Genomic DNA, 69,580 nt, shown 5'->3' with positions numbered 1-69,580 from the left:
TGCCTCCATACCTCCTCATACAGGCTCTGTGTGACTGGGGGTAGAGGGGCAAACCTCCCAGTCTGAGCTAAGGTCTGGGCATAACCCCACTGTTCCTTGTCCATCTTCAGCATATGTCTGAGCTGCACCCCCCTCTCCACCTTCCTCGCCATCTCTCCCTGGGCCTCCTCTTCCATCTCAGCCTGCGATGGCAGGGCCACGGAGCCCTCCAGCACTGCCAGGGCAAACTGGACCTGAGAGAAAGAGGGGAAGAGCGAGAGAAATTGATAGAGAGAGAGAAATAACAAAAAAGCAATAAGAGAGAGAATGAACAAGATATAGTGAGGGAGGGATGGGGTAGACAGACATTTTGTTCCACAAAAATAAGATAATCAACATCACCATCAACCTCACCTGGCAGTGGAAGTGGGGGAAGGGGCAGATTATTTTACAGATGCCTATGATGAAGAGTGAGGGGAATGCTGGGGGCATCAGGGACCTGTAGAGCGGGGTTACCAGGTGCTCCTGAACCTCCAGGCCCAATCGGGCTGGCTCCAGGAAAGGGTAGCTGAAGTTGTAGCCCGTGCAGAGCAGCAGGACCTGGGCCTGGGTAATGGACCCATCCTGGAACCGCAGAGACCCATCCTCCTGGATCTCCTCCACAGGGGTGGCCTGGTGGACTCCATAGGGCAGAGGAAAGGGCAGGGTGGGCTTACCGTGGCTCAGAGTCACCTGGGCGTTGGATCGACCCAGTTCTAGTGAGATGTCAAGTCCTGAGGCCCCAGCGCCCAGCACTACCACTGACTGACCTGAGAAGGGCTCTGGGTGGCGGTATGAGTGACTGTGGATCACTTTGCCTAGAGAGATACGGGGGGATGGGATGAGATACAGATTCAGAGAAAGAGGGAGATAAAGAGATGAGATAAAAGCCATGAGTTTTTCCTGAACACCTAACCTGGCCCAGACATTTTCCAGTTCAGGTTGCATGGTCAGGAAAATTCTGGGCATGAGATATTGGTAGAGAAAGAGAGGGATAGGGATTGATGACTGTGGTGTACACCTTTAAATCGCTCTAGCCCAGGGATGGATGGGATGTGGGGGTCAGAGTAGTGCCTACAGGGAAAGGAGACAGGGGTCAAGAGTTAAGGGTTAGGGTGTAAAAGACATTGTAAATATCTAAAGCACATGCACATCTCTTACCCACTGCAGATGAACACGGAATCAAAAGTTTCAGTGTTCTGTGATCCAGACTTGTCACGTGAGGTCACCTCCCACGTCGTCATTGGTCCTTTACCCTCTGTCACCACAGGGCTCACTTCATCCACCACAGCGCTGAACTAACAAAGAATGGGGGAGAGATGGGGTGAGAGGCTTTAGACTCTTGTCCTGTTAAACGAAATTAACATGTTCCTGTTATAACCTGAAATCGATGAGTGTGTACCTTCCTTCTCTACCCCTGACAGAGGACCATGTGTGTGAGTGACGGTACCTACCCTAATATGTGGTGTGATGCAGTGGCTCTGGCAGTATCTCTCAAGATACTTCTGCACTTCCTGGTGTGGCAGGAAGGAGGGCAGCTGGGGGTCAAAGGGGAAGTCAGGGAACATCATGACCTCCTTGGGCAGGTTGGTCCTGCATAGAGTTAAGGGGGTGTAAAATATGAGACAAACAAAATAAGACCTGGTTCATGTCAGAGAGAGAGAGACAGAGAGAGACATGGAGAGAAAGAGAGGGTGGAGTTAGTGTTACTGTACCGGAGGTCTCTGTACATGCTGCTGTGAATGGGCAGCCCGTTGTCATAGCTACCGGTGCGTTCCTCGTAGAACCATGTGCCGCCCACGTGTTCCGTGAGCTCGTAGACGACAGGTGGGGCGAAGTTGTCTGGGCGGGACAAGATGTGACGTGCGGCACACAGACCTGCAGCTCCCGCGCCCACCACCGCAACTCGCAGCTGCTGCATCCTCACGGTCCTGTCCGAGGACATGCCAGACAGACCTGGAATACAATTACACCAAGGACTTATTCAGGAGGGTGTTTATAAAAATACAGCTAGAGAACTGACTAATAACTCTAAAGAAAACAGACCAGCACTGTGAGACAACACTGACACCAAATAGACAAATGACTCTGTCGCTGACATACCTACACAACAGACAAACAATACCCACTGTCTGTCACACACACTGTCCAACTGGGTAACATTGTATATGATGCCAAACAGATACATCTGAGCTCAAGAGAGAGAATGCACATAATCTAAACATTACAGTGTGTGTTTGAGCTGTGGGGGTTTGGTGGGAGGGGACTGAGGATGTTTCAAAGTTTACTTACGTGTAAAGCAAAAAACTGCTGTGCATTGAGCAGGGTTAAAACAATAGAAGAAGAAAAGTAATTTCAACAGAAGACAAGAAGGAAAAGTCAAAACACTTAACCTCACAATCCTTCAGCGGTACAGCAGCCTACAGTCTACTTCCGCACAGAGTGAAGTGAACATTGATCTTCAGACAAAAAATTGACATTGGGAGAGTCTCAATTGTTCCTCCTCGCCTTCTCAAATCCCACTGGAGGAGAAGGTCAGAGGGGCGGGACCTCTGGCTTTCTCCTCCAATGGGTTTTGAGAAGAAGGCGAGGAGACAGGAGGCGAAGAGTATACAATTGAACTCCTACCATTATCGAAACAACATCACGTGACAAAGAGTAGTAATTTTGGGGGATACGTCATAAACCAGAAGCGTGACAGACGCAAAACACACAACCACAATTCTTTGAGTTGAACATTTACCGCGTGTTAATAAACAACCATCCACAAATGTATTGTAATGAAACAGGCAGGAAGCAGGTCTCGAACCCTCGACCTTCGAGCCCGAGGTCCGGCGCTCTATCGACTGTGCAACAAAAGCATGCTCGTGCGGCAGGTTCGATTTCCGCACTTTATAAACCCACTACTCCCTCCTTTCAGCGCTAGTTTGCGACTCCACGTTTTACAGGAACGCGCTCACCGGCCAAGCGGCCAAGCACACGCACTGTCGTGGATGCAAGGTCCGATCACTTCTGACACCAGTGTAATGAAACAGGCAGGGAGCGAGCCCGAGGTCCGGCCCGCTATCAACTGTGCAGCAAAAGCATGCCCAGGGTCGTTACAGTATTTTGGAGCAAATTACAGGACAATGAGAAATTTGATTTTTTCAACTTCGCAATAATCCGTGCTGTGCTCTTATCACAACAGTTTTTGTTCAGTAATCTTCCGAGTTTGTGACAACTCAAAACGTTGGTTATATTTTGCGCCATCTTGGTAAGGGAATACGAAATAGATAAAAAAAAGTATCCAATTACAGTTATACATTCCAAATGCATCATAATTCAGAAATAATCCACGTTGTGTTTACTAAATGTAATAATATTAATTGTACAGAATTGTTTGAGAGGTTGTTCACGGTCTTTACCCATATTGGAAATAGATTAATACAAGAAGCATCTAGTCATAAAAAGATTGAAAGCTCTAATCCATCTGTAAAATTGAAGTGTTAAAGATTCTGCGATAGAAATGTTAAGGTAAATTCCGATTGAGCCGACATAAGCACTATTTACCGTGAATGCAGTAGACGCTAAAGTGTGTACATTGCCATAACACTTTTATCACGCTGTAATGCTTACTTTCATGATGTAGAGGCCTGAATCAGGGTGACAATTTGTTTTACATACACACTTTTACAACAGTCCCATATTTGAATGTGTATTATATTTCTCCATAAGTGTTTTTCACTGCTTATATTGTTATTTTAGCTCTCGGTTGCATAATATCCATTACTGACCTTAAGAATCTATCATAGTTTTCTAATACTAACCAAAACTGCTGCCTCACTCTCCCTGAGAAATTAGGAGTAAACAATGTTGCCCATTTCCACCACTGTTCTATTGAGGTCAAACGACACAAAGAAACAGCATTTTAACCAAAAGTTATTTTTATTATACAAAGTCAGAAACATAAATAAGAGCAAAGAGAGACATCGCCATGATCCATATCACACACATTTCCAGGAGGCTGAATTGACATTTGAGTCCATGTCCATTCAAGTTCAATCATCCTGTTTTTTTATGCCACAGATTCTCTCTCTCTCTCTCTCATTTAGCAGTAGCATTGCCATGAGGCAGCTGTTGCTGCTGTTGTTGCTCTGCCAGAGCCTGCTGCAGACGGGTGCGTTTCCGGGAATAGTGCTGCCAGTGCAGTAATTGCTGCTCATCGATGAACTTGGCACATTGTGCATTCACAAGCTCCTTCCTGAAGTGCTCGTACTGAAGCAGCTCCAGCATGTGCAGGCAGTGGGGGTATCTGCATGACAAGGGAGACACACACAGAGCCTTCAAAAAGTATTCACACCGCTGAACCTTTTCCAGATTCTGTTACAGCCTGAATTTAAAATGGATTCAATTGAGATAAAATGTATCACAGGCCTACATACAATAACCCATAATGTCAAAGTAGAATTGTTTTTCATAAAAATAAATTAATAAAAAAAATGAAAGCTGAAATGTCTTGAGTCAGTAAGTATTAAACTTTGATATCACAAGTACAGATGTGCTTAACAAGTCACATGGACTCACTGTGTGCAATAATATTGTTATATGATATTTTTAAATGACTACCTCTTCTCTGTACCCCACACATAAAATTATTTGTAAGGTTCCTCAGTCGAGTAATTAATTCAGATTCAACCAAAGACCAGGGATGATATCCAATGCCTCGCAAAAAAAGGACACCTATTGGTAGATGTGTAAAAATAAAAAAAGCAGAAACTGAATATCCATTTGAGCATTGTGAAGTTTTAATTCTGATAGGCAAACTGACATCATTTGAGTCAATTGGAGGTGTACCTGTGGATGTCTTTCAGGGCCTACCGTCAAACTCCGTGCCTCTTTGCTTGACAACATGGGAAAATCAAAAGAAATCAGCAAAGATCTCAGATAAAACATTTGTAGACCTCCACAAGTCTGGTTCATCCTTGAGAGCAATTTCCAAACGCATGAAGGTACCACGTTCATCTGTGCAAACAATAGTACACAAGTATAAACACCATGGGACCACGCAGCCGTCATACCACTCAGGAAGTTGACGCGTTCTGTCTCCTAGAGATGAACGTACTTTGGTGCAAAAAGTGCAAATCAATCCCAGAACAGCAGCAAAGGACCTTGTGAAGATGCTGGAGGAAATAGGTACCTATATCCACAGTAAAACAAGTCCTATATCGACATAACCTGAAAGGCCGCTCAGCAAGGAAGAAGTCACTACTCCAAAATCGCCATAAAAAATCCAGACTACGGTTTGCAGCTGCACATGGGGACAAAGATGGTACTTTTTGGAGAAATGTCCTGTGGTCTGATGAAACAAAAATAGAACAGTTTGGCCATAATGACCATTGTTATGTTTGAATGAAAAAGGGTAAGGCTTGCAAGCCAAAGAACACCATCCCAACCATGAAGCACGGGGGTGGCATCATGTTGTGGGGGTGGCATCATCATGTTGTGGGGGTGCTTTGCTGCAGGAGGGACTGGTGCACTTCACAAAATAGATGGCATCATGAGGGAGGAAGATCGTGGATATATTGAAGCAACATCTCAAGACATCAGTCAGGAAGTCAAAGCTTGGTTGCAAATGGGTCTTCCAAATGGACAATGACCCCAAGCATACTTCCAAAGTTGTGGTAAAATGGCTTAAGGACAACAAAGTCAAGTTATTGGAGTGGCCATTACAAAGCCCTGACCTCAATCCTATAGAACATTTCTGGGCAGAACTGAAAAAGCATGTGTGAGCAAGGAGGCCTACAAACCTGACTCAGTTACACCAGCTCTGTCAGGAGGAATGGGACAAAATTCACCCAACTTATTGTGGGAAGCTTGTGGAAGGCTACCTGAAACCTTTGACCCAAGTTAAACAATTTAAAGGCAATTCTACCAAATACTAATTGAGTGTATGCCAACTTCTGACCCACTGGGAATGTGATGAAAGAAATAAAAGCTGAAATAAAATCACTTCTATTAATCTGACATTTCACATTCTTAAAATAAAGTGGTGATCCTAACTGACCTAAGACAGGGAATTTTTACTCTGATTAAATGTCAGTAATTGTGAAAAACCAAGTTTAAATGTATTTGGCCTAGGTGTATTTAAACGTCCGACTTCAACTGTAAACAGATACAGGCGTTCTTTCTAACTCAGTTGCTAAAGAAAGGAAACCGCTCAGGGATTTCACCATGAGGCCAATGGTAACTTTAAAAAAGTTAAAGAGTTTAATGGCTGTGATTGTAGAAAACTGGATGGATCAACAACATTGTATACTGAACAAAAATATAAAAACGCCAACATGTTAAGTGTTGGGCCATGTTTCATGAGCTGAAATTAAAGACCCCAGAACATTTCCATACTCACAAAAAGCTTCTCTCAAATTTTGTGCACAAATTTGTTACCATCCCAGTTGGTGAGCATTTCTCCTTTGCCAAGATAATCCATACACCTGACAGGTGTGGCATATCAAGCTGATAAAAACAGCATGATCATTCCACAGGTGCATCTTGTGCTGGGGACAATAAAAGGCCACCAAAATGTGCAGTTTTGTCAAACAACACAATGCCACAGATATTTCAAGTTGAGGGAGCGTGCAATTGGCATACTGACTCCAGAAATGTCCACCAGAGCTGTTGCCAGAGAATTTAAAGTACATTTCTCTACCATAAGCTGCCTCCAACATCATTTTAGAGAATTTGGCAGTACTTCCAGCTGGCCTCACAACCGCAGACCACTTGTAACCACGACAGCCCTGGACCTCCACATCCGGCTTCTTAACCTGCGGGATCATCTGAGACCAGCCACCAGGACAGCTGATGAAACTGAGGAGTATTTATGTCTATAATAATGCCCTTTTGTGGGGAAAAACAAATGTCTGATTGGCTGGGCCCGTCTCCCCAGTAGGTGGGCCTCCCAGGCCCACCAATGGCTACATTAATTTATTTAAATTGACTGATTTCCTTATATGAACTGTAACTCAGTAAAATCGTTGAATTAATATTTTCGTTCAGCAGTTTCTCTACAATACTAACCTAATTGACAGAGTGAAAAGTAGTCTGTACAGAATATACATTTGCCAAAACATGCATCCTGTGCTGAACTCTGCATTGGAATAGAGTTCAGCACAGGCAAAATCCTGGATGAAAATCTGGTTCAGTCCAACAGAAACTGGGACACAAATTCACCTTTCAGCAGAACAATAACATAAAACACAGCCAAATATACACTGGAGTTGCTTACAAAGATGACATTGAATGTTCCTGAGTTGCCTAGTTACAGTTTTGACTTAAATTGGCTTGAAGATCCATTGCAAGACTTGAAAATGGCTGTCTAGCAATGACCAACAAGCAACTTCACAGAGCTTGAAGAACTAAGAGTAATGTACAAATATTATACAATCCAAGTATGCAAAGCTCTTAAGAGATTTACCCAGACTCACTGCTGTAATCACTGCCAAAGGTGATTATAACATGTAACACTCAGGATATTGAATACTTAGCTAATCAAGAGATGTTTTTTTTATTTTTCATATAGAGTACCAGTCAAAAGTTTGGACACACCTACTCATTCAAGGGTTTTTCTTTATTTGTACTATTTTCTACATTGTAGAATAATAGTGAAGACATCAAAATTATGAACACATATGGAATCATGTAGTAACCAAAAAAAGTGTTCAATATATCAAAATATATTTGAGATTTTTCAAAGTAGCTACCCCTTGCCTTGATGACAGCTTTGCACACTCTTGGCATTCTCTCAACCAGCTTAATGAGGTATTCACCTGGAATGCATTTCAATTAACCATTGTGCCTTGTTAAGTTAATTTGTGGAATTCCTTTCCTTCTTAATGAGTTTGAGTCAATTAGTTGTGTTGTGACAAGGTATGGTTAGTATACAGAAGATATATTATGGCAAGAAGAGCTCAAATAAGCAAAGAGAAACGACAGCACATCATTACTTTAAGACATGAAGGTCAGTCATTGTGAAACGTTTCAAGAATTTTAAAAGTTTCTTCAACTGCAGTCGCAAAAACCATCAAGTGCTATGATGAAACTGGCTCTCATGTGGACAGCCACAAGAAAGGAAGACCCAGAGTTACCTCTGCTGCAGATGATAAGTTCATCAGAGTTAACAGAGCAAACAGCTGGAGGCAGGGCGTTCTCATATAGGGCTCAATTTTTATGGAATGGTCTGCCTATCCATGTGAGACGCAGACTCGATCTCAAACATTAAGTCTTTATTGAAGACTCATCTCTTCAGTAAGTCCTATGATTGAGTCTAGTCTGGCCCAGGAGTGTGAAGGTGAACGGAAAGGCACTGGAGCAACGAACCACCCTTGTCGTCTCTGTCTGGCCAGCTCCCCTCTCTCCACTGGGATTCTCTGCCTCTAACCCTATTACAGGGGCTGAGTCACTGGATTCCTGGTGCTCTTCCATGCTGTCCCTGGGATGGGTGCGTCACTTGAGTGGGTTGAGTCACTGACGTGATCTTCCTGTCCGGGTTGACGCCCCCTTGGGTTGTGCCGTGGCAGAGATCTTTGTGGGCTATACTCGGCTTTGTCTCAGGATGGTAAGTCGGTGGACGAAGATATCCCTCTAGTGGTGTGGGGGCTGTGCTTGGCAAAGTGGGTGGGGATATATCCTGCCCGTTTGGCCCTGTTCGGGGGTATCGTCGGACGGGGCCACAGTGTCTCCCGACCCCTCCTGTCTCAGCCTCCAGTATTTATGCTGCAGTAGTTTGTGTCGGGGGGCTAGGGTCAGTCTGTTATATCTGGAGTATTTCTCCTGTCTTATCCGGTGTCCTGTGTGAATTTAAGAATGCCCTCTACAATTCTCTCTCTCAGAGGCCCTGAGCCCTAGGACCATGCCTCAGGACTACCTGGCCTGATGACTCCTTGCTGTCCAGTCCACCTGGCCCTGCTGCTGCTCCAGTTTCAACTGTTCTGCCTGCGGCTATGGAACCCTGACCTGTTCTTCCACTTTGACAGAGTATTTTGTGTAGCTCATTTACCAAAAAATGACAATTAAATACATTTCAATCCCACTTTGTAACAACATGTGGAAAAAGTAAAGGGGTGTGAATACTTACTGAAGGCACTGTTGTACATACATTATACACATTGTTATACTACTGTGACTGATGTATATGATGCAGAGGGAAAAACAACAGTGAATCTTACTTCAGGAATTTGGCATATTCAGGCTCCTTCCAGTACAGTAGGTACTTCAGGTAGTTCACAAAGGGTTTTTCTCTCAGGTAACCCCTCTGAGCCAGAACTGGAGGGACACAGAGGACCAGAGATGAGTCACAAACAATGCTAGCTATATCTCAAATCAAATGTTATTGGTCACATTGACATTTTTTCTTGCAGATGTTATTGCAGGTGTAGCAAAATGCTCCAACTGTGCAGTAGTATGTAACAATTCACAACAATACACACAAATGTAAAATAATGGAATTAAGAAATATATAAATATTAGGACGAGCAATGTCGGAGTGGCACTGACTAAAATACAGTATATACATGAGATGAGTAAAGCAGTATGTAAACATTATTAAAGTGACCAGTGTTCCATTATTGAAGTGGTCAGTGATATCTGCAGGTTATAGTAACACGTGTCTTTGGTTGTACTGAGTGACAGAAAATTGAGGATAAGTTAGCTAGCTGAATAACCCACTCACAGTTCAGATAATTCGGATTGGCCAAGCATTGGATGAACTCCAGCTCTGATTGAAAGCGGTTCCTTGCCTGCTCCTCTGTGAAATTAGACACACAAAACAAGTTAGAGTAACATAACATTACAATTGACTTTGGGGAAAGCAGTTTGCTAGCCAAAACAGCTGGCTAGGAAACCATGGGTGTGTTCAGTTCATATGATGCATTACAGTTTATATCGAACAACATTTTTCCCCAAAACTGTGTGCACCTTTCTTCAACAGCCTTTGAGGTAAGTTCTATCCAAATATAGGTGCGACTATATGAAATTGCATAACTCGTACAGCACACCATAATCACAACGTTCTTCATCTGGCCGAGCAGTACAACACCGTTTCCGTTTACTTAAACGTTGCACACCGTTCTGTCGTAATGAACGCGTCCCAGAGAAAACTTGTTTTTATTTTTTGTACGCTTTATTTAAATAGGCAAGTCAGTAAAGAACAAATTATTAATTACAATGACGGCCTACCCCGGCCAAACCCAAACGACGCTGGGCCAATTGCGCGCCACCCTATGGGACTCCCAATCACAGCCGGTTGTGATACAGCCTGGAATCGAACCAGGGTCTGTAGTGACGCCTCTAAGACTGAGATGCAGTGCCTTAGACCGCTGCTACAACGTTAGCTCGAGCTACACCAATATATCACATTTAGCTTGCATTATGTGGACATTAGCAGCGACAAAACATCCAGTCCGCTAGCCACTTTATAGTTGTTTGTAGCCTACTTTGTCTAACGAGCTAGTTAGCTAACGTTAGATAGCGAGTTGGTTAGCTATATTACCTGATTCCATGACGCCTGCCATTAAAGATGACTGGGACTGCACGAAAACAACAGGTACCTTAAAACGGAAATGTGTAAGCTGTTTAAACGAATATATTTTTAATTTGCTGAATTAATTGTTGTGGTCTGGTCAGCAACAAAATCAGCCCGATCATGTCGCCATATTTTCCGTAAACTGCAGCAGTATCACTTTTTTACGACAATAGTAGACTGCCATTCTCAAGTTAACCACTGGAGGGCAGTATTCTCCCAGTCTTCAAATACAGTATGTCTGTCTGATAGGAGACTTCACAGACTTGTGGAATGTTTTGTTTTACATCCAGTACAATCATTTTCACTAAAGCTTACGTTGGACACGTGCCATCGAAATAAGGCAGGATTTACCACCCTGGAGTCTAGGTTATATGTAGATTTATCTTGATTTGTGATTAATACTATAAGGGCAATCTACATACTCACATAGTATTCACACACTGATTTTGTAACACACAGCCTGCAATTAAAATGAATAAAAGTAGAGATTTTGTGTCACTGGCCTACAGACACCATAATGTGAAGGTGGAAGTATGTTTTTTAGAAACGTTTACAAATTAATTACAAATGAAAAGCTGAAATGACTTGAGTCAATAAGTATTCAAACATTTTGTTATGGTAAGCCTAAATAAGTTCAGGAGTAATAATTAGTCACATAATAAATTGCAATAAATGTGCAATAATAGTGTTGAACATTATTTTTGAATGACTACCTCATCTCTGTACCCCTCACATACAATTATCTGTAAGGTCCCTCAGTTGAGCAGTGAATTTCAAACACAGATTAATTTACAAAGACCAGGAAGGTTTTCCAATGACTCACAAAGAAGGGCACCTATTGGTAGCTGGCTAAAAATTTAAAAAAAGCAGACATTGAATATCTCTTAGAGCATGGTGAAGTTATTAATTACACTTTGGATGACGTATCAATACAGCCAGTCACTACAGAGATACAGGCTTCCTTCCTAACTCAGTTGCTGGAGAGGAAGGAAACAGCTCAGGGATTTCACCATGAGGTCAATGGTAACTTTAAAACAGTTACAGAGTTTAATGGCTGTGATAGGAGAAAACTGAGGATAGATCAACAAAATTGCAGTTACTCCACAATACTAACCGAATTGACAGAGTTAAAAGAAAGAAACTTGTACAGAATACAAATATTCCAAAACAGCATCCTGTTTGAAATGAAGCATTAAAGTAAAACTGCAAACAATGTGACAAAGAAATGAACTTTATGTCCTGAATACAAAGCGTTATGTTTGGGGTAAATCCAACATAACACATCACTCAGTACCACTATTCATATTGTCAAGAATGTAATGTTCCTGAGTGGCCTAGTTAGAGTTTTGACTTGAAAATCTATGGCAAGACTTGAAAATGGGTCTAGCAGTGATCAACCAACTTAACAGAGCTTGAAGAATGAAAAAAAAGAATGTAGTTAAAATATTGTACAATTCAGGTGTGCAAAGCTCTTAGAGACAGCTGTAATCACTGCCAAAGGTGATTCTAACATATATTGACTCAGGGGTGTGAATACTACTGTAAATGAGATATTTATGTATTTCATTTTCAAAACATTTGCTAAAATTTAAAAAAACACTTTGTAATTATGTGGTATTATGTGTAGATGGGTGAGACAAAAATCTATTGAATTCATTTTGAACTCAGGCTATAACACAACAACATGTGGAATAAGGGGTATGAATACTTTCTGAAGGCACTGTAGCACTTGCCTCATACCCCCTGCTGAGTTGTTTTCACACAGCTCTACCTGCCCCAGACAGACAGGGCCATAGTTCAATACACCCTCCTGTTCTTACAATCCTCTGAATTCTAAAACGTATTTAGAAACTCCTTCAACCAAAGCATCCAATAACTTAACTGGGAGGTGAACGATTAATTATACACTTTTGAAATTCTTTGACTGAATGACTTGAATCCCCTGAGGCTATCAGTATGATATAGATAGAGGGTTTGTTATAGTCAGTCATGTTCTCAGACGTGAGTGAATAGATAAGTCATTTCTCTTTTGGCGTCAGTGGACTTTATCCTGTCCTGCGGCGTGTTGTGTGTGTGTGTTTGTGTGTGTGTTTGTGTGTTGTGTGTGTGTTGTGTGTGTGTGTGTTGTGTGTGTGTGGAGGAATACACTTCTAAACATTTAGGCTGACTGACTACACACCATATCACATTCTGTTTGCTTGATGAGGTAACCCTGAACATTTTTGTGTGTTTGAGAGAGAGAGTGAGAGAGAGAGGGGCAACAACAGGCTTCTGTAGTACTGTGCTTAAGCGTTTGCCTTCAAGACAGTAACTGAATTCTTATCCAAATGATATTTGTGTCTGTTGTAGTACTGCATGGTATATAGTTTGATAGGCTAGTGTGAGAGAATATGTTTTGTGGTCAACAGAAAGAGACCATGTCCCAGGGACCATATCTGCTCAAACAGTAATCAGCACAACCTCAAAAGTACAGACTTTATTCAGCAAAAAAACTAAACAAATACAGTACAATATACAAAACCATAATAGGTTGTTATTGGAATGGAAAAAACAACTCTAAACTCTTACAAAAGTCAATCATTTACATTGATAACTATACAAAATATCTAATTAATTACACTTACTGAAAATAATTTATCCTAATTGATGTAATCTAACAGAGTTCCCCAACTGGCAGCCCGCAGATTATTTTATTTGGCCTCCAAGTTCTGTGCAAAACTTATTATTCTCTTTTTTTGATTGTTGGACATAAAAGACTGAAAATGCCAGAAAATCAGCTCCAAGAGATTTTAATTAGGAAAATCTGTTCCAAATTATTCCCACGGATAATAGAGCGATATGTGTGATCGTATACAAATGTAAGCAAGGTTTGCAATGATTATGTTTTATTCAAATATTATATTTGTTTGGGCAGTCAATTTGTAGTCTCCATGTTGATGATCCCTGTAATATAATACAATTATAGAATATAAATTGATATAACAATATTGTCAGTAATAACAATATAAGTTACAGTATTACAGCATGTCTTGGCTTTGCAAGTTATTTATCATCCCTGTTCCCTAAGGCTCTCTAGTGTCATAACAATATAATATAAGAATAAGTCCCGAACAGTAGAAAATACACTGATAATAAACCGGTACGGTGATGGCACAGCTGGAAACTATCCCAGTGTGTGTGTGCGCGCGCATGTGTTCACCAGACCATAACAGTGCTCTCATGGCCAGCCTTCTGTTGCCCCAGCGAGGCTAGTAGTGTTGTTGGAGAAATTTCTGTGGTCTCTTGGTAATACTCCCCCTTCCTCATCCCCTTTTGGCATCGGTAGCAGTGAAATGGCAGTACAGGGGCGTATGGTGGTATATTTGGGGTCATTTCCCCCCTCCTCCTCCTGTAGTGATGTTCGCGGTGGTGTTGGCCCAGGAGGGGAAGGTGTCCAGGTTGAACATAGCTCTACCCCAGCTGTTAATGGCCAGAGTGATGCACAGGATCCCAATGATGTTCATCACTATACCCATTTTAGCCTGTAGGAGAGAGAGGGGGTTAGAGTTGAGGTGGTGGTAGGTTGAGGGGATGGAGGTTATGGGGGATGAATAAGGTGTGAGGAGGAGATTAAGGTTTCGGATTGGGAGGCAGGGTGAAATATATGTATATCAACTAGGTGGGCTAGTTGAGAACAAATTCTCATTTACAACTGCAACCTGGCCAAGATAAAGCAAAGCAGTGCGATATAAACAACAACACAGAGTTACACATGGAATAAACAAACATAGTCAATAACACAATAGATAAAAAAGGTATATATACAGTGTGTGCAAATGAGGTAAGATAAGGGAGGTAAGGCAATAAATAGTTAACACGGTGTCCAAAGAAGGGCCAGAAGTATACAGAATGGTGTCGTCTGTGCAGAGGTGGATCAGAGAATCACCAGCAGCAAGAGCAACATCATTGATGTATATAGAGAAAAGAGTCGGCCAGAGAATTAAACCCTGTGGCAACCCCATAGAGGCCCTCCGATTTGACTCTGTCTGATAAGTACAGTAGGTACCTATGGTAGCCTATCTCTCACCATGTCTGACACCTTCAGGTATCCATAAGAGAACACGATGGCATTAGGAGGCGTGGCCACAGGCAGCATGAAGGCAAAGGATGCACTAAGAGTGCAGGGTACCATCACATACAGCGGGTTCAACCCTATGGACTGGGACTGCAATAGAACACACACATATTAACCAACACACACATGCATACGAATGCATGCACATGAGCAAACACAGGTACATACACAAGTAATACTATCCTGTAATGTGGATGTGAATAGGATGAATAAGAGTGTGTATGCATGTGGCTCTGTGTGCTGGATCAGTTATCAAAGCTTCTCTTCACTGAATCAACAGATCTGAGAGCTCTACACAGTGCTGCTACAGTCTCACTGTCTGCTCTCTAATGTGACCTATTAGCGAGAGAGTCTCTCTCTCTCTGTGTGTGTGTGTGTGTGTGTGTGTGTGTGTGTGAACCTCTTAAGTGATAGGCCTGGCTCAGATTCCCTATTGACCAACTCTATTCAGTACATTCCAATTTCATCAAGAGGAAACTTGATCCCAGAATGAGGGCGCAGAGGGAGTGTCTGTGTGAGAGGGAGGGGGAGAAAGAGAGACTGTGTCTGTACCATGGAGGCGAGGATGGGCAGGAAGAGTGTAGCGGTAGCCACGTTGCTGGCACACTCAGTGAAGGTGGCAATGAGGAGACAGAGGATGACAGCGATGGCCCAGGGAGGGACGGAGCAGAGAGGCATCATCTGATCACCCAGCCACCGCGACAGACCAGACACCTAGATGGATACACACACATATTGAAGCTTACACACACACACACACACACACACACACACACACACACACACACACACACACACACACACACACACACACACACACACACACACACACACACACACACACACACACACACACACACACACACACACACACACACACACACACACACACACACACACACCTCGCTGCCCTTAGCCAGTGCGAAGCCTCCTCCTAGCAACAGTACAATGCTCCAGGGCATCTTCCTCTGGGTCACCTGCCAGGTCAGCAGGGCAGGGGCGGGGCCACGGGTGGGCTGGGGCTCTGACGGGAGGAGGCACACACGCATTGTCAAGCATTGTCTACAGCAGGGTTCACAAACTTTTTGGCCCCAGACCCCATTTTGATATCTGACAATTCTCGCAACCTAAACTCTGTGAAAAAAGAAATATACTTAACAGCCAATGTTTACTTTATTTGCAGCTATGGCAGTCAATTGAATATTAGTCTGACATAATGTATCTTATCCCACCACTAAGGAGATGGGTGTGCTTGATGCATGTTGCGTCAGAGCTTCTCAAAGTCTGGGACGACTGTGCACACCTCATCTCTGCTGTCATATCCAACCTGGATCAATATTTGGTTTTAATGCAGACGAGAGCACTGAATCTGGCTTCACACAGATATAGCCTACCATGTGTTTTTGGTGCTTTCAAGGTCAAATCATGATGTCAGTGATCTTAAGGTTGGAAAGTCAGAGCTCTAAAAAGAGGCCAGAGTTCCCGAGTTGGAATTCCGAGTTGGAGTTTCAAAAAGGTTTTTCACAGTCGGAGCTCATGTCTTTCCGAGTTCCCAGTTGTCTTAAACACACTGAAGTCGGGAAGGTGGAGATTTCCGAGTTTCCAGTTGTTTTGAACACAGCATTAATGCTCAGAGGAAAAATGCAAGGTATTCCCTTTGAGTCAGGAACCAAAACTCCTGTGTTGTGACCCGTGAATGCATTCGGTTACATAACAACTCAATAATTTGTATGATTTCACTTACCGGCATGTCAACTGAGCCAGGATCACAGTCAAACGGATTGGGAAGTCCCAAAGTGCTTTTCCAAGAGTTTGAGGTGAGCAGTCATCACTCTTGTGGGACACTTACTGATGCTGTTTTCTATTACTTTCTTTTCATTAGACGGAAAAATCAACCAAACGCTACCATAAAGGCCTGATTGGTAGAGTACTGCAGAGATGGTTGTCCTCGAAAGTCTCCCATCTCCAAAAGAGGAACTCTGGAGCTCTGTCAGAGTGACCATCGGGTTCTTGGTCACCTCTTTGACCAAGGCCCTTCTCTCCCAATTGCTCAGTTTGCCCGGCTCTAGGAAGAGTCTTGGTGGTTCCAAACTTCTCCCATTTAAGAATGATTGAGGGCACTGTGTTCTTGGGGACCTTCAATGCTGCAGAAATGTTTTGGTACCCTCCCCCAGATATGTGCCTCGACACAATCCTGTCTCTGAGTTTTACGGACAATTCCTTCGACCTCATGGCTTGGTTTTTGCTGTGACATGCACTGTCAACTGTGGGACCTTTTATAGACAGTGCCTTTCCAAATCAAGCCCAATCAATCAAATGTACCACAGGTGGACTCCAATCAAGTTGTAGGAACATCTCAAGGATGATCAATGGAAACAGGATGTACCTGAGTTCAATTTCGAGTCTCATAGCAAAGGGTCTGAATACTTATGTAACTAAGGTATTTCTGTTTTTTGTGTGTATCACCTGTGTCAAATCTCTGTGTTCTCCAGAAGCAGAGGTAGCGGGGGGGCTCAGAGGGCAAGACGAACAGCAGCATGGCAACAAACACCGCCACTGTGGCATCAGTTACAAACCTGGAGAGGGAGAGGTGGAGGGTTTAGGAGAGGATAGTTAGCGGTTAGGTGTTAGACTGTGTGGGGTTAGGGGGCAGCAGTGTAGGGGAATACAGGGGTTAGGAGTTGGGAAAAGGTGCAGAGGGAGGCTGGGGAGGGGCCCTCCAATCCTATTTTGAACACTAACTAATTCTTACCCGATGGCAATGTGATGACAGAGGTGATTGACGTAAAGGACAGAGCATTTTTGATGACCTTAGCCCCAGTTTGATCCAGGATTCTGTTAGAATCAACGCCTGTTTCCATGGTGATGTGCCCATTCATAAATTGACAGACGTCACATATGCCCTATGTGTTAGGCAGGTCACATGACAAGATAAGAGAGAAGGGCATTTCCATGTAAAAGGACCCATGAGCAGCAACATGTAAAGTTCATAGGAGCATGTCACATTGCGTGTCAAATGAAAGCTAAGAGTCTATATTTTTGAGAAATGAAGGCATATAAAAATGTTATACTACCTATCCTGTTCAGCTCATTACATATTTGTTTTATCTTTCTGTCATCTGGTGGTCAAAGCAAGACTATGAAAACAGTCTCGACAACCCCTACCCACTCTCACTCTCTGTTTCTCTGCCGTTCTCTCTCTCTCCAGGCAATGCCACCTCTCCTGGCTCTTACTGACACCTACCATAACACCCTACCACCTACCCTATTTCCATTTACTTTATCAAGCATCCTAACCCACTGAGTACCGACCGACACCAGACGTTCATGGATGTTGAAAAGTGTTGAAATTTGGTCAGTCCTCCCTGTCCGGACCAGATCTGAACCAATTATAGAATTCTAGAGAAAAGTACTGTACACTACAGTAGAGCACACAAGCGTAGAGTACAGTATAATGTACTGTTGGACTCTACTGTGTTGTACTGTGATATCCAAACTTGTGAAACAGACGTTTAGATTGTTTCAAGATTTGGTCTGGTCCAACCAAATGTGGTCTTGTTTGGGGGCGGAGCTCATTACAATCAAAGCCAGTGTGTAGAATAATAGGGAAAGGGGATACCTAGTCACTTGTACAACTGAATGCACTCAACTGAAATGTGTCTTCCTCAATTAACCCAACGCCTCTGAATCAGAGAGGTGCGAAGGGCTGCCATAATTGACATCCACATCTTTGGCGCCCGGGGAACAGTGGGTTAATTGCCTTGCTCAGGGACAGAACGACAGATTTTTACCTAGTCAGCTTGGGGATTCGATCCAGCAGCCTTTCGGTTACTGGCCCAACACTCTAACCACTAGGATAACTATTTTTGTTTTTTTATTTAAACATTTGACCTTTATTTAACTAGGCAAGTCAGTAATACCCAAATTTGCAAAAATGTTATATAATTATATCCATAATTATGAATTCCTGTATAGTACAGATCATGTACCCATGATGTTATTCCGTTACTGAAATTGTCACCTACTGTAGTTCATTAACCATTTTTTTATTTTTTTTAATTCAAGGTGTCATGTCATAGCTGACACCCCATTCTTTTTGCAGAAGTCTTTGAGTCTTAATTCGGAACAGACATTTAAAGGGGCAATATACAGAAATCGCTCCACCATTTCTCAGTTTATTTGACAAAACAAACAATGTCTTGTATAGAGAATCATTGTACCATCTAAACCACTGTGAAATATATTTTCAACATCCAAAAATACTGTATTTTCAGCTTTTTGAAGTTGGTGTACAAAAGCAAACGTAAAAGACAAAAATGTAACTTCAGAACGAGAAGCATAGAAATAGCACACATAGAACAGATCTCTTTGAAAGGAAGTCTAAGAAGCGGTAGAATGACAAATCTATAACTCACATTCTATGTGAATTTGGTGAGGTCGGCCAAAAAGTTTTTGGAAATGGTGGTCGCATAAAACACTGAGGGAGAGTTTACTGTAATTCTGTTACCAAACTGTGCATCTGCACAGGTCTTCCAGTAAATGGGTTTTTGTGAAATTTTCTGTGTAAATTGTACAAAGTAGTCTTTGAAATCAATTATTTTTGTTTGGCATACATTTGAAAGTTAATCTGAGTCAAAGCGTAATTCCGTTACCGTGGAATTGCTCAGAATGAAGTGTGTGCCTCTCCTGCCCATCGATCTGTTTGTCATAAAGAAGTGTGCTTTTGTCTCTCATTCACTAGTGAGATCACGTTTCCCGGACTCTGTGTGCTGGTTACAGCGTATGTGTGTGCAGATGAGAGTGTGTGTACGTGTACACGTGTGTGTTCCTGTGTGTCAAAGTTCAGAACACGTGTATTGATGCAACACAGATGGTTTACTCTCTGAACGACATATTTTGTCCGTCTGTGTTTGTTTTATCCTGTTCCCCGTGTCCTGACATTTGGTCTAATGGAAGGTTCTGGGACTAAAGACAACTCAGGTCACCTATCCTTCAGATCAGATCAGGCTTGTGTTCCTGTGCATGTTTCTGCATATTTCCACTTGCGTGTGTGTGTGTGTCTGTGTGGTTGAGTGTGTATGGTGTGTACAGTATTTCACTGTGGTGTGTGTTACACACGGTGCTTTGGCATTGAAGACGTGGGTTGCCCATCCATCGATGAAGCCTGGGCTTCGTGTGAACCAAAGCACCACCAGCAGGATGAAGAGCCCCAGGACACTCAGCTCTCCATAAGACATGGGCCCCAGACGACGATGCTCCTCACTTATCAAATCATATGCCGCAAGCTCCTTCTCTGACTGCACAGCACCACAGCCCCATGTACGCTTCAGACTGGAGAGGAGGAGTGGGAGACAGGGAGACAGGGAGACAGGGAGACAGGGAGACAGGGGTGAGAGAAATGAGTGGGGGAGGAAAAGAGAAAGGGGTGAGAGAAAGAGAGACTGAGTGAGAGAGAGATGATTTACAATAATAGGTCAGATGAGAAGCAGAGTGAGTGAGAGAGACATTACCCCTATTTGGCTTATGCAAACCTTTACAGATATCATGTCATGGTTGAACTGAGAGGGAGAAGAAACTAGAGCTAAAATAATGCACTGTGATGCTCTGGCCAGGTCACTCACTTGAAGCCGATGAAGACGAGCTGGAGCCAGAGCCAGGCCAGCGTCAGCATCAGCAGCATGGTGGGGAAGGCAAAGGCGAACCATGAGGCAAAGTTAATGACGTCACCGTTCTGAGGGAAGAGTCTGACAGTGGGCTTCTATTAACAACATAACTTCTCAGAAATGTAAAACATCAAATGTCAGTTGATCAACATGATATGTTCTGACCCCCATATCTATGTTTATAGCGACGGGATATACTGTACATGCACTAACATATGTGAGGTGTGTGTCTGTGAGAGGTACATATGTGTGTGTGTCTGTGTGTGTGTGTGTGTGTGTGTGGTACATACTGGCTCATCTGCCCTGTGAGGACAAGGTTGGGTCCGGTGCCAGTTAGAGTGGCAGTGCCGCCGATGCTGGCAGCGTAACACACACACAACGTCAGGCCTTTACACATCTTCATCCTCTCCTTCTCCTCCTCTTCCTCCCCAACCTGCTCCTCTGCTTCAGTCCCTTCCTTCAAGACCATGGACACCATCACTGTATACAGAGAGGAAGGAGGAGAAAATAGCACTATACTGTATATTAGAGATGTTTGGGAATCAGGACTACCAAGAGGTCACGGACAAACTAGGCAGAATATAGTTTTCCTGTTGCCTACAGACATTTAGCCTATGTCTATAATTGTCTGAAATCGCCATTTAACTGTGTTATGGTGTGTTGGTGAAAAAGCAGTGCTCCAGCCTCACCCAGACCCCAGACCCCTGCCCTGGCCTCTGCCCCCAGCCCAGTGCCCTGCACCTCACCTGGCTTCCCATCAGTCAGAGAGTTGTCCTGAGGAACTGGTTTGTCTGGGGAGTCCAGTTTATCTTCTGAGGCTAGTTTCTCCAGTGGGATGCGATTGTCCTGGATCATAAGTGTGTCCTGTGGGGTCGAACTGTTCTCCAGATTTTCCTCAGGAGTCGTACCATTCTCCTGGCTCTGAGGGGTGGGCAGGGGGTTCTCCCCCTTTCGTGGGCCGTTGAGCTGCTCCAGGACGGCCTGGACAATGGGGACCATCATAGCTGTGGTGGCTGTGTTACTGATCCACATAGACAGGAAGGCTGTCACACCCATGAACCCTAGCATCAGACTGGTGGGGACAGCGGAGGAGGGGAGGGTGTTTCAGAGTCAGAAAAGAAAATAGGAAGTGGAGAAGGAGGAAAGCATGCTAGGCTTTAGCTCAGTGGGCTGACAATCTTTATTTGATACTTGAACAACTGATAGACAGACACCTGTGATTTGCTACTCACAGGGCAGGCCGCATCCCCACAACGAGTAGAACTCTGAGGGCGATGCGCTTGTGAAGATTCCACTTCTCCACGGCAACAGCCATCATTAGCCCGCCAACAAACAGCATGTTGGTGTCCTTCAGGTACTGCATACACACCTGATACACACACGTGAGAGATTGTCTTTGAGTGTGAGCATGTGTGTTTGTGCGTGTGTGAGGGAAGCGTACCTGCTTGGACTCCATGATGCCAAACAAAGGGAAGAGGACAGCGGGCAGGAGAGCAGTCACAGCCAGCGGCAGTACCTCAGTACACCAGTACACTGCCATCAGGGCTATCACATAGGCACAGCCTGCCTCCTGCAGCACACACATTTACAATACATGATTTAGATGCACATAGATGTACAGAGAACCCAAATATCCAAGAGGTCAAAAGGACAAACACCCACACACCCATGAAAACACGGTGTTCTGTGTGTCTGATAGTGCCATTGTATCAATATTGATCTGTGATGTGAATTTGTGAATCTCAAGTAATGTAAACTTGAACTTCAACACCCTATGGTGTGATGAGGAAATGTTTCCTTAGTCTTCAATGCCTTGGCACTGAAACACTGAGCTTACAAGAATATAAGACCTCCTGGGGCAGGTCAGGCATTATGTCACTCTCACAAGAGTAGATTACTAAGTGGGAGTAATACCTACAATTGGTCTACGGTCTGTCAGCACAGCAGGAAAAAGCATGGTCAGGTGTCAATAACACACTCTCTCCGAAACCAAAAGTCTTTGCTATGTGTATTTTTCTGGTATATTAATATTTAGATTTAAAGGGTCCAGCTGGGCCTTCTACTTTAGTTACATAGGGATGGCACATGCTGTGGAGACCCATGAGATCCAGTTGCCAGGGTTACCCGGTCAATCAGTGTGGCATCTGGGATGTTTTTTCAGATTCTACATATCTCAATGGATACTTCTGGGAATCACCGACTATATCAACACTGACGGATAGTTATCATGGTTCATCAGCACTGGGTACAGAAATGGTCAGATTAATACTGCAATTGAGAAAATTCTATACAAATTGAGACATGACCTCTTTCAAGGTCAGTCTCGCAAAAAGAAACATTCTTGCGTTCTAACTACCCGCTATTCAAAGTGCTCTGAATAAATGAAGGGAATCGTTCACAAACATTGGCACATTCTAAAATCCGATGATAGTATCGGTAATGTGTTTTCGGACCTTCCCTTGGTCGTATTCTCGCGGGGCAGAAACCTCAGAGATCAATTGGTAAACTCTGATTTACCACCCCATGATATCCCTGCACAACGTGTATTTGCGCCCCTATTGGATGGAAACTACAAGTGTAATGGCTGTGCTCAATGCAATGGCACTTATACATGTAGATCCTTCACACCCAAACAGGGAAACAGATCCCAATCAAAGGTGTTATAACGTGCTCCACTAAAGCAGTTATTTATCTTATAACTTGTCCTTGTGGTAAAAATTATGTGGGTAAAACAAAGCATGAATTAAAAGTACGCATCTCGGAGCTTTGTAGCACCATTAAGTGCAAAAACTTACCCAGTTGCGGCCCACTTTTTGGAAGCAAATAACTCTATTTCGTCTCTACGTTATATTGGCATCGAACATGTCACCCTCCCTGGGAGAGGGGGTGACCTCGACAATGTATTGTTAAAACGAGAGGCTGCTTGGATCTTTAATTTAAAAACCCTTGCTCCCTTCGGTCTCAACTTAGACTTTGATCTGAAGCCATTCTTGTGATTCTTGTGATTTTGCTGTTGTAAATGTTTGTAGGCTTATGTAGCCAAATTGTATCTATGATCAGACTATCCATTTATGTTTTTTGTAAGCTATTTTAATATATGAGAATTAACCAATGATATCAGGCCACACCCGGACATGATTACAGTGTGTGTCTTGACACTATATAAATGAGTCACCCCGCAGTGTTTGTCATTATACCCTGATGAAGACAGTGTGTCTGTTGAAACGTTAGACATCACATTTTTCCATCTGAGCTCCTAGAGTGTATGGCTCTCCTTAATGTTTTTAAGCATTCCACTCCGCTAGCAAGCACCTCGCCTAAATAGGTGTGCGTGTCTTTCGCGTCTTGATTTTAGTATTTTAACCTGTGTCATGTCTGGTGGGGATAGACAAAAATCAATATGCGCATGAGGAGGCACACAGACGCAAGCGCGGAGCCAGTTGGGTCAGCATGTTAAAGAGCGGAATTTCCATTTTCGGAATTTCCAGAATACAACGACGTTCATCTCGTACAAGACCGAGTCAATGGCTATGGAGAAGCCGCAATCAGACGGCGGTGATGGCGAGGCGCCGGTGAAACACCTTGAATGGAGAGAACTGTGCTGCCTGCCACTGGAGGACCTGGTCATCTTCCCTTGTTGACAAACCCCCTCCCTCTGCTCAAGCTATGTGGATCCCCCTTGACGGTCTCCCCATCTTTTGGAGGCTTGAAACACCCAAAACGTTCAACTCTAGGTGACAATTGTTGTAGTCCAGACCTACTCTCTGTTCTGTAACTACATCTTTAATTTGATTGTTTATTTTTATTTTCAAGACTTTGAGATTATTTCTGTAATGAAAAGCACTATAGAAGCTGAATAAATTATAATTGTTATTATTATGAGTCTGAGAGAAAATGTTTGCAGTTAAAGCAAATTAATTAATTAAAAATACATATTTTTTTTGACGTGTTCATATGCTATCGGGGCCCGACCTCCAAGGGGGACCCCAATGTCCCCCACCCCTTGGGTGCTACGCCAGTGTGTGCGTGGGGAAATTAGAACTATAGCAATACATGTTTATGCCAAAATCAGCATGCGTCAGATGCACAAAATAATTCTGATTTAATTTATGAAATATCTAACAAGACGATAGACTACTAGTTGGCTGCAAGTGAAATATTTGAAATCATCATTCAGATAGCCTACTCTTTGTATAGAAAGAGTAGTTCTAGATGAGGTCAAAAGGAGGTAGGGACCCCTGGAATAAGTCTATTCGACAACTTTGGCGCATACCGTGGTTCCGATCAGCAGAGGTAGTGGGAGGAGGAGGAACGGTGTGCAGAACAGAATCACCCCATCCTTGAACATCCACATCGCCTGGAGCGAGGACACCATCCTCTCCCGGTCAGAGAATACAGATAATTACAGTTGCGCAGGTCTGGACTCACTCCGGAAAGAAAGCGAAAATGATGAGGGAAAGGGTGAGCGAACTCTGATACCTCCAGCTTTACACTGGGTACAGGACTGCACATGACATCTTTCTCGCTCTCTCTCTTTCTCTCTCTCTCTCTGTGTTTGTGTGTGTGAGACAGAGAGTCAACACTTGTGTGGCATTCATACTTAAATATTAACTTTTTTAATGCGTTTACTCACACACTGTAGTCCTGGTGCAAGTTTATCTTAAACTCTTAGAATTTTTTTTTTTTTTAAGTCATATTGTGCACTTAACATTTTTAAACTTCATTTAGATTTTTAAAGATTGAATTTGAATCTGTTCATTGTTGCAGCTTTGTTAGGATTTATCACAATTGGTGAATTACTCACAAGAAAGTGACGTATTAAGACTAGCAGGCAGTGATTTGACATTATCAGCAGGCAGTGATATGTTCTGGACACCCATGTAATTCAAATCCTGTCATACCACATTGGCGTTTGGATGGCGGTGTGAGAGAGAGAGCGAGAGAAGGTATAAACTGAGATCGACATAAGGGGACAGATAGTTGGAATTTCCTTGGAACAGCAGTGAGTGCTGGCAAACCAACCTTTCTTTGGGAGTAAAGTTACATTCCCTATAACACACACACACACACACACACACACAGAGTGTGCTACAGCTGCACCATTGACAGCATCTTGACTGGTTGCATCACCACCTGGTATGGCAACTGCTGGGCATCCAACTGCAAGGTGATGTCAGAGGAAGGCCCTAAGACTGCAGCCAGCCAAGTCATAGACTGTTCTCTCTGCTACTGCATGGCAAGCGGTACCAGTGCACCAGGTCTGGAACCAACAGGACCCTGAACAGCTTCTACCGCCAAGCTATAAGACTGCTTAATATTTAACTAAATAGCTATCTATCTGCATTTACCAGCTGCATTTACCAACTTTTTTGACGCGTCACATAAGCTGCTGTTACTACTTATCTATCCTGTTGCCTAGTCACTTTACCCCTACATATCTACCTACCCTGCACATCGACTCGGTACTGGTAACCCCTGTATATATCCAAGTTATTGTTACTCACTGTGTATTTTTTTCCTTGTTATTATTTTTCTATTTTCTCTCTGTATTGTTGGGTAGGGCCTGTAAGTAAGCATTACACTGTTAGTCTACACCTGTTGTTTACGAAGCATGTGACAAATACAATTTGATTGATTTATTGACACACATCAGACCGGAGTTCAAATGTGTATTTGATTGTTTTTTTAAAGTATGTCCCGTATCAAATAATATCCTACAAATAGCCTACTATTTGAAAGTATTTTTAAATACTTATTTCAATTACTATTTTCAAATACCTGGGTTAATACCTGAGTCAGTATAATTTAGTATTTTGAAATACATGCCAATACTTTATAAGTGTATTTCCAAATACATTCCAATATTCAACATTTAAATTATCTGAATTCTTACTTCGAAATGCATATGAAAGTAATTGAGATATTTTAAATATAATTTCAACTCCGGTCTGACACACACACACACACACACACACACACACACACACACACACACACACACACAAACAATTTGACTTCAGATCCTACACTGCCACCGTATGGCAATTTTTTTGTTTACTTACACTCAGTCCTTAACATGATCCCTCCCTTCAAATAGCCCAGATGTTCTGAGAAATTAGAGTTAAAACACAGAAATGCACAAATATGAAATCGGATTATTTTGCTTAAATTTGATTGGAACATGGAGGACCACTTGCAGGTCATTCTTTATACAAAATATGTGGGGGCCAATCATCTTCCTTTCCCGTGTTTCAGGACCAGGGTTTACATGTGGAAAAGGCTACATCCAGGCTACTTGTTCTGATTGCAAGTAAAGGTCAAAAATCAGTTATGCAGGCAGTCTATGCTTCTCCTACCTGTATACATAACACAATGCATCAGCTCGTGAGGTAAGGTCGGGGCTGTGAATGGGGTCCTTTTATGCTTCCCTAATGGGAGGCAGTAAACAAACAGCCACCGCAAAACACCCCAAAGGGGCTGAGTAGGTGATGCCCTGATTCACAGGTGCATTGTGGGTTTGCAATGTTAGTGCCAAGTTCTTGCATCGGCGTAGGGCTGGAATGGGGCAGTCCATGCAAGAAAAACAATATCTCCCACCGCCTACTCTATTTTACCTAAAGGGCTAGAGACAGAGGACTAGAATTATGCCCAAAATCATGTTATATCAACTCTAATTCATATGGAAACGTTCTACAGTGCTTATTCTGGGTTTCCTCCATTAGGGCCAATAGAGGGAGCCACAGTGCTGTAATGCTAAAGGTCATACGTGTTAATGTTGTAACATATCAGCTGTCATGGTCACAGCCACTTCAGTGGGCAGACATTTGAAAGTTGACACTATCGTAGAGCTACCTGTGAGGGTTTCCAAACTCTTTCTAGGAAAATCTGTTTGTAGGTCAGCAAAAAATAATATCACAATCCAAACGGCAACCCCCATCCTCCTCTGAAAAAAATAGAAAAACATAGAGGTCCTTACTAGACGGTAGATATTAAAATTCCGATAGACATTTAAAAAATGCATATTTCATCCTCCCTAAGGGATACCACTGATCTGATGAGAGCAGAAAGGTGAACATATTGTGCTACTGGCAACTTTGACATTTATTACACCTGTTAAATGTTTGAGATGAGTGACATTTCTATGGAATGAGGGGAGGAAGGCTCTTATGAAGGCAGATTTGACCTGTGGGTCACATATCTACATATTTACATTTTCTGGTTGTGTAGTGGCTCTGCTGAATCAATTCAGAGTTGAACATTAACTGAGCAATGAGGGGGCTGACAGTAGAGTACTGGGCACTACAGGATCCAGCTAGGGGAACACTCACCGTGCCTGTCTGACTCTCTATCTGTCTATATCCTAATCCTGTTTGCCTATATCACCTATCCCCTGACCAAACATCGGCTGGGTAAGTTTTCTCCATCTCGATTCACTTGGAAGGGATAGTATCTGATGTTGGGGAGTCAGTAGGTTTTTTGACACAGTGCATGAAACCATATAATTCTAGTATAGTAAGTGCTCTTTATTTAAAGCTATTTGGAACATGATTTAGATGTATGGCTGTAGCTATTAGTTTACTAGTGATATAACAATAGCACAAACTGTTTAAAGTCAATTTGAATCTTTAAAAAAATACTAAAGAGCCCTTTGTACACTCAAATCACCAATCAAGACATCACTACTACCACTATTTCTACTACGTCTATGAATGCTAATGATTCTAAGCAGAGTCACATACATATGTATATATATATATATATATATATATATATATATATATAAACACGAATACTACCATTGCATCCATAGAGAACCCATTGCAGTCGTGAGGCCAGTGTTTGCTGTTTGTGGACTTTAGCAGTGAAACAGAAACCTTTGGCCCTCTGACAAACAGTTGATCCCAGAGCAAAACACCACACATCTCTGAAGTGTAGAACCAGGCCTAAAGCAATGCCACACTGACCACTAGCCAAGCAATCATGCTTTTGATTGGCTCTCATTTCCTCTCAACCTATCAGTGTTCGCTGGTGTTGCCATGTCCAGCAGCAATATGTACTCTTTTATTTGCTCTGTAAAAGTGAGGGGTTCAGTAATTCTTATGCATTGATAATCACTGTTATTGAATCTTAATTATTTAAGTTATTGGTTGTGTTCTAGAGTATCAAAACCATAATGTATCATGGGCAAATTGTGACTGACTGACTGATCTACAAATAATAACGAGTAGTTATTTATGATGCAAGGTTTTTTGTCGGCAGTCGCTTGTACTGTCGAAGGCAATGTCGAACAAGCCCATAGTGACAGGGTAGGAACCATAGTTTCGGTCCATGTTTCCCAGGGGACTCTAATTGGTGTTAAACATGTGAAATGTATAAAAGCAGAGATACTGTACAGTATATGATGACGAGACGGTCTTGTCTCCGTCCTAACAATGGGCGTGTTTGTCCCAAAGGTTGGAAGGCATATGGTCTGCATATCGCTGTATTCCCAAGTACACAGATCTCGCTTCGCCTCTTCCTCTCTGATAAAAGCACCCCATAGTCCTTTTCAGGGGTGTATTTATTACAGAAACCCTTTACCGTTTAAAAACCAAACAAAAGCAAACAGGGCAAACGGAACAAAACGGGGAGGGACCTACCTATATTTGTCCAATAGAAAATCCTGTTTTTGTTGCAAAACGTTTTCCCTTTACAGTAAATCGTTTCTGTTGCAAAATGTTTTGCAACAGACTAAACGCTTTGCATCAGAATCCATTGGGAGAATTCCAATTGGATTGCTTGCCTCCTCTCCTCCAGCTGGCGAGAGGAAACAAAAACAAACGTTTTTATTAAATGAGACCGTTTTCTACTCTTTCGCATCACCATGCAAATTATATTTACAGGGGTGGAATCCTAAAATAAATGTGTAAAGTGATCAAAACGAATTTAGCTTTGAAAGATAAAAGGATAAGTAGCATATTGTTTTCTAAAAGTGTGCAGGCTTTACTCCTTTGAGAAGAAAACATCTGATTCAAAGGGGCGTGGTGCATTTTAAAACACTTCCATGCTACCTGCTGTGAGGATATTCCTGTAAATCCTCTGTCGAAGTAGGTGATCGAAGAGGGGAGCAGACACTTGTTTTTGCCTACTAAAGAATTAAAAAAGGACAGACTTTTGCCCAATTGACAATCTCCCAGAGTGTGTGCACAGGCTGTGCAGCGTCGTTGCTGTCTAGCTTTATTTCTATGAGGAACCATTTTGTGAACATGCTCATGCTGTCTGTGAAGAAATATTTGGGGTGTGGTCCATTGTTCTGAAAAGTTGTTTCCAGTTGATTTGTGTTGGGAGAGGCTTTGCTCACTTCTGGGTCCAAGCACTGTTGCTAGCGCCCTCCCTTACGGAAAGTATTGGTTGTCACTGTTTTTTGGTCACTGTGTGTAGCCTAACTAGGTCAATTTAGTCCTGTGAAATCCCTGTTGCACTTTAGAAGGAACTGAGATCTAACAAGCCTTTTGTGTTCATGTCAAAATATTTTGTATGTGTATCTATTTCTATACAAACAAACCTTAGTCATTTAATAAACCTTTTACATCTGCCTCAGACTATTTCCCTTAAATGGTCCTAGATAGAACCTGTATCTTTGAATATATGTTATATTATTGTACAGGTTTCTTTGTTCTGTATTGCAGGCTAGCTGTTGGGATATGAAGCTGCATCTGCCTGTACTCTTGCTGCTCTGCCTCTGTTGGCTGGGACTGACTGTAAGAGGGCCAACCATAACCTCACCCCAAAACAAATCAACCTTCCTTAAATTAGAAAAGTATTGACTACAAGACTTTTAAAGCACCCTAACCTAGTTTCTCAGTCTAACCCCTAGTCTCTCTCTCTCTCTCTCTCTCTCTCTCTCTCTCTCTCTCTCTCTCTCTCTCTCTCTCTCTCTCTCTCTCTCTCTCTCTCTCTCTCTCTCTTTCTCTCTCTCTCTCTCTCTCTCTCTCTCTCAGGATGAGACTGGTACGGTAGCTACTGAGTACCACTCTTGCGGGGAGCAGGTGCTCAGCCAGGAGGCCCGGTGGTCAGTAGGGGGTGCTGTAGAGAGACTGGGCAGGCAGCTACTGGACAGCCTGCAGACAGGGTCAGAGCAGCCCAACGTCATCATATCACCCCTCAGCGTGGCCCTTGCACTAGCACAGCTCACACTGGGTGAGGCACGTGTGTGTGTGAGAGAGAGAGAGAGACATGTATAATGTCAAGAGTGAATATGTATCTGTGAGATTGTAAGTGTATGTCTGTGTCTGCTTATGACTGTTATTAACTTTTGTCTCAAATAATTAATGTAATCAAAACATGGTCATTGCCTCCTTGTGATGCCCCTATCAGGAGCTCGTAACGAGACACAGAAGTTGCTGCTAAGTTCTCTACACGCCCACACTGTGCCCTGCTACCATGAATCCCTGGGCAGCCTGCTCCAACACCTCACCAACACCTCCCTACAGGTGGCTACACGCATGTACCTGCGCCCAGGTGAGTGTGTGTGTGTGTGTGTGTGTGTGTGTGTGTTTATGTGTATATTTCAGTGTTGCAGCTCTGTGCCAGAAAATGGCAGTCTACTGACATAATTATCAAGCACATCCATTCAGCTGCCTTTGGTAATGCAGTAAAGGTCTGACAATGTTTTGGATTCTTTTGGTGTATATTTATGTGTTCATATAGTTGTTTCTCTCTTTCTCTCTCAGAGTTTGAGGTGTACCAGTCCTTTGTTGCAGAATCCATGCGTAGCTACAAATCAGAGCCTGTCCCCTTGATCTCAGTGGAAGATGTCAACCAATGGGTGGAAGACACCACCAAAGGTCACATGACCAATTTCCTGACCAGTATTCCGCATGATGTGGTGCTCATGCTGATCAATGCTGTGCATTTCAAAGGTAAGCCCTTTCACTCCTTGTTTAAAATAACGTCTTTGACAAAGTGTCTACTTTTTACAATTGTGTGGCTTGTTCTCCTGTTGTCACTGGTAGGTGAGTGGGAGGCTCGCTTCGACCCTCAGCTCACACAGAAGGATGTCTTCTACCTGGACAATAAGAACTTTGTCCATGTAGACATGATGCGGTCAGCCAAGTATCCACTGAGCCTGTTAGAAGATGGGGAGCTTGGGGCTCAGGTGAGCTGGGCTAGCTGTATGTGTTCTGTCGTCTGCTTCTGTCTCCATCCTCCCTTTCTATCTTTTCACACACCAGTTTCTACTCGAGACTTGTTTTGAAAAGTCCTTGCTGTTGAAACGTAGACAGTAAAACGTATTGTTTTCTCCACCACTCTCTCACCTCCATTCTCTTTCTCTCAATCTCTCTACAGTGCAGTTGGTGCAGTCTCCCTCTCTAAAATGTTTCTCTCCACACCCCTTCTGTGTTTGCAGGTTGCACGTTTTCCATTTAAGGGAAACACCAGCTTTCTGGTAGTGATGCCGTTGCCAGGAAGAGGAAACGTGTCATCGCTGGTGGCCAAGCTGAATATCTCTGACCTGTACAGACGTCTACCTCAGGAGAGGACCATGCAGGTCCAACTGCCCAAGTTCACCCTGCAGTACCGCCAAGAGCTACAGGAGGCGCTGACCAGCATGGGTGAGAACAGAAGTAGTGTCAGAAATGACCAAGGGCAACAGCACTAGGTCTGGTTCTCTTGGCCAATTCTGAGAAGGTGCTTTTCGAGACAGACAACTCTTCCAACAAATCACTTGTTTTGGTAGGTGGGGTTTAAAAATAATCCCCTCAGAAATATGACGGACACACACAATGTGGATGCAGATAGCTAGGGTAATTTTAGCCACAGCCAGTCAGGGGTTTTAAGCTTGTAATGCTAACGTCATGGCGCTTGCAAACTACTCACTTGTGAAAAACACTAATTGAAAATATCCTCCTCCAGCTCCATCTCGCTAGCTACACTCTTTCCTCTCTGCCAAACTGACGTTGGTCCTAGTACAGACTTGTATGCTGGAACATTGGTACGTTCTGGGAGGCAACCCATCTGTCTAGAAACTAGCACAGAAAGTTAAATAGTTTTGGCCAGGAGTTTTTCCTCTGTCAGGTCACGTGGTCTGGAAAAACTTGAGTCGTAGTTTAAGCCCTAGTCGTAGTTTAAGCCCTAGTCATAGTTTAAGTGAGATATAAACGGACAGGCAGGGCCAGCCCTAGCCTTTTGGGGGCCCTAAGCATTAGCTATCTAGTGTCTGCTTGCTGGCTGAACCAGTCTGAAACCATTCCAGATGAAACGAAAGGCAGGGATGCTACCGTATGGCCAAACAAGCTTGGACTAGGCTGCTCGCTGGAACAAGTTCGCTCAGGTGGTCGAGCATGGTTTGCCATAGTAGCCAGTAGCTAACGAGAGCAGAATGATTTTCCGAATTAGGAACTAGTGTTAGGTGGATGGGCAAAATCTAGATTTTTAGAGATGAGTTCCACGCCATCTACAAGAGAGATCGGTTGAGGGACGTACATCACGTAGGAGTGAAGCCTTCTGATGTGAGACAATGGGGCCCCCCTCCCTCGCGGGCTAAACATTATAGTGGTCCCCTTCTTGACGGTGAAGAGAACATTTTAGGTTTAAAGTACAATTTCAGCAATTCCACACATCTGTATTTTGTCCTGGGGTGGAGAGAAAATGTTACAATTTTGTAACAAATTTCATGCAATTTTACTCGTTTTGCCATGTGGCTGAGAGACATTTGTGCAGTTTAAAGCAAATTTCCTGTAATTCTACACATTTTTATTTATTCCATGTTAATATGATATCTGATTGAGAGTGACTAACAAAATCAATGGGGTCCCCCTGGAGTTCGGGGCCCTGGGCATGTGCCCTGTCGGTATACAGCAATGATTACTACAAGTTTAGATAGCTGACTAATTTACCAACCTAAAAATTATTAGCTGACATGTCTAATTGAGTGACTGTCAGTGACTGACCTATCAAGCAAAAAACTGCTGAGGCACAACTAAATTTAGAAATAGCATGTTGTGTATTCTACTATTCTGTCAATCAAAATCTCTCTCGTGTCTCTCTCTCTCAGGTCTGGGCTCTTTGTTCTCTAGTCCTAATCTGTCCGGTGTCTCAGCGGTTCCTCTGCAGGTGTCCAGCATGCGTCACGCCTGCGGGGTGGAGTTGAGTGAGGAGGGGGCCGAAGCATCTGCAGCCACCTCCATCACCATCATGCGCTCTGTTCCCATCTTTTCTGTAAACTACCCCTTCCTGTTCGCCCTGGTAGACCACGCCTCCCTCGCTCCAATCTTCCTGGGCACCGTCACTAACCCAGCCCCTGATGCCAGCCCCATGCAGATCGACAGTCCCCTCGGCGATGATCCCAATGGCAACAGGACCCAAAGTGACAGTTCTCATAGCAACAGCAATGTACAGAACGATGGTCCCCATAGTAACAACAACGTACAGAGCGACAGTCCCCATAGCAGTAACAACGTACAGAGTGACCAGCCACAAAGTGAGAGAATGCAGTGTGGCGTCCCTGTCGGGGGGGAGGAGCAACAACAGCCCCTGAATGAAGTAGAGGGAAACCCCAACGCCCAAGTGGAGGGGCAAGGATCCAGTTCCTGTGCCAATCCCTCTCATACAGTTCCTTCCTAAACCAACACTGATGCCCAGCTTGCCCTAACCCATCTCTCACTGTTCTGTCCTGAGCAACACTGATGCCCAGCTTGCCCCAACCCATCTCTCAATGTTCTGTCCTGTCCTGAGCAACACTGATGCCCAGCTTTCCCCAAACCATCTCTCACTGTTCTGTCCTGAGCAACACTGCCTGACCAGCTGGTCCCATATGGAGCCCAGCCCTCACATAGCAAAACCCTATCCCAATCTATTGGCTCAGTTCCCAGTCCAGAATCAACAACAGCCCCTACCCCTAGACACCTGACAACTTCTCACAGTCCCTCCCCTCCCCAGTGAATGCCCCTGATTACAACCCAATGATTTAGGAGAGACCATGGACCTGTCCCATACTACACTGTGTGTGCAGATTAACACTCAAATGTGTTTTTTTACACTTGGCTGTGCACTGTCTGTCTTACAGTATTTGTGTTTTGTTTTGATGTCTTACTTTTTGATGATTCCCACCTCTGGTATTGATTAAAGAAATGAAGTCTCAATGTTTTAGTGAATGGTGGATGTGATCATGTGAATGAGCAGGACTGGATTTTTTATATAACAACAGGGGAGTCTATTTCATTTTCAATGGATTTAGATTTAGGCTTATACCTCACAACCTATAATTTAACTATTTTCTCCAGCACGTTCATGCAATTAAAAACAGACTTATTTAAGATTTGTTATAACATTTCAGGTCAAATGCTTGCGCGTCAAATTTAACATACCACCGTTAATTTGGGGCAGTGAGGGAGGACCTGTTGCCTTGCGCTCAAAACAGCCGTCCAGATTCTTGCCCAACCCAACAGGCTACGTCAGAGAAGGGCGGGTAAAAGTTGGCTTCACGGCTGTGTGCATCGTCCTGGTACATTCAGCACTCCACTGGAGACACGACTGCTAGAGACATACGTACGGGCGACGTGGACCATAACCGCTTGGAAAGGTCAGTACTTTTATGCATCATATGCAGAGTTGGGGAGTAATGTATTACAAAAAAACTAACTGTAATCCGTTTCGTTACCAGCAGTAACATTGTAATCAGATTTACAGATACTTTTGAAAATCTATATGAAAACTTCTGGGATTACTTTTAAATTTATAAAGGATGTTTGTGCTAAAAAAATATCAGACACCTTTCTCTTTTCTCAATGACATTCAAATCAGCATTGAAAAAAGGCACAAGTTTAAGTTTGCTATGCCTGAGCCAGTCTGACCACAGATCAGCACCCCCTGACAAATTACTACTCCCTGTCGTAGCGACTGATATAGCCATCTGTAACGCAGGCAAAAACACATATTCAGCACTGTAGATTACTTTCTAAAATGTAATCCGTTACAGTTAATAGTTACCTGTCAAATTGTAATCAGTAATGTAATTTTAGGATTACCCAAACTCTGTAATGTAATTTGATTACTTTCAGATTACTTTCCCCTTAACAGGTGCAGGCTAGCATTTTTTCATCATGAATCTTGTTCTGGGGGCAGCTCTACAGAGTGATCATTAGCTGGCACAGCCACAAAGTCATTCAAACTAATCCTAATCTTAACCCTAACATTAACCACACTGATAACCCCTAATGCCTAACCCTAACCTTAAATTAAGACCAAAAAGCTATTTTCTTTCACACATTTTTACAATACAGACAATTTTGACTCTGCAGCTGGCCCATCTAGCGGAAATCGCTCAGTTCTGCCTCAAGGACAAGACTCATCCCAATAAACATCAACCTTCTTAAGAAGACAATAATTCATATTATCAATTGAACATATATTGCAGGATAAATCAATATTAAAGTTTACATAGATGGCCATCATTGGATGTTCCATTTTAATTTATGGGTTGGTTATGTAGGCTTCTTCTAACCCATTTCTTTCTACAACAGATAATAATACAGTTAGGCTGTCTTTACATTATTACCCAACATCTGTCACATTTACTGTCATTACAATTCATTTAATACCCCTTGATCTTCAATAATAGGACATGGAAATATAGATTAGCCGAACTGTTTTACCTGAGCATAACCCAAAAACTAAGGACTTGTTAGCGTGCTCTGTTGTTTCTGATTTTGTTGCCATAGAGGACAGATTGGGGCTCATTGCTTTGAGTTGAAAAATAAATGCTGCTCTCAGAATGGCATGCTTTGAGTACTACTGAAAAACGCTTGTGTCCCATATGCTGCATTTGATAGAGGCCTGTTGTTCATATTTTTGTTGGTGACATCTTTATAATTTTCAACTGTTTAAGTCTATCAGAAGTGTGTGAGTTGTGTTCGTAAGGCCTATGTGGTCTTCTTAAGTGAAACTTGTTTTGACAGTATGTAGCACAATACCAAGGGTGAGTTTCGAAGGAACTCCCTCAAACTTTTATTCCATAGGCTGGGATCCACACTATGTGTTGCAAGAGTGTTTTATACTGGCTGTCCACTGGGGCATATTCATTATGCCTATTCTGTTGCAAAATGTTTCTTAAACGGAAGCAAGTGGAACGAACCGTGGAGGGACCTACCTGAATTTGTCTTATAGAAACTCTCGTTTTGCTCTGTATGCTTCTGTTTGGTTCTTAAACGGTAAACGGTTTCCTCAATGAATACACCTCTGGCCGCAAAAACAATGATTGACAGGCAACTTAAACTTCTTCAATTCAACCATTATTTGGTTAAAATACACATATACATTTGTGAACAGCCATCCACATTCACATCATCCACAATCCGAAAATAGTTAAATGAGAGAGCAGCAGGCGTTATGCAGCCTACATATCAATAATCAGTGATATCCGTTTCCCGTAGACTACACCACTGCTGTCATCCTTACCTCCACGCGTTTATTCAAGTTGGATAATCTTTGGATGCCGACGTCAGTCGCTTCATTGGAAGACACCTTGGACTGTAGCCTACAAAAACGTATTCCTGCTCTTTTCCTGCGATCCATCAAACGCATTTGGTGTGTCCTCATTGTGGTCTCTGATTGTGGTCAGACTCTCTGATTGTGGCTTTTTTTTATGCTGATTTAAATGTCATTAAGAAAATAGAAAGGTGTCATGTTTTTTTTCATAAACATCCTTTCTGAATTTAAAAGTAATCCTAGAAGTAATCATCTGTATTTGTTTAAGTATCTGGAATCTGATTACAATATTCTTGCTGGTTAAGTATCTGATTACGTGAGTTGTTTTGTAACCCGTTACGGATTAGCCTACATGTAATCCGTTACTCACCAACCCTTTAAATGGGATAATTTGATCAGGATTGACATTTTAATACTTTAATACTCTGTAAAACAGAGTTACATAGTGTGACTATACATTTTTTTTCCCTTTCTTTCCGAGCACTTTATTGACTGGTTCATCTGCCGGCCTTTGGGCTACCTCAGGATGTGCAAGCAACTCTAAAACACTATATATTTTCAGAAATGTTGGTATATGAGCTTTTATTGGTGCATTCTTTTCACTATCTAATCATCGCATGGGTTTGTTCAATGACAGACATGTATTTGTTTAAAATATCACTTAATGGTTTCATTTCAAAGAGACAAATAATCATGTTTTTTTTTGCAATATGCTACATATCTGACGCACTCTCAGAGAAATAAGTAATAGGCTACTGCTAGGTTTTAAACTGTAAAATGTAAGAAAATAACTACATCTGTTTATAAATAAATGTACAGGTTATACATTCTTTGCATCAATATTGATTAAAAAAAAATATATAATAATTAAATACAGTAATACTGTATATAAAACATTTACATTTGACATTTTAATCATTTAGCAGATGCTCTTATCCAGAGTGACTTTCAGGAAAGTGCGTTCATCTTAAGATGGCCAGGTGAGACAACGACATATCACAGTCAAATCAACAGGGTACGTACATTAGATTCCAGCTAATACAGCATTTTGCAAAAAATATCTAAAATCTATTAATAAAAAAAACAAGATAACGACAATATTTTACACACACATGAAGGTACCCATAAGCAATCATTTCTGATGAAAAAACACAAATGTGAAGAAGTGGTCGATATAGCGTTTTGGAAATACTCTTAATTTGTGGGTTAAAAATGTGTGTAGATCAAGAGGACTGTGTGACCTACAGCCAATATCTACTGTACCATTTTCCATTTTATTTTGGCTTAAATTCATCATGCTTGTTATTGTGAATGGTAGAGGACGGCCTCTGCAGAGAGAAGGAAGATCTCTCAGTGTGGGTTTGACTGGCTGCTTTGGGTTGGAACTCAGAGACCAAGTGTCTGGTTTAACCATCAGGCCTGCAGAGAGAGAGAGGAGAGGGGGAGGAGAAGATGAAAGGAATTGAGAGGAGAAGTGTGTGGTCTGAGGTCAGTTATGGATGTTTTTTTCATCCGGGAAACCAGGAGAACCTTAATGACAACCAGATGTGCAGGGAACAAGAGCGTATGTGTGTGTGTGGGTAAAATAGAAAGAACGTGAGAGAGAGGGAGAAAGAAAGAGGGAAAGAAACCTCTGATCTCCACCTCCTGTGAACCTTCAGCTTCTCCCTGCTCTGTCTGCTCACCTCTCTGTATGACTCTATTCACTCCACTAAGCTCATTACCAATACTAGCTGTGCTAGTGTGGCTAGCTAGTAAACAGGTGTGAACTTCACAGCAGCCTGCTTGTATTGTGTGTTAGCTACACTATGTGTGTGAGTGGAGAGCCAGAAGTTTAGGATATATTATATAGTCTTTACTCAGTAAGAGGATGTAATGGAGCTCAGTCTGAACACACAATGGTCCACACATCTCCAACTAGTAGAGCAAGAAGAGAAGAGGGAGAAGAGAGATGCTGACAGAGAGAGAGAGCGATAGAGAGACAGACAGAGAGACCTTATTGAGAACTCATTGCTCCACACCCTGCTGAGCAGGTGAGATGGAGGGACTTACTCTAAGTTAAAACCACATTTTCCCACGAGCCCTGGCCTGCAGGGAATCACCCTCACAAACTGAAAGTCTGACTCACACTCTATGGGCCAGTTTCCCAGACACAGATTAAGCCTAGTTCTGGATGTATGTTTGTATAATAATGTGTGTATAATTGATTGTGTGTTTGTGTTGCAGGATGATGTGGACGACCCTATTGCTGTGGCTGGGGGCCCTCCTCTCCCTCTCTTATGCTCAGTTGGTGAGACCACTCCACATCTCTGTTTTCATACTCCTTTCTTTTTCTCATACTTTCATGTCTCTTTATATGCGCTCCATCCCTTTGGCTTTCTTATGCAGAGAGATGACATGTAGAATCTCTCTCCTCATCCTCTAGTAGTTTATCTCTGTATTTTTCTCATTCTTCATGAACTAGCCATGCCATTAACCCTCCTCTCTTTCTTCCTGTGTCTTTGGATCAACCAATCCTGTGCAGTCAGAGACAGAGGGGACGGGAGGGGAAGAGGAAGCTGTGGAGCTCTTTACCACGCCCAGAGCCAAGATGGCTGCCGCCACCTCTGACTTCGGCTACAACCTTTTCCGGGCCCTGGCGGGTCGCGACCCCAAGGCCAACGTATTCCTGGCCCCCATCAGCATCTCTGCAGTGCTCACTCAGCTCTCCATGGGTTAGTTAGCCTCAGCACTGTTATACTCTATCATTGTTTGGTATTTATCTGGTATTTACCCCCCCCCCCCTCTCACTCAGGAGCGTCTCCGGATCGTTCAGAGAGGTGGTTGTACAGAGCTCTAAGGTATCACACCCTGCAGGACCCTCAGCTCCACGACACTCTCAGGGACCTACTGGCCTCACTCAGAGCACCTGGCAAAGGCATCAGCATCGCTGCACGCATCTACCTGGCCCGCAGTGAGTGTGTGTATAAGCATACATGCGTCTCTGTGATACTTTGAACAGTCTGTGTGTATTTTGATTGTGTGTATGTTTGTTGACCTGTGTGTGTATGTGTGTGTATTTGTGTGTGTGTGTGTAACTCTCTAGGACTGCGTCTGAAACCGGAATATTTTGAAGTGGTGGAAAAGCAGTATGGGGTGCGGCCCAAGGCTCTGATGGGCGGGGCTAAAGATGTGAATGAGATCAATGATTGGGTCAAACAGCAGACGGGTGGCAAGGTCGACCGCTTCATGTCCAAGCCCTTGGGACGGAACTCTGGTGTGGTTCCTCTCGGTGCTGCCTACTTCAAAGGTAAGGACAGTCTGTCTGCGGTTCAATTCTCTACCTTTATCCCCAAAGTGTGCATTCGTTTATGGGGTGTAGTTTGTAAAATGCTGTGTTTGTGTGTAGGGAAGTGGATAACTCGGTTCAGTCAGAGTGGATTGATGGAGGACTTCCAGCTTGATGGAGAGGTTCCCGCCCGCATTCCCATGATGCAACAGGACAATTACCCAGTGAAGATGGGAGTTGACCCAGACCTGGGCTGCACAGTGAGTACACATGCAGAAATTGAACTTTTTTCAATGGTTATTACTTTCTTAAACAGCCAGTTATGAAAGTTTGCCTCAGGGAAAACATCTATTGAGCCCCTCCTTCCCTCTCCCTTTCTCTCCAGATTGCTCAGATCCAGATGCAGGATGATGTCAGCATGTTTGTGTTCCTTCCTGATGATGTCACTCAGAACATGACCCTGGTGGAAGAGAGCCTGACGGCTGAGTTTGTTCAGGACCTCTCCATGACCCTTCACCCCGTGCATGCGGCCCTTACACTACCTGTCCTAAAATTCAGCTACTCCACTGACCTCTTGCCACTGCTCCCTGACCTAGGTGAGTGCTTGTACCTCTCTCCCTCTCTCTTCATCTTGCTCTCCTCTGTCTTCACGTCTCTCACATCCTCTCTCTCCATCTCTCCAGGTCTTGCCGAATTTCTGGCAGACACAGACCTGACTAAGATCACGGCTCAGACGGGGAAGCTTGGCAGCCTCAATCATAAGGTTGTTATGGAGATGGCCCCAGAGGGCACCCAGTATGCCAGCTCCAGCCAAGTCCACACGCCCCTGTCGTACCGCGTGGACCGCCCCTTCCTGTTCCTGGTGAGGGATGAGGCCTCGGGGGCACTGCTCTTCATCGGCAGGGTGGTGAACCCACGCAAACTGAGGATATAAGCGCGCACACACGTTTGTTTTACTATTATTGTGGGGACCAAACAGTTGATTACCATTAAAAATCCTGTGGATCAGATAATACAGTTGGTTAATCCTGTAGGAATACCATGTATACTATTTAGGCCAATAGTCTAAACACTCACTGATATTCCTTGAATTCTCAAGTTGTTTTCAGGAAAAGGAATTTGAAAAATAAAGCAAACTGGAATATGGGGAAAAATGCACCAAATTATTTTTTAACCTTCAACATAGAAATGCTACCAAAAATAATTGTAATTTCTTACAATGTTGAAACCAAATAGCCAAATCATGTTAATCTTACTGACATGCTTCTAAGAGGCACAGGTAATACTTTATGCTTTAACCAAAGAAAATACTCTTCACATTATTGTGTATTGCAATGCAAGAAATAAACATTTAAGTTTTAAGTCTGTCTGACTGTCTGTGTCTGTCTGACTTCGGTGAGGGAGATGGATAACTTTATCCAGTTGACATAGTGTAGCTGTTTTCAGTAAAGGGTTGGGTTGATTTGGCAAGAAATTGGACTCTTGGCTATTCTTTCTTTAGCTATTGTGCTGGGAAATTAAATTACAGTACTGACACATACTTTTCTCATTCTTCTATGCACTTCAGTCTCTTTCAAATTAAACATAGCTGAGCAGTGTGTGCCTGTGTTTAGTTTGTTTGTGTCGAGTCAAGACTGTAGTTTGAAACTATTTTGATGAATTTTCCACATTTGGGAAGTGATTCCTGTGGCCATGGAAACCCTCCCAGAACAACACAACCAAAGTAATGCCTGGAAAATCTCTCTCTTTCTCAATTCAAGCTGCTTTATTGGCATGAAAAATATTGCGTAATATTGCTATAGCAACAATGTGTACAATATACATTGTAATAAAATAATAAATAATTGCAAATAATAATAATACAATTTATAATAAAATAGGTCAATAGTAGAAATATAATAAATATAAAAGGTTAAACATAAAAAATGAAACTATAACTAACTTACTGTCATCCTCACCTTTACATCAGTACTACAACTACCATCATTATTACTACTACTACTACTGCTACCATCACTAAACTGCTATCATTACCATCACTCCTACTACCCATACCACTACTATTTCGAATAATAATCACAACAATAATAATAACAATAAGTAACTTACTGGTTTACTATGCAGATGTATCTTTCTCTCTCTCAATTCAATTTCAATGTAAGGGCTTTATTGGCATGGGAAACATATGTTAACATTGCCAAAGCAAGTGAAGTAGATAATAAACAAAAGTGAAATAAACAATACAAATTAACAGTAAACATTACACTCACAATAGTTCCAAAATAATAAATACATTTCAAATGTCATATGTGCAAATAGTTAAAGAACAAAAGGACTCCCTTGACAATGGTTAATTAAATCTCTCAATTTTTGCCAGTTTTTGCTAAATGTTCCATGTCTTCTCATACAGCTGCAACTGTATATGCATTCATAAATCAAGTCCCTTCTTGAGTTGGGCTCTGGGTTGGAACAACTGTTGAGCATCTGAGTTTATGGTTGTTTGTGGGGGAAAGGGGTTGTGTGTGTGTGTGTGTGTGTGTGCGTGTGTGCGTGTGTGCGTGTGTGCGTGCGTGCGTGCGTGCGTGCGTGCGTGAACTACCTACATTATTGCAAATATGATTGGTTGATTATGGAAATTAAGATAAGCAGAATTTAAAGAAAATACATTATATATATATATATATATATATATATATATATATACATATATATATATATATATATTGTTATTATGATTTAAATAGCTATATATAATACAAATGGGACACTTAAATGTGCCTTTAGAGGTCATGCAATTTAGTACTCATCTCTAAAACAAAAGTAATTGAGGTCAAAAGAGTCCATATTAAAACAAGGAAATGAAAGGACTAACAGTACAGATAGATAGCAAGACTGTACCATAGAGGCTCAGAATAAGTTAGAGGAAAAACTAAAAGAAATGGAGGAACTTATTCCAGAAAGATCCAGAGTAATATATTCTGAAAATAAAGCGAACTGAATGGAATATTGGGAAAAATGCACCAAATTGTTTTTTAATTTTCAACATAGAAATGCTACCAAAAATAATTTACTGAAACTTGTTAAAAAATAATGGAGTCACCCATGATTCACCAAACGGTATTTCGAAAAAGGAAGGAAAGCATATATTTTCGTTTGTCTCCTCCATCTCCACTAACCAAAGCTAATTGTGTGGATTTTTTCCCTATTAATAATGTAAAATTAACAGCTGTACAAAAAGACTCATGTGAAGGCCAAATTACATAGGAGGAACTTCTTGATGCAATTAAAGCCTTTAAGTTCGGAAAAACTCCAGGGCTGGATGGCATATCAGTGGAGGTATACCAAACCTTTTTTGATGTACTCAGAGGACCGTTATTAGCCTGTTTTAACCACTCCTATATAAATGGTAGATTATCAGACACTCAACAAGGTATGATTTCATTAGTACTGAAACAGGATCCAAGTGGTAAATATAAAGATCCAGTCCATTTAAAAGAATTGGAGGCCTCTTACACTTCAGTGTTGTGATGCAAAAATTCTAGCAAAATACTTAGCGCCTTAGAATTAAAAAGGTGTGGTTCGGATATTATTCCTCCTAATCATACAGGTTTTTTACATGGACGATACATTAGAAATAATATAAGACAAGTACTGGAAACAACAGAACAATATGAAATATCTGGGAAACCAGGCCTGGTATTCATAGCTGACTTTGAAAAGGCTTTTGATAAAGAACGACTGGAGTTTATATAGAAATGCCTGGAATATTTACATTTTGAAGAAACTCTTATAAAATGGGTTTAAATTCTGTATAGTAACCCTATGTGTTAAATAGTAAATAATGGCTACATCTCAGAAAGTTTTAAACTGTCAAGAGGAGTAAAATAAGGCTGTCCACTATCGGCATGTCTATTTATTATTGCCATAGAAATGATAGCAGTTAAAATCAGATCCAACAATAAGAGATTAAGGGATTAGGAATCCAGGGTTTAAAAACAAAGGTGTCATTGTACGCTCATGATTCATGTTTTCTTTTAAATCCATAATTAGAATCCCTCCACAGCCTCATTGTAATGGGGTGCGTAACTGGCGGCGGTGAAGTCAGACGCAGGAGAGCAGAACTAGGTAATAGCAGGAGCAGTTTAATATCAAAACCAACAGCATACCATCCAACATGGGTACAAAACCCGACGCCCACCAGTAAACATGTGCACAAGCACTTACAACAAACAATTCCACACAAAGACATGGGGGGAACAGAGGGTTAAATACACAACAAATAATGAGGGAAATGGAAACCAGGTGTGTAGGAAAACAAGACAAAACAAATGGAAAATAAAAAGTGGATCGATGATGGCTAGAAGACCGGTGACGCCGACCGCCAAAAGCCGCCCGAACAAGGAGAGGCAACGACTTCGGTGGAAGTTGTGACAGTACCCCCCTTGACGAGTGGCTCCAGTAGCGCGCCGACACCGGCCTCAGGGATGACCCTGAGGGTGAGGTGCAGGGCGATCCGGACGGAGACTCCCACAGCATTGAAGGATCCAACACATCCTCCACCGGAACCCAGCATTTCTCCTTCGGACCGTACCCCTCCCAGTCCACGAGGTACTAAAGGCAGTATGGATCGAACGGAGTACGCTGGGGCCACCTCGATGTCCAGAGGGGGCAGAGGAACCTCCCACACCTCAGACTCCTGGAGCGAGCCAGCCACCACCTGCCTGAGGAGAGACACATGGAACGAGGGGTTAATACGGTAGTTGGGGGGAAGCTGTAACCTGTAACTCACCTCATTCAGTCTCCTCGGGACTTTAATTGGCCCCACAAACCGCGGACCCAGCTTCCGGCAGGGCAGGCGGAGGGGCATGTTTCGGGTCGAGAGCCAGACCCAGTCCCCCGGTGCGAACACCGGGGCCTCACTGCAGTGATGGTCTGCACAGGCTTTCTGGTGCAGCACGGTGCACTGAAGGTGAACATGAGCGGCGTCCCATGTCTCCTCCTCGTGCCGAAACCAGTCATCCACCGCAAGAGCCTCAGTCTGAGTCTGATGCCAAGGAGCCAGAATCGGCTGATACCCCAGTACGCACTGGAAGGGGGAGAGGTTAGTGGAGGAGTGGCGGAGCGAGTTCTTGGCCATCTCCGCCCACTCCCCTGGCCGGTCCTGGGAATAAGACCTAAGAAACCTACCCACATTCTGGTTAACTCTCTCCACCTGCACGTTACTCTCGGGGTGAAAACCCGAGGTAAGGCTGATTGAGACCCCCAGACGTTCCATAAACGCCCTCCAGACCCTCAGTGAACTGGGGACCCTGATTAGACGCTATGGCCTCAGGCACCCCGTAGTGCCGGAAGACGTGTGTAAACAAGGCCTCCGCAGTCTGTAGGGCCGTAGGGAGACCGGGCAGAGGAAGGAGATGGCAGGACCACAACGACCAGAATCGTGGTGTTACCCTGTGAGGGAGGAAGATCCACCGACAGGTGCGACCATGGCCGTTGGCCGTGTAGAACGAGTAAGGGGAGTAGCTTACCTCTGGGCAGGTGCCTAGGAGCCTTACACTGGGCGCACACCGAGCAGGAGGAAACATAAACCCTCACGTCCTTAGCCAAAGTGGGCCACCAGTACTTCCCACTCAGACAGCGCACCGTCCAACCGATGCCTGGATGACCAGAGGAGGGTGACATGTGGGCCCAATAGATCAGCCAGTCACGGACAGCAAACAAAACGTACATACGCCCAGTGGGACACTGGATGGGAGTAGGCTCTGCACGTAGCACCTGCTCAATGTCCGCGTCCAGCTCCCACACTACCGGCGCCACCAGGCAGGAGGCCGGGAGTATGTGGGTGGGATCCATGGGCCGCTCCTCTGTGTCATACAGCCGGGACAGAGTGTCGGCCTTGGCATTCTGGGAACCTGGTCTGTAAGAGAGGGTGAAAACAAAACGGGTGAAAAACATGGCCCACCTTGCCTAGGGAGGGTTCAGTCTCCTCGCCACCCGGGTAGCACCAACGGAAACCCCTAAACATCTACCGAGAACTCTCGCGACCACCCCGTGAGAGCCCTCTGTTGCCACGAGACAGTGGGGTTGTGACAGGCTAACCAGGGTAGGCCTAGCACCACGGGAAACGCAGGAGAGTCAATAAGAAAGAGACTGATTCTCTCCTTGTGATCCCCCTGCGTCACCATGCCCAGGCCTCCCTAATCAACCCGTACTCAAATGGTCGACTGTCTAAGGTGTGAACGGGGAAGGGCACAGCCACGGGAACAATGGGGACCCCTAAACTATGGCCAAACGATTTGTCTATAAAATACCCAGCCACACCTGAATCTACGAGCGCCTTATGCTGGGAATGCGTGGAAAATTCAGGAAAAGTGACATACAAAAACATGTGTGCAACAGAGGGCTCTGGGTGAGATTGGTGCCGGCTCACCTGGGGTGACACCAGATGGTGCACGAGACAGAACCTCCTCCGGTCTCCCTACGCACAGCACCTCCTAGCTCCATGGGCACTGGAGCGGTGGTGCTGGGGGATGGAACCGACAGTCCCCACTCTGGATGTCCGTGGGTAGCCAGCAGGTTATCCAACCGAATAGACAGGTCCACCAGCTGGTCGAAGGTGAGAGTGGTGTCCCTGCAGGCCAACTCCCGATGGACGTCCTCGCACAAACTGCGGTCGGTAGTGGTCGATCAGGGACCTGTCGCTCCACCCCACGCTGGCAGCCAGGGTCCGAAAGTCCATGGCGAACTCCTGGACACTCCTCGTCCCCTGCCTTAGGTGGTAGAGATGTTCACCTGCTGCTCTACCCTCGGGCGGGTGATCGAAGACTGCCCAGAAACGGTGGGTGAAATCCTTGAGATGGGCCGCGTCTCCTTCTCCCCACACGGCGCTGGCCCACTCCAGGGCTTTCCCTGAGAGGCAGGAGACGAGGGCGGACACCCTCTCACGGCCCAAAGGAGCCGGGTGGACGGTTGCCATGTAGAGCTCTAGCTGCAATAGGAAACCCTGGCAGCGTGCAGCCGTCCCATTGTATTCCCAGGGAAGGGTGAGACGAATCCCACTGGGACCGGGTGAAGGGGAGGCGAGTAGTGGAGGCCCTGGTTGTGCTGGGGGAGGCGCTGGAGGAACTCCCTGTCTCTGCCAGCAGTCCATGGTTTGGACAAGGCGGTCCATGGCGGCGCCGAGATGGTGGATCATCGCCGCTTGCTCCTGGACGCGCTCCTCGACCCCTTTTCCAGGGGCACCTGCTCCTGCTCCTTATGGTGGTGTGGAATTCTGTAATGGGGTGCGTAACTGGTGGCAGTGAAGTCAGAAGCAGGAGAGCAGAACTAGGTAATAGCCGGAGCAGTTTAATATCAAAACCAACGGCATGAAGAATAAACCAACATGGGTACAAAACCCGACGCACACCAGTAAACATGTGCACAAGCACTTACAACAAACAATTCCACACAAAGACATGGGGGAACAGAGGGTTAAATACACAACAAATAATGAGGGAAATGGAAACCAGGTGTGTAGGAAAACAAGACAAAACAAATGGAAAATGAAAAGTGGATCGACGATGGCTAGAAGACCGGTGACGCTGAACGCCGAACGCCGCCCGAACAAGGACAGGAAATGACTTCGGTGGAAGTCATGACACTCATAGAGGATGTAGATACTTTTTCAACCTCTCTGGATTAAAACCAAATTATGATGTGTATTATATTACGTATTTCATCACAAAGAAATACAGCTTTTACATTACTGTGTAGTTTACCAATAAAAAAATATATTCAATTTAGAATGGTAAATCAGGCCAAATTAAAATGGCCTATTTATATAATGAATATGAATTTGGAGGGCAGAAATTATTAAATGTTATAGCATTAGACCTCTCACTAAAGGCGTCAGTCATACAAAAGTAGTACCTAAATCCGAACTGATTCTATAGCAAATTAGTAAGAATGTCTCACCTCATGTTCAAGAATGGTCTTTTTCACTTTGTTCAGATTACAACCGCTCACTTTTTCCAATAATCTCCAAAATAACGTTATTTTTTAAACAAGCCATAGAAAGTTGACTGAAATTTTTATTTAATCCACCAGAAAAGACAGAACAAATAATACAACAAATGTTGTGGTTAAACTCAAATATACTAATCAATAAAATGTTTAAAAGTGTATAATCTTTGAAAATGATATCATAAATAGGACTGGTGGAGTTGTTACACATGCAGCTAACACAAATTCATGGAAATGTCTGCTCTACGCAAAATTACAAACAACTACTTGCAGCATTACCGCAAAAATGGAAGAGGCAAGTGGAAGGGGGAAAAAGTAAGGAACTTGTCTGTCGGCTCTGCATTAAAGATCAAAATTGGTTAAAAAAATTGTGATAAATAAAAATGTATATCACTTTAATTTAATTTAAGAACCAAAAAATTGACAGCTGTGCCATATAGATTGCAAAATAGTTGGGAAGAGATTTTCGTTGTACTGATTCCATGGCACATGGGTTATGAATTGACACGCAAAATGACTTTGAATTTTTCAATGGAAATTATTATGCTACATTTTTGCAACCAATAGAATATTATAGATATATATACAGTACAGTATCGGTCAAATGTTTGGACACACCTTCTCATTCCAGAGTATTTCTATATTTTTACTATTTTCTACATTGTAAAATAATAGTGAAGACATCAAAACTATTAAATAACACATATGGAATCATGCAGTAACCAAAAGAGTGTTAAACAAATTAAAATATATTTTATGTTTGAGATTCTTTAAAGTAGCCACCCTTTGCCTTGATGACAGCTTTGCACACTCTTGGCGTTCTATCAACCAGTTTCATGAGGTAGTCACCTGGAATGCATTTCAGTTAACAGGTGTTTCTTGTTAAAAGATCATTTGTGGAATTTCTTTCCTTCTTAATGAGTTTCAGCCAATCAGTTGTGTTGTGACAAGGTAGGGGTGGTATACAGGTAGCCTAGTGGTTAGAGCGTTGGGCTAGTAAGTAAGCGAAAAGTTGCTAGATCGAATCCCCGAGCTGACAAGGTAAAAATATGTTGTTCTGCCCCTGAACAAGGCAGTTAACCCACTGTTCCTAGGCCGTCATTGTAAATAACATTTTTTTTCTTAACTGATTTGCCAAGGTAAAAAAAGAAGAAAAAAGAACAGCTCAAATAAGCAAAGAGAAATGACAGTCAATGCTGGAAAATATCAAGAACTTTGAAAGTTCATAAAGTGCAGTCGCAAAAACCCTCAAGCGCTATGATTAAACTGGCTCTCACGAAGACCACCACAGGAAAGGATGACCCAGAGTTACCTGCAGAGGATAAGTTCATTAGAGTTACCAGCCTCAGAAATTGCAGCCCAAATAAATGCTACATAGAGTTCAAGTAACAGACACATCTCAACATCAACTGTTCAGAGAAGACTGAGTGAATCAGGCCTTCATGGTCGAATTGCTGCAAAGAAACCACTTCTTGCTTGGGCCAAGAAACATGAGCAATGGACATTAGAACGGTGTAAATCTGTCCTTTGGTCTGATGAGTCCAAATTTGAGATTTTTGGTTCCAACCGTCTTGCCTTTATGAGACACAGAGTAGGTGAACAGATGATCTCCAAATGTGTGGTTCCCACCGGGAAGCATGGAGGAGGTATGATGGTGCTTTGCTGGTGACACTGTCTGTGATTTATTTAGAATTCAAGGCACTCTTAACCAGCATGGCTACCACAGCATTCTGCAGCAATATGCCATCCCATCTGCTTTGCTTTTAGTGGATCATTTGTTTTTCCACAGGACAATGACCCAACACACCTCCAGGCGGTGTAAGGGCTATTTGACCAAGAATGAGAGTGATGAAGTGCTGCATCAGATGACCTGGCCTGCACAATCACCCAACCTCAACCCAATTGAGATGGTTTGGGATGAGTTGGACCGCAGAGTGAAAGAAAAGCAGCCAACAAGTGCTCAGCATATGTTGGAACTCCTTCAAGACTGTTGGAAAAGCATTCCAGGTGAAGCTGTTTGAGAGTAATGCCAAGAGAGTGCAAAGCTGTCATCAAGGCAAAGGGTGGCTACTTTGAAGAATCTCAAATCTCAAATATATTTTGATTTATTTAACACTTTTTGGGTTACTACATGATTCCGTATGTGTTATTTCATAGTTTTGATGTCTTCACTATTATTCTACAATGTTGAAAATAGTAAAATAAAGAAAAACTCTTGAATAAGTACAGTGAGGAGAACAAGTATTTGAATACACTGCCGATTTTGCAGGTTTTCCTACTTACAAAGCATGTAGAGGTCTGTCATTTTTAATCATAGGTACACTTCAACTGTGAGAGACGGAATCTAAAACAAAAATCCAGAAAATCACATTGTATGATTTTTAAGTTTTTGCATTTTATTGCATGACATAAGTATTTGATTCATCAGAAAAGCAGAACTTAATATTTGGTACAGAAAACTTTGTTTGCAATTATAGAGATCATACTTTTCCTGTAGTTCTTGACCAGGTTTGCACACACTGTAGCAGGGATTTTGGCCAACTCTTCCACACAGACCTTCTCCAGATCCTTCAGGTTCTCTTACTGAGGGAAGGAGGTTGTTGGCCAAGATCTCGCGATACATGGCCCCATCCATCCTCCCCTCAATACGGTGCAGTCGTCCTGTCCCCTTTTCAGAAAAGCATCCCCCAAAAATTATGTTTCCACCTCCATACTTCACGGTTGGGATGGTGTTCTTGGGGTTGTACTCATCCTTCGTCTTCCTCCAAACACGGCGAGTGGAGTTTAGACCAAAAAGCTATATTTTTGTCTCATCAGACCACATGACCTTCTTCCATTCCTCCTCTGGATCATCCAGATGGTCATCGGCAAACTTCAGACGGGCCTGGACATGCGCTGGCTTGAGCAGGGGGACCTTGCGTGCGCTGCAGGATTTTAATCCATGACGGCGTAGTGTGTTACTAATGGTTTTCTTTGAGACTGTGGTCCCAGCCCTCTTCAGGTCATCGACCAGGTCCTGCCATGTACTTCTGGGCTGATCCCTCACCTTCCTCATGATCATTGATGCCCCACGAGGTGAGATCTTGCATGGAGCCCCAGAACGAGGGTGATTGACCATCATCTTGAACTTCTTCCATTTTCTAATAATTGCGCCAACAGTTGTTGCCTTCTCACCAACCTGCTTGCCTATTGTCCTGTAGCCCATCCCAGCCTTGTGCAGGTCTACAATTTACCCCTGATGTCCTTACACAGCTCTCTGGTCTTGGCCATTGTGGAGAGGTTGGAGTCTGTTTGATTGAGTGTGTGGACAGGTGTCTCTTATACAGGTAACGAGTTCAAACAAGTGCAGTTAATACAGGTAATGAGTGGAGAACAGGAGGGCTTCTTAAAGAAAAACTAACAGGTCTGTGAGAGCCAGAATTCTTACTGGTTGGTAGGTGATCAAATACTTATGTCATGCAATAAAATGCAAATGAATTACTTAAAAATCATACAATGTGATTTTCTGGATTTTTGTTTTAGATTCCATCTCTCACAGTTGAAGTGTACCTATGATAAAAATTACAGACCTCTACATGCTTTGTAAGTAGGAAAACCTGCAAAATTGCAGTGTATCAAATACCTGTTCTCCCCACTGTAGGTGTGTCCAAACTTTTGACTGGTACTATATATTTACCCCCAAAATATATGAGGGATTGGAAATTATGCAATATTGATGGAATCTACAATCTATCCACAATACTAAAGCTGATCTACCCCCCCCCCCCCAAAAAAAAGGTACACAAGGGAAAATAAATGAACATAAATATGGGTTGCCCTTTTCTTGAAGCAACAGGTCACAAATATTGTTGCTGTGATGGCACGCTGTTGTATTTCACACAATAGATATGGGAGTTCATCAAAATTGGGTTTGTTTTCGAATTCTTAGTGCATCTGTGTAATCTGAGGGACATATGTGTCTCTAATATAGTCATACATTTGGCAGGAGGTTAGGAAGGGCAGCTCAGTTTCCACCTCATTTTGTGGGCAGAGTGCACATAGCCTGTCTTCTCTTGTGAGAGCTTATGGTGGCCTTAATAGCAAGGCTATGCTCACTGAATATGTACATAGTCGAAGCTCTCTGTCATGTATTGTCATGTTGTGTCTTGTTTCTGTCCTTTCCCTTCACCCTGTCTCCCTCTGCTGGTCGTTATTAGGTTACCTTTTCTCCCCCTCTTTCCCCCAGCTGTTCCTTGTCTCCTCCTAACTACCTCGTCACCCCTTTTCCCACCTGTTCCCTTTTTCCCTCTGATTAGTCCTCTATATCTCTCTCTGTTTTTGTTCCTGTCTTTGTCGGATTCTCGTTTGTGTTACTCATGCCTGAACCAGACTATCGTCGTGTTTGCTGCAACCTTGTCCTGTCCTGTCGGAATCTGCCTGTTCATCTAACCTTGTCCTGTCCTGTCGGAATCTGCCTGTCCATCTGAGCCTACGTGTGTTTCGTCATTAAAGTAACTCTGTTTTGTTAATTCGCTTTTGGGTCCTCATTCACGCACCTTAACACTCTCTGTTTAGGGCCAAATAGCATTCTAGTTCGCTCTGTTTTTTTGTTAATTCTTTTCAATGTGTTATGTAATTATATTTTTGTTTCTCATGATTTGGTTGGGTCTAATTTTGTTGCTGTCCTGGCGCTCTGTGGGGTCTGTTTGTGTGTTTGTGAACAGAGCTCTAGAACCAGCTTGCTTAGGGGACTCTTCTCCAGGTTCATCTCTCTGTAGGTGATGGCTTTGTTATGGAAGGTTTGGTAATCGCTTCCTTTTAGGTGGTCGTAGAATTTAACGTCTCTTTTCTGGATTTTGATAATTAGCGGGTGTCGGCCTAATTCTGCTCTGTATGCATTATTTGGTGTTTTACGTTGTACACTGAGGATATTTTTTTGTATAACTCTGCATGCAGAGTCTCAATTTGGTGTTTGTTCCATTTTATGAATTAATGGTTAGTGAGCAGATCCCAGAACTCACAACCATAAAAGGCAATGGGTTCTACAACTGATTCAAGTATTTTTAGCCAGATCGTGACTGATATGTGAAATTTTATGTTCCTCTTGCCTTGTCTCTCAACTCGTTCACAGCTTTGTAGAAGTTACTTGTGGTGCTGATGCTTAGGCCGAGGTATGTATATATATTTTTGTGCTCTAGGGCAATGGTGTCTAGATGGAATTTGTATTTGTGGTCCTGGCAACTGGACCTTTTTTGGACCACCAATATTTTTGTCTTACTGAGATTTACTGTCAGGGCTCAGGACTGACAGAATCTGTGTAGAAGATATAGATGCTGCTATAGGCCCTCCTTGGTTGGGGACAGAAGCACCAGATCATCAGCAAACAGTCGACATTTGACTTCAGATTCTAGTAGGGTGAGGCCGGCTGCTGCAGACTGTTCTAGTGCCCTCGCCAACTCGTTGATATATATATGTTGAAGAGAGTGGGGCTTAAGCTGCATCCCTGTCTCACCCCACAGCCCTGTGGAAAGATGTGTGTTTTTTCCCCATTTTAAAAGTTTTTTGCCAATGTTGTTTGTGTACATGGATTTTTATTATGTCTTATGTTTTTCCCCGAACACCACTTTCCATCAATTTGTATAGCAGACCCTCATGCCAAATGGAGTCAAAAGCTTTTTTGAAATCAACAAAGCATGAGAAGACTTTTCCTTTATTTATGTTTGTTTGCCAATTAGGGTGTGCAGGAAGAATAAGTGGTCAGTCGAACAGTAATTTGGTAAAATGCAAATTTGACATTTGCTCAGTACATGGTTTTCGCTGAGGAAATATTCAAGTCTGCTGTTAATGATAATGCAGAGGATTTTCCCAAGGTTGCCGTTGACGCATATTCCACGGTAGTTATTGGGGTCAAATTTGTCTCCACTTTTGTGGATTAGGGTGATTAGTCCTTGGTTCCAAAATTGGGACTATGCCTGAGCTGAGGATGATGTTAAAGAGTTTAAGTATAGCCAAATTTGTGGTTTGTATATTTTATCATTTCATTTAGGATACTATCAACCCCACAGGTCTTTTTGGTTTGGAGGGTTTGTATTTTGTCCTGTAGTTCATTCAATGTAATTGGAGAATCCAGTAGGTTCTGGTAGTCTTGAATAGTTGATTCTAAGATTTGTGTTTGATCATGTATATGTGTTTGCTGTTTTTTCTTTGTTCCAGGGCCAAAAAGATTGGAGAAGTGGTTTACCCATACATCTCCGTTTTGGATAGATAACTCTTTGTGTTTGTTCAGTGTTTTCCAATTTTCCCAGAAGTGGTTAGAGCCTATGGATTCTTCAATTACATGTATTTCTCCCTCTTCCATTGTGGCCACTAGAGGGCGACCTTTATCCTGGATAACACTTTTCATTTTAAAGGGACAGCGCAGTCAAAAACATAATTTTCTGTGTTTTATATATATTTCCATACTGTGAGGTTGGAGAAATACTGTGAAATTGTGAAAATTATGATAATGCACTGTTTGAAAAGACCGCCTGCAATTTCAACTTGTTTGGCAGCGTGGATTTTTTGGTCACCAATACATCAGATAATGATAGGTTCACCATTTAGTAATTCGAACTACCACTCAAAAAATACAAGATACACATTTCAAAACTGTTTTTTTTAAAGTGCTAAATAGAAAGAATGGTAGATGGTAAATATAATTTTCCATATGGTATTTGACTATAAGTTGACATAAAACATTTTTGTATACGATGGCAGGTTGTGAGCATGTTGAGAAACATGTCTGTCTTACAGTTTCATTATCCTTATACAGTACATACTTTATGTTGGACAAATCATCAGAAATAGAGGTATTATAAAGCAGTTAGCTACTGTAAAATCGTGGCACAGTGTTGTATGCCATTTCTGCCCAATGCAACATTGTACAAGATCACTTTTTTGCTTGTCTTGTCAACGGATAAGGTATTGCCCATATCTCTGCTTACAGTGTATCAATAAAATTCAGATGAGTGGAATATAATGTTATATGTAATCCAGGTATTTCAACAGCGCATTGTACACTGCACTATAATTCCAAATGGTAGCACATAGTGACTCTTTCCACTTTGTCCTATTGAAGCACACTGGCTGATGGAGAATGATTATGTAGTATTTACAGCCACATCCATGATTAGATTTTACCTTCCAAAATAAATGTATGTCAAATCGATACATTTGTGAGGTAAGAATAAGGAAAATGAAACAACTATATTGTTTATTGTAAATTACAATTTTATACTACTACATTACTAGCTAAAGCCCCTTCAGAAAGTTTTCATGCCCCTTGATTTATTCCACATTTTGTGTTATAGCCTGAATTCAAAATTTATTCAGTCTACTTTCCCCTCACCCATCTACACTCAATACCCCATAATGACAAAGTGACAACATGTTTATTTTTAAAAAATGTATTAAAAATCAAAATACAGAAATAACACATTTACATAAGTACTAACACCCTTGTGTCGATACTTTGTAGGGTACATCTGTAAGAGCTTTCCAAACCTGGATTGTGCAACATTTTCCCATTATTCTTTAAACAATTCTTCAAGCTCTGTCAAATTGGTTGTTGATCATTCCTAGACAACCATTCTCGGGTGTTGCCGTACATTTGCAAGATTTAAGTCAAAATTGTAACCTGGCCACTCAGGAACATTCACTGTCTTCTTGGTAAACAACTCCAGTGTAGATTTGGCCTTGTGTTTTAGGTTATTGTCCTACTGAAAGGTGCATTCATCTCCCAGTCTCTGGTGGAAAGCAGACTGAACCAGGTTTTCCTCTAGGAATTTGCCTGTGCTTAGCTCCATTCCATTTATTTTTGTATCATGAAAAACTCCCAAGTTCTTAACAAGCATACCCATAACTTGATGCAGCCACCACTATACTTGAAAACATGAAGAGTGGTACTCAGTAATGTGTTTTATTGGATTTGCCCCAAATATAACACTTTGTATTCAGGACAAAAGGTTAATTGCTTTGCCACATTTTTTGCAGTATTACTTTAGTGCCTTGTTACAAAGAGGCTGCATGTTTTGGAATATTGTTATTATGTACCAGCTTCCTTCTTTTCACTCTGTCAATTTCGTTAGTATTGTGGAGATACTACAATGTTGTTGATCCACCTACTCAGTCAGTTACGTGCCTGCCGCCCCCACATCAGTTTGGCCCCTGGCCCTCCCAGCTGCGACCCTGACCCAGTTGAGTGAACCGACTGCCTTTCTGTTCCAGTTTTCACTGCCGGCCGCTCTGGCCTCCCGGCTAACTAAACTGCACTATCGTCATAGCCTCACGCAGCTATCCCACTCTCGGGTCCCGCTGCCCCCACAGCCGTTCGGCCCCTGGCTCTCTCAGCTGTGACCCTGTCCCTTCTTATCCAGTTTCCATCTTGTTTTAAATATACTTTAGTATCAAAAGTCAATGTAATTGCTAAAATATACTTAAGTATCAAGAGTAAAAGTATAAACAATTTAAAATTCCTAATATTTGGAAACCAGACAGCGCCATTTTATTGTTATTTTATTTACGGTTAGCCAGGGGCACACTCCAACACTCAGAAATCTTTACAAACTAAGCATGTATGTTTAGTGAGTCCGCCAGATCAGAGGCAGTTCGGATGACCAGGGATTTTCTCTTGGTAAGTGTGTGAATTTGTCAATTTTCCTGTCCTGCTAAGTATTCAAAATGTAACGAGTACTATTGGGTGACAAGGAAAATGCATGGAGTAAAACGTACATTATTTTCTTTAGGGATGTAGTGAAGTAAAAGTCAAAGTTACCAGAAATATAAATGGTAAAATAAAGTACAGATACTCCAAAAAACGAATTAAGTAGTACTTTAACCTCTGAAATGTAATGTTAAAATGTAGCTTTCTGCCTAAATAGACATACCCAAAAGTAACTGCTATTCATGTGCAATTACATGATTCTGACATGCAAAAACATGGTATGTTTGGAAAGAAGACATCTGGGAGGTGTCAGGGGACATTTGGGGGATACTCATGTTTTTTCAACCTCTCCAAAGTGCCTGAATGTTTAGCCTTAGCATATCCAATGTATTGGTCCCACATACAAATAAACTGTTTACAAAAACAATACAAAAGCAACAGATATACACTACCATTCAAAGGTTTGGGGTACCTTAAAACTGTCCATTACGTTAACATCAAACTGATCAGAAATACAGTGTAGACATTGTTAATGTTGTAAATGACTTTTGTAGCTGGAAAAGGCTGATGTTTTATGGAATATCGACATAGGCATACAGTGGCCCATTATCAGCAAGCATCACTCCTGTGTTCCAATGGCAAATTGTGTTAGCTAATCCAAGTTTATAATTTTAAAAGGCTAATTGATCATTAGAAAAGCCTTTTGCAATTATGTTAGCACAGCTGGAAACTGTTGTCCTGATTAAAGAAGCAATAAAAAGAGCCTTCTTTAGACTAGTTGAGTATCTGGAGCATCGGCATTTGTGGGTTCAATTACAGGCTCAAAATGGCCAGAAACAAATAACTTTCTTCTGAAACTCGTCAGTCTATTCTTGTTCTGAGAAATGAAGGCTATTCCATACGAGAAATTGCCAAGAAACTGAAGATCTCGTACAAAGCTGTGTACTACTCCCTTCACAGAACAGCGCAAACTGTCTCTAACCAGAATAGAAAGAGGAGTGGGAGGCCCCACGGCACAACTGAGCAAGAGGACAAGTACATTAGAGTGTTTAGTTTGAGAGACAGATGCCTTAAAAGTCCTGAACTGGCAGCTTCATTAAATTTTACCCACAAAACACGAGTCTCAATGTCAACAGTGAAGAGGCGACTCCAGGATGCTGGCTTACTCCTGGCTAACGTCTCTTTCCCACAGCAAGCACCAGTTAGCCTCGAGCTAGGCCCATCTCCCGGCTAGCCAAAGAGGTCCACCAGCCAATTCTTGGGCTACAATACCTCTTTTGATAATTGGCCTGGACCCTTTATTGCTGACATGGAGCCCTGCCGATCCATCACGACTTGTCTGCCGACGTCACCGTCCGAGGTGGTTTCAACAGGCTCTTTCATTGCGACGTCACCGGATGCCCATCTGCTAGCACCGGCCCGCTAGCTGTCTGAATCGCCTTGTCTCCAGCTCGCCTAGAGTAGCAGCGACTACGGAATTGGCTCCCTGACTCATCTAGTGCTACTCTTTGGACCCTATGATCACTTGGCTACACATGCCACTCCCATTCCCCAGGCGCTCTCATTTGTTGACTTATGTAACTGTAAAAGCCTTGGATTCATGCATGTTAACATTAGAAGCCTCCTCCCTAAGTTTTATTCACTGCTTTAGCACACTCTGCCAACTCTGATGTCCTAGCCGTGTCTGAATCATGGCTTAGGAAGGCCACCAAAAATCCAGAAATGTCCTATAACTATAACATTTTCCAACAAGATAGAACTGCCAAAAGGGCCGTTGCAGTCTACTGCAGAGTTCTGTCTTACTATCCAGGTGCTGTGCCCAAACAATTCAAGCTTCTACTTTTAAAAATCCACCTTTCCAGAAACAAGTCTCTCACCGTTTCTGCTTGTTATAGACCCCCTTCAGCCCCCAGCTATGCCCTGGACACCATATGTGAGTTGATTGCCCCCCCATCCATCTTCAGAGTCCGTACCGTTAGGTGACCTAAACTGGGATATGTTTAACATCCCGGCCGTCCTACAATCTAAGCTAGATGCCCCTCAATCTCACACAAATTATTAAGGAACCTACCAGCTACAACCCTAAATCCGTAACCATGGGCACCCTCTTAGATATCATCCTGACCAACTTGCCCTCTAAATACACCCATCACGCACCACATTGCCTGTGTGCGTGATCGGTCCCCGGTCAAATGACCACCCCTCATCACTGTCAAACGCTCCCTAAAACACTTCAGCAAGCAGGCCTTTCTAATCGACCTGGCCAGGGTATCCTGGAAGGATATTGACCTCATCCCGTCAGTAGAGGATGTCTGGTTATTCTTTAAAAGTACTTTCCTCGCCATCTTAAATAAGCATGCCCCATTCAAAAAATGTATAACTAAGAACAGATATAGTCCTTGGTTCACCCCAGACTTGACTGCCCTTGACCAGCACAAAAACATCCTGTGGCATTCTGCATTAGCATCTAATAGCCCCTGCGATATGCAACTTTTCAGAGAAGTCAGGAACCAATATACTCAGTCAGTTAGGAAAGCTAAGGCTAGCTTTTTCAAACAGAAATTTGCATCCTGTAGCACCAATTCCCAAATGTTTTGGGACACAAAAGTCCATGGAGAATAAGAGCACCTCCTCCCAGTTGCTCACTGCACTTAGGTTAGGAAACACTGTCACCATCGATAATCAATAATTTCAATAAGCATTTTTTCTAGGGCTGCCCAAGCTTTCCACCTGGCTACCCCTACACCGGCCAACAGCTTAGCACCCCCAGCAGCAACTTGCCCAAGCCCACTCTCGCTTCTCCTTCACACAAATCCAGACAGCTAGCTGATGTTCTGAAAGAGCTGCACAATCTGGATCCTCGTTCTAAAATGATCAGCCAAAATTGTTGAAACCCCTATTTCTAGCCTGTTAAACCTCTCTTTCGTATTGTCTGAGATTCCCAAAGATTGGAAAGCTGATGCGGTCATCCCCCTCATTAAAGGGGGTGACGCTCTAGACCCAAACTGTTATAGACCTACAGTATATTCATCCTGCCCTGCCTTTTTAAAATCTTCGAAAGCCATGTTAACAAACAGATCACCGACTATTTTGAATCCCACCGTACCTTCTCCACTATGCAATCTGGTTTCCTACCTGGTCATGGGTGCACTTCAGCCACGCTCAAGGTCCTAAACAAGATCATAACCGTCATCGATAAAAGATAGTACTGTGCAGCCGTCTTCATCGACCCGGCGAAGGCTTTCGACTCTATCAATCACCTCATTCTTACCGGTAGATTCAATAGCCTTGGTTTCTCAAATGACTGCCTCGACTGTTTCACCAACTACTTCTCAGATAGAGTTCAGTGTGTCAAATTAGAGGGTCCGTTGTCCGGACCTCTGGCAGTCTCTATGGGGGTGCCACAGGGTTCAATTTTCGGGCCGACTCTTTTCTCTGTATAGATCAATGATTTTGCTCTTGCTGCTGGTGATTCTCTGATCCACCTCTACGCAGACGACACCATTCTGTATGCATCTGGCCCTTCTTTGGACAGTGTTAACAAACCTCCAGATGAGCTTCAATGCCATACAACACTCCTTGTAGTGTTGTCAATTAAAGGTTCTTTATTATAAATTCAGCTTTTACAACTATGACAACACACAGTATCACTGCGGCCCAATTAGGACACCATAGTGCCCTCAAAGCTCATCACGAAGCTAAGGACCCTGGGACTAAACACCTCCCTCTGTAACTGGATCCTGGACTTCCTGACGGGCCTCCCCCAGGTGGTAAGGGTAGGTAACAACACATCTGCCACACTGATACTCAACACTTCTTAAAGTATTGTTGGTTAAGGGCTTGTAAGTAAGTATTTCACTGTATTTGGCCCTTTGTGACAAATACAATTTGATTTGATTTGAAATGCATAATAGGGCTAGGATTTAGGGCTGTAGGCTAACTTTGAGCACCCGGGCAAACTAACAGCAGTTGATTCACTCACGGAACGGTGGCCAATGTTCATTCGTTCGGCAATACCCGTGCAGGGTACCCGTGCAGGGGTCGTTAGTTGATGGCTGGTTTGGTCATCAATGGCAGGTTCAGTTGTCAGTGGCTGCTTGCTGGGCGGTCTCTCATTCAACGCTGGGCCTGCTGGGTTGTAGCCTCTTGTAGCTGTGTCGGGCGTGTCCCCTGTATCAGTAAACATACAAATAGAGCATGTACTGGCCAACAGTTGAAGTCACAATCACATGTTGGAAATAAGCACCTTCCTTTTGATCACATTGTATGAGTTGTCTTTTTCCCACACAGGTGATTAGCGAAGAGGAGCAGCAACGAGGTAGATGTCAGTCACTCGAGAGGTCCCCGGTCCAAATGGTACACTCAAGGAAAGTTCGAGTTCCTTTTGACTCTAGTTCTGGGTTGTGTTTAGCAATTAGTTTGGGGAGGGAAGAGGTGATAAGGAATTGTCAACAGCTGTCTCAATATCACTTTAGTCCATGTCAATCTTTGGAATCACATCACAACATACAGTACAAGCAAGCAAAATAGTCCATGCGTTTCAATTTGATTTCACACGTGAGAATGTAAGGAATTAAGTGAAAGGCACTCGTTGTAAACAACACACAGCACACGTGAATAAAAGCCACTCATAAATAGACATGATGTCACATAATAAGACATGCTGAAACGTAATATAAAGAGAATGGCCGTCTCTAGTTTAGTAAGTGTTTTGTGAGTATCTCTGTGTGACTGAGTGCGAGTGTGTGAGTGTGGTTGGGTGTGTGAGTGTGTGGAGGGTGCTGGATGCTCTGCAGGGGTCTGCCATGTCAATCCAGCCGTGTCTGTGCACTGTAACGGAAAACTGTAATTTATGCGGTAATTTTCAGTATTGTCAACACTAAAATATTCAGAAATGTTTTACTGCAGCATTCTGGGCGGGGAAAGATTTGTTCTATTTGTTCTATGTAATTTCATCGCACAGAATTCAGAACCATACCGTGTCTTTGGAACGCCAAAGACCTTTTGACCACTAGTGGTTGCATGGTATTGTTTTGGATCATTAACATATTTTGACGTGTTTTGATGTGTGCCTTGTAAGAGGCTATATTTGTTTCACCAGTGAGTGAGAATTCTGTACCAGTTTCACTGGTATGTGGTAGTAGTGCCCCATTAATGTATAATGTATAAGGGACAGATTGGAGTGGGAGCAAGTCTCTTTTGGTCTGTTTTGCCCTGCCAGTTTGGAAGGCTTTGTTAAGAACTCTAGAAATGCAAGTCATTTAAAACACCAAATATTCATTAATATGCTGTAATGTGTAAACACAATACCTAGCAGCCAACCTGCTTGCAACAATGCCTTGTAATTACAATAAAATACTGTGAGGTACAAACCCATTCCTTCAATGAATTGAAATAAGTAATCCATTCATTCCTTCATTTCAGTTACGGTACCATTTACCTTTTTTTTTGTTTACAGTATAATACAGTCGATTTTACGGTATTGTACTGTGTGTCATTGAACAGTAGTTGCTTTGATACTGTATTTAGATTACAGTAGGTGTACTATAATATGAAATGCAGAATTTTACTTGCCACTGAGCTGCCTGTAAGTTACTATCAAATTCACAGCAAACACTTTACAGTGTGAAAAGAACACCATTGTGAGTCTATCCTGACTGCTGCTATGTAAGCTAATATTGTCACGAATCCCGCTTCCTGAGTCTGTGTTTGCCTGTGTTTCTGTCCTGGAGTGTGTTTCCGGTGTCCTGGAATGCACCCTGTCTGGTTGCCGGGCGAATTAGCTTGTTGGGAGATTGATGTTCACCCGCACCTGTATCCCATCAGTAATCTGCACACCTGTCCTGATCATCACCTCTCCCCTTCAAAAGCTCTGACCTGACATCCATTCCCTGCCGGATCGTTAGCCATGAACAGTATGTTGTGCCAGAGTATCAGCCTCAAGTTGGATAGAATTTGTTTTGTTGTTTGTTACGTATTGCTTGCCTTGAACTTACCTCTGTTTGTTCTGTCTTCAGTTACTCACCCGGATCATTTACCCCATTCCCGCCTGGTCGTCAGAGGATTCCGCTTCCCCATTGGATCCACCTATTTACTCCCATCAACTCACCACCGCTACCCGCTACACCACCTGGATATATCTACCCATTCACATTCACTTGTAAATAAATACTCACCTTCTTTCTACTCTCCTTGTCCTGGTCTGCTTCTGGGTTCGATTTTGAAAAATCGTGACAGAACGATCCGGCCAAGAATGAACCCAGCGGACCTGGATTCCGTTTGCCATGCCGTTACCCAGCAGGGGAAGACATTGGGACAACACAAGACGGCGCTACAGGAGATGGCGGTTGCAATCCAGAAATTATCTGCTAGCTTGACACAGATCCAGGATCAGCTCAGTTTGCTGGCGATTCATTCACCACCTGTTTCACCCATCTCACCTGCCGTGCCTGATGCGGTTTCCTTCCGTGAACCCAAGGTATCGACGCCTGATAAATATGAAGGGGATTTGGGAAGATGCCGTTCGTTTCTTATGCAGTGTGGGTTAGTGTTTGATCTGCAGCCCCATTCTTACGCCACTGACAAGGCTAGGATAGCCTTTGTTATTGAACTGCTGCGTGGAAGAGCTCTGGAATGGGCTTCAGCCGTTTGGGAACGACAGGGGACCTGCATGGCTTCATACCAGGAATTCACGGGAGAGATGAGAAGGCTTTTTGACCATCCAGTCCGAGGTAAGGACGCAGCTAAACGTTTGTTCACTCTTCGCCAAGGAGCTCGCAGTGTGGCAGACTTTATGATCGAGTTCAGGACATTGTCTGTGGAGAGTGGTTGGAATGAGGAGTCACTACAAGCGGCTTTTTACCAGGGGTTGTCGGAGCAACTCAAGGACGAGCTGATATCCTATCCAGAGCCTAGTGACCTAGACAGCTTGGTCACTTTATCTATTCGGGTAGATAATAGAGTCCGAGAGAGGAGGGAGAAGCAGTGGGGCCCATCCAATCAATCAGCAACTCGGTTACCATTTGGTTCAGGAAGTGAACCAGAACGTATTGATCGTTATTCCCCACATGGGATTAGTGGAGGGGTCTTGTCACCAGAGCCTGAATCAATGCAAGTGGGGCGACACGGGCTAACTAAGGAGGAGCGCCAACGTAGACGTGAGACCAACAGCTGTCTCTACTGTGGTAGCTCAGGACATTACATCTCCGCTTGTCCACAGCGCTCGTTAAACTGCCCGGCTCGCTAGTTTTGGGAGGAATTTTAGCGAGCCAGATTCAACCTCTCAAGAATCCTGTCAGACCCCGTTTTCCTGCGACCCTTATGAATAAGGATCAGAGCTTAGAGATGAACGCTTTTATCGATTCAGGTGCCGATGGCAGCTTTATTGATGCTGACTTGGTGGAACAGCTGGGGCTTTCCAAGGAGCAATTGCCGGAAGCCATTGAAGCAACCACTCTGAACGGCAGTAGTCTGGCACGGATCACTATGAGGACTGAACTGGTTAAGATGTTGTTGTCGGGTAATCATTCAGAGTTTATCTCCTTCTTCATTCTGTCCTCGCCCCATGTTCCTCTGGTTCTTGGTTACCCCTGGCTGAAGGAACACAATCCCTCGTTTGATTGGGTGACGGGCAAGGTAACTAGTTGGAGCATTGATTGTCATGCTAACTGTCTTAGGACTGCCTGTTCTCCTGCCATTTCCAGTCAGGTCAGTGACTCTGCTCCTCCTGATTTGTCCCTGGTTCCAGAAACATATCACGAGTTGGGTGAAGTATTCAGTAAACAGAAGGCTCAGTCCCTTCCTCCCCACCGACCTTATGACTGTGCGATTAATCTCTTTCCTGGAGCCGCCTTTCCCAAAGGACGGTTATACAGTATCTCTCGACCTGAACGTGAGGCCTTGGAGACCTACATCAAGGAGTCTCTAGCTGCAAGTCTCATTCGGCCCTCGTCATCACCTCTGGGAGCAGGATTTTTTTTTTGTGAGCAAGAAGGATGGCACTCTTCGACCGTGTATTGACCGCGATTCTTTACAGGGTGCTATGGTTTTTACGAAGCTTGATTTACGTAATGCTTATCATTTGGTTCGGATCAAAGAGGGGGATGAGTGGTTGACTGGGTTCAATACTCCGAAGGGACATTTCGAGTACCAGGTGATGCCGTTTGGACTGACCAACGCTCCTGCTGTGTTCCAAAGTATGGTGAATGACGTTCTGAGAGATACGATTGGTATTTTTGTGTTCGTTTACCTGGATGATATCCTCATCTTCTTGAAGGAGCTTTCTAGCCACGTTCAACATGTCAAGCAGGTCCTGCAGCGGTTATTGGAGAACCGTCTGTTCGTGAAGGCTGAGAAGTGTGATTTTCACGCCCACACGACGTCCTTCCTCGGTTACATCATCTCCAGGGGAGAGATCAAGATGGACCAAGAGAAGGTTCAGGCGGTTCGGGATTGGGTCCAGCCCGGTTCGAGATTGCAGCTCCAGAGATTCCTGGGGTTTGCAAATTTTTATCGGAGGTTTATCCGTGATTACAGCCGGGTGGCCGCCCCTTTAACTGTACTGACGTCTTGCACCAGAAAGTTCTGTTGGTCTCCTGAGGCAGACCGAGCATTTCTAGATTTGAAGAGCCGATTCACCAACGCCCCGATTCTCTCTCAACCTGACACTTCCCGTCAGTTCGTTGTGGAGGTGGATGCGTCTGATGTGGGGGTGGGCGCCATCCTGTCCCAGCGTAGCTCCACTGACGGTAAACTCCATCCCTGCGCCTTCTACTCTTGTCGTCTTTCTCCAGCTGAAAGAAACTACGATGTGGGTAAACGGGAGCTTCTCGCTGTGAAGCTTGCCTTGGAGGAGTGGCGTCACTGGTTGGAGGGAGCGGAGCAACCGTTTGTGGTCTGGACTGACCACAAGAATCTGGCTTACGTGCAATCGGCTAAACGTCTCAACTCTCGTCAGGCCCGGTGGGCTTTGTTTTTTTGGACGCTTCAATTTTTCCCTGACGTTCCGACCTGGGTCGAAGAACGGGAAGGCGGACGCCCTGTCCCGGATGTTCTCCAAGACGGAGGAGAGTGAGGCCAAGACTGAGACGATTCTTCCCCAGAACGTTGTCGTGGGAGCCGTTACATGGAGGATTGAGGCGGAGGTGATGGCGGCTCTTCGGACACAGCCCGGGCCCGGTAACGGTCCACCCGGTCGGTTGTTCGTGCCTGAGTCGGTTCGTTCTGCTGTCCTTCAGTGGTCCCACGCCAGCAAGATAGCTTGTCACCCTGGTGTTGCTCGGACTATGGCGCTACTGCGCAGACAATTTTGGTGGCTTGCCATGGGAGAAGATACCCGGAGGTTTGTTGCCGCTTGTCCTGTTTGTGCGCAGAATAAGAGTACCAATCGGGCCAGCTCTGGGCTTCTTCACCCCCTACCTATTCCCCGACGACCTTGGTCGCATCTGGCCCTGGATTTTGTCACGGGGTTGCCCTCTTCTGTTGGTAACACGGTTATTCTGACCATTGTGGATAGATTCAGCAAGTTTGCCCACTTTGTTCCCCTCTCCAAGCTGCCTTCTGCCACTGAGACGTCCGAGATCCTGGTTAGGGAGGTGTTCAGGGTCCACGGGTTGCCCTGTGACATTGTTTCTGACCGTGGTCCTCAGTTTTCCTCTGCTGTCTGGAAATCCTTCTGTTTGGCCATTGGAGCTACAGTCAGTCTCACATCTGGATTTCACCCCCAATCTAATGGTCAGGCGGAGAGAGCCAACCAGAAGATGGAGTCCACGCTGCGTTGTCTTGTCTCCTCTGATCCCACCTCTTGGTCATCTCAATTACCCTGGGTCGAGTATGCCCATAATACCCTTCCTTCATCTGCCACTGGGATGTCCCCCTTCCAATGCCTGTATGGATACCAACCTCCCTTGTTTCCTTCTCAGGAGAGGGATCTTTCGGTCCCTTCTGTCCAGGCCCACATTCGTCGTTGCCACCGGACCTGGCATCGGGCCAGGAAGGTTCTCCTTAGAGTTTCTGACCGGTATCAGATCCAGGCGAATCGTCGCCGTATTCCTGCTCCCGCTTATACCATCGGAGATAAGGTGTGGTTGGCTACACGGGATCTTCCTCTACGGACTGAGTCGAGGAAACTGTCACCAAAGTTCATTGGTCCGTTCGTGGTGGAGAGAATCATTAACCCTGCTGTGGTCCGACTCAAATTGCCGGCAACGCTTCGAGTACACCCCACCTTTCATGTCTCCTGCCTCAAGCCGGTTCACCTCAGTCCTCTGTTGCCCCCTCCTCCTCGTCCTCCTCCTCGGATGATCGGAGGTGGTCCTGTCTACACGGTGCGCCGCATCATGGACTCCAGACGGCGGGGTCGAGGGTTCCAATATCTCGTGGATTGGGAAGGATATGGTCCAGAGGAGAGGAGTTGGATTCCTCGGCGTCAGATCCTTGATGACGACCTGCTTCGTGACTTCTACCGCCTGCACCCTGGTGCTCCAGGTAGTCCGCCCGGTGGCGTTCGTCGGAGGGGGGGTACTGTCACGAATCCCGCTTCCTGAGGCTGTGTTTGCCTGTGTTTCTGTCCTGGAGTGTGTTTCCGGTGTCCTGGAACGCACCCTGTCTGGTTGCCGGGCGAATTAGCTTGTTGGGAGATTGATGTTCACCCGCACCTGTATCCCATCAGTAATCTGCACACCTGTCCTGATCATCACCTCTCCCCTTCAAAAGCTCTGACCTGACATCCATTCCCTGCCGGATCGTTAGCCATGAACAGTATGTTGTGCCAGAGTATCAGCCTCAAGTTGGATAGAATTTGTTTTGTTGTTTGTTACGTATTGCTTGCCTTGAACTTACTTCTGTTTGTTCTGTCTTCAGTTACTCACCCGGATCATTTACCCCATTCCCGCCTGGTCGTCAGAGGATTCCGCTTCCCCATTGGATCCACCTATTTACTCCCATCAACTCACCACCGCTACCCGCTACACCACCTGGATATATCTACCCATTCACATTCACTTGTAAATAAATACTCACCTTCTTCCTACTCTCCTTGTCCTGGTCTGCTTCTGGGTTCGATTTTGAAGAATCGTGACAAATATCTGTTCTCCCTTTCTGGGTCTAAAACTGGGGGAAAGGTCCCAGAGTTACGGATGGCTTCACTGAGTCTGTGTTTGCTTGTGTTACTAATTCCCCTCCTCACTCACTCCCCTAAACCGCAGCAGTGTTCCGGGAACTTTCAATAAATTCTTCTTCCCGAAACGCCGGTTGCAGGATTCTTAGAATCAGGAGGGAATAAGCAAGAAATTCAGAATCTTTCAAGCAGTACTTCCGGGAAACCAGGGAATTTTTTTAAAGTTCCTGGAATGTTGAGACCGTGGTTCTGCATTATCTAAGCAGCAGCGTTGTTGGGGTCAGCCAGCATACACACACACTCAAACACACACAGATAATTCAAGCAGGATGTCTGTCTCTGGTATGACATGAATTGGGCCTCTTTGCTCCTTGCCTCTGCAGGACATGGCAGAATTCTCTGGTGTTAAGTCAGATATTGTGAGATTAAGGTGCATATCACAAAATCTTAGGTAGGTCTGGGCAGGTCCCAGTTGAGCAACTCTACACAGTACATCAGCAAGAGACGGTTGCTCTCCTGGCATGACTCATTTACACAAAGTATGAGGCCTGAACATGTCTGTCTGCTGATAGAGTTTATTAACCTGGTGTGTCATCACTCATGATGGCAGTTAGAAAATCATGGTTCAGTTATCACAACATCCTCCCTCCACCTTTAACTCCCTCTAACTCCTCTCTGAGAGAAAAAATACCCTCTTCCATGTCACAAGGGTTCACATTAGTTTATAACATGCATGATTTCTTCCCTGTTTGGAAAGGAACTTTAAACTCACAATAGACGCGATAAAGAGGTCAATTGACCTCAACCAAAACAATGTAATTACCATGGAAACGCGTGGGGGAAAGATCTCGAGTCTCCTCATTGCCCCACAGCAAAATGATCCTACATTTAGGCTATTGTTTATATGTGTATTACACACTGTTGAGGTCAAAATCAGAGTATAATGCTGGTATGGATGTCAACCCCAACACATGTTCATATCTTCATTGGCACCAATCAAATGCATTACAGTTGTAAACGACTTTGACTACCATCAACGATTTCTGTATGCTAACCAGCTTATACAAATAGCAGTTAGCATTTAGCAGTCACTTCATCTAAACCTGAAAAGATTTGCAACGAAAACAGCCAAATATATCAAAATCGGACATAAGTAACCACATTGTGGGTCTGTTACAAGACAAAAATCATGACAGATTTGACAAATATCCACTTTGTTAGATCAGATTTGTTGAATGTGCATCAATCTGGTTAATGGAACATCTGCGTTACCACATCTATGCTTGCCTACCATAACTCATTACATGACAAGAGCAATGGAGAAAAAGATGCATTGTGCATAAATGTCCATCAAATAAAAATCCCACTGACAAGAATTGTAAGAATACTGTAAACTGTACGTAAAAATATTTACATTGTTTCACATGATAAGATTCAAACCATTATATCGTATTCGAGTTGTATAAATGTAAGGCGCTTGCTTACTGAATCTATAATGATCCTTTTCTTTGAAAGTATAAATTCACTATTTTATATTGTTTACAAAGGCCCAAAAAACATTTTAAAAAACAAAGAAAAATATATGGTATATACATGTTTTCTAAAAACAACCAACACCTGAAGAGTATTGGCTTAGTGGGAGTTTGGTTTTCTAATGCTGTCTTTGGTCTGGTGGCTTGAGTCGACAAGGTGAAA

At 43.5% G+C, this 69,580-nt stretch overlaps 6 protein-coding genes across 19 annotated transcripts in view; 2 read left to right on the top strand and 4 right to left on the bottom strand.

Moving 5' to 3' along the window:
• Positions 1-3,233, bottom strand: part of LOC110533700 (flavin-containing monooxygenase FMO GS-OX4) — a 3,706-nt gene extending 473 nt beyond the window's left edge. Inside the window, exons 1-7 of one of the 3 annotated variants that reach the window (XM_021618162.2) lie at positions 2,762-3,233; positions 1,734-1,974; positions 1,473-1,611; positions 1,180-1,316; positions 1,040-1,092; positions 394-836; positions 1-233 (exon numbers count right to left, since the gene is read on the bottom strand). The exon at positions 1-233 is cut by the window's left edge and continues 473 nt beyond it. In XM_021618162.2, the coding sequence (XP_021473837.1) occupies positions 1-233; positions 394-836; positions 1,040-1,092; positions 1,180-1,316; positions 1,473-1,611; positions 1,734-1,963 (1,235 nt within the window). In that variant the 5' untranslated portion in view covers positions 1,964-1,974; positions 2,762-3,233. Of the gene's footprint in view, positions 234-393; positions 837-1,039; positions 1,093-1,179; positions 1,317-1,472; positions 1,612-1,733; positions 1,975-2,310; positions 2,734-2,761 lie in introns of those variants that run through there. The other 2 variants (XM_021618161.2, XM_021618160.2) reach the window with 2 other exon arrangements.
• Positions 3,234-3,918: 685 nt separating this feature from the next.
• On the bottom strand, positions 3,919-10,740 carry med31 (mediator complex subunit 31). Of its 2 annotated transcripts, NM_001160598.1 has the most exon segments (6): positions 3,930-4,309; positions 4,624-4,737; positions 4,852-4,897; positions 9,219-9,315; positions 9,722-9,796; positions 10,541-10,717. In NM_001160598.1, coding segments are annotated over 5 exon segments (300 nt in total). In that variant the 5' UTR covers positions 10,563-10,717; the 3' UTR covers positions 3,930-4,309; positions 4,624-4,677.
• A 2,294-nt stretch (positions 10,741-13,034) lies between these two features.
• Positions 13,035-24,923, bottom strand: LOC110533696 (solute carrier family 13 member 5). 4 transcript variants are annotated; one of them, XM_021618154.2, is made up of 12 exons: positions 24,624-24,921; positions 21,792-21,920; positions 21,583-21,719; positions 21,097-21,422; positions 20,641-20,830; positions 20,309-20,431; positions 19,806-20,018; positions 17,154-17,263; positions 15,590-15,711; positions 15,240-15,401; positions 14,640-14,777; positions 13,764-14,094 (listed from the first exon to the last, which is right to left on the bottom strand). In XM_021618154.2, exons 1-12 carry the CDS (start codon positions 24,723-24,725, stop codon positions 13,942-13,944), a joined length of 1,905 nt encoding a protein of 634 aa, XP_021473829.2. In that variant the 5' UTR covers positions 24,726-24,921; the 3' UTR covers positions 13,764-13,941. The 4 variants fall into 4 exon arrangements, with proteins under 4 accessions (XP_021473828.2, XP_021473829.2, XP_036845999.1 ...); XM_036990104.1 differs by lacking the exon at positions 24,624-24,921 and adding an exon at positions 23,146-23,307; XM_021618153.2 differs by having other exon boundaries at positions 13,035-14,094; positions 21,583-21,920; positions 24,624-24,923.
• Positions 24,924-27,602: 2,679 nt separating this feature from the next.
• Positions 27,603-34,480, top strand: LOC110533697 (alpha-2-antiplasmin). Of its 2 annotated transcripts, none has more exons than XM_021618158.2 (8): positions 27,603-27,759; positions 29,997-30,090; positions 30,331-30,529; positions 30,707-30,850; positions 31,063-31,251; positions 31,345-31,487; positions 31,740-31,944; positions 33,387-34,480. In XM_021618158.2, the coding sequence occupies exons 2-8, from the start codon at positions 30,034-30,036 to the stop codon at positions 33,953-33,955; spliced, it is 1,506 nt and encodes a 501-aa protein (XP_021473833.1). In that variant the 5' UTR covers positions 27,603-27,759; positions 29,997-30,033; the 3' UTR covers positions 33,956-34,480. The 2 variants fall into 2 exon arrangements, with proteins under 2 accessions (XP_021473833.1, XP_021473832.1); XM_021618157.2 differs by having other exon boundaries at positions 27,604-27,759; positions 30,019-30,090.
• Positions 34,481-34,770: 290 nt separating this feature from the next.
• On the top strand, positions 34,771-41,452 carry serpinf1 (serpin peptidase inhibitor, clade F (alpha-2 antiplasmin, pigment epithelium derived factor), member 1). 3 transcript variants are annotated; one of them, XM_036990100.1, is made up of 9 exons: positions 34,842-34,913; positions 37,741-37,797; positions 39,044-39,107; positions 39,342-39,531; positions 39,612-39,770; positions 39,903-40,106; positions 40,206-40,345; positions 40,471-40,681; positions 40,769-41,452. In XM_036990100.1, exons 2-9 carry the CDS (start codon positions 37,790-37,792, stop codon positions 41,017-41,019), a joined length of 1,227 nt encoding a protein of 408 aa, XP_036845995.1. In that variant the 5' UTR covers positions 34,842-34,913; positions 37,741-37,789; the 3' UTR covers positions 41,020-41,452. The 3 variants fall into 3 exon arrangements, with proteins under 3 accessions (XP_036845996.1, XP_036845995.1, XP_036845997.1); XM_036990102.1 differs by having other exon boundaries at positions 34,899-34,913; positions 37,741-37,832; XM_036990101.1 differs by lacking the exon at positions 37,741-37,797 and having other exon boundaries at positions 34,771-34,913.
• Positions 41,453-68,442: 26,990 nt separating this feature from the next.
• Positions 68,443-69,580, bottom strand: part of LOC110533694 (solute carrier organic anion transporter family member 2B1) — a 23,140-nt gene continuing 22,002 nt past the window's right edge. For all 5 annotated transcript variants that reach the window (XM_021618149.2, XM_021618150.2, XM_021618151.2 and 2 more), the window contains one exon: positions 68,443-69,580. This exon is cut by the window's right edge and continues 746 nt beyond it. The gene's annotated coding sequence lies outside the window, so the exon portion shown is untranslated.

This window comes from Oncorhynchus mykiss, chromosome 10, assembly GCF_013265735.2.
Source record: "Oncorhynchus mykiss isolate Arlee chromosome 10, USDA_OmykA_1.1, whole genome shotgun sequence".
In the NCBI taxonomy this organism is placed as follows: Eukaryota; Metazoa; Chordata; class Actinopteri; order Salmoniformes; family Salmonidae; genus Oncorhynchus; species Oncorhynchus mykiss.
Note: the sequence above shows the minus strand (reverse complement) of the source record. Positions and strands in the feature narration are given on the sequence as shown.

Coding starts and splice junctions, on each gene's coding strand:
- LOC110533696 (XM_021618153.2), bottom strand. CDS start 24,725: ATGGTGTCCTCGCTCCAGGCGATGTGGATGTTCAAGGATGGGGTGATT. Junction 20,019..20,308: donor CTCGTCTTCATCGGCTTCAA/GTGAGTGACCTG, acceptor CCTCCTCTCCAG/TCTGAAGCGTACATGGGGCT. Junction 14,778..15,239: donor TGCCCATCCTCGCCTCCATG/GTACAGACACAG, acceptor GTTCTATTGCAG/TCCCAGTCCATAGGGTTGAA.
- LOC110533697 (XM_021618158.2), top strand. CDS start 30,034: ATGAAGCTGCATCTGCCTGTACTCTTGCTGCTCTGCCTCTGTTGGCTG. Junction 30,530..30,706: donor ACTAGCACAGCTCACACTGG/GTGAGGCACGTG, acceptor TGCCCCTATCAG/GAGCTCGTAACGAGACACAG. Junction 30,851..31,062: donor ACGCATGTACCTGCGCCCAG/GTGAGTGTGTGT, acceptor TTTCTCTCTCAG/AGTTTGAGGTGTACCAGTCC.
- med31 (XM_021617187.2), bottom strand. CDS start 10,562: ATGGCAGGCGTCATGGAATCAG. Junction 9,316..9,721: donor CAATCCGAATTATCTGAACT/GTGAGTGGGTTA, acceptor GTGTCCCTCCAG/TTCTGGCTCAGAGGGGTTAC. Junction 4,310..9,218: donor GAATATGCCAAATTCCTGAA/GTAAGATTCACT, acceptor CTTGTCATGCAG/ATACCCCCACTGCCTGCACA.
- serpinf1 (XM_036990100.1), top strand. Junction 39,108..39,341: donor CCCTCTCTTATGCTCAGTTG/GTGAGACCACTC, acceptor AATCCTGTGCAG/TCAGAGACAGAGGGGACGGG. Junction 39,771..39,902: donor ACGCATCTACCTGGCCCGCA/GTGAGTGTGTGT, acceptor GTAACTCTCTAG/GACTGCGTCTGAAACCGGAA.